Source organism: Atractosteus spatula, chromosome 3 (assembly GCF_055471065.1).
Source record: "Atractosteus spatula isolate fAtrSpa1 chromosome 3, fAtrSpa1.hap1, whole genome shotgun sequence".
Lineage (NCBI taxonomy): Eukaryota > Metazoa > Chordata > Actinopteri > Semionotiformes > Lepisosteidae > Atractosteus > Atractosteus spatula.
Window position 1 is genome coordinate 16,497,457 of NC_142708.1, and position 66,259 is coordinate 16,563,715.

At 36.3% G+C, this 66,259-nt stretch overlaps 2 protein-coding genes and 1 non-coding gene across 3 annotated transcripts; 2 read left to right on the forward strand and 1 right to left on the reverse strand.

The window, feature by feature from the left end:
- The first annotated feature begins 25,640 nt into the window (after positions 1 to 25,640).
- Positions 25,641 to 25,745, forward strand: LOC148837483 (U6 spliceosomal RNA). The gene has a single exon (XR_016090908.1). It is a non-coding gene; the product is annotated as a U6 spliceosomal RNA (small nuclear RNA).
- Positions 25,746 to 32,642: 6,897 nt separating this feature from the next.
- Positions 32,643 to 46,839, reverse strand: ostf1 (osteoclast stimulating factor 1). Its single transcript, XM_088910554.1, has 10 exons — positions 46,663 to 46,839; positions 40,887 to 40,933; positions 37,472 to 37,522; positions 37,307 to 37,370; positions 37,096 to 37,149; positions 36,629 to 36,736; positions 35,636 to 35,685; positions 35,464 to 35,542; positions 34,906 to 35,004; positions 32,643 to 33,220 (listed from the first exon to the last, which is right to left on the reverse strand). Exons 1-10 carry the CDS (start codon positions 46,694 to 46,696, stop codon positions 33,162 to 33,164), a joined length of 645 nt encoding a protein of 214 aa, XP_088766680.1. The 5' UTR covers positions 46,697 to 46,839; the 3' UTR covers positions 32,643 to 33,161.
- A 20-nt stretch (positions 46,840 to 46,859) lies between these two features.
- nmrk1 (nicotinamide riboside kinase 1) lies at positions 46,860 to 60,364 on the forward strand. The gene is made up of 9 exons (XM_088910555.1): positions 46,860 to 47,332; positions 48,572 to 48,620; positions 48,877 to 48,967; positions 49,816 to 49,864; positions 51,272 to 51,449; positions 54,153 to 54,224; positions 57,495 to 57,601; positions 58,711 to 58,794; positions 59,125 to 60,364. The coding sequence occupies exons 2-9, from the start codon at positions 48,592 to 48,594 to the stop codon at positions 59,145 to 59,147; spliced, it is 633 nt and encodes a 210-aa protein (XP_088766681.1). The 5' UTR covers positions 46,860 to 47,332; positions 48,572 to 48,591; the 3' UTR covers positions 59,148 to 60,364.
- Positions 60,365 to 66,259: the final 5,895 nt, after the last annotated feature.

Sequence of the window (66,259 nt, forward strand, 5' to 3'; positions counted from 1 at the left end):
TATGAAAGTAAATCTAGTCTTATTAAAACGAGTTGCCTCATTTTAGAGATCATAATTTAAACAAAACTCTAAGCATAATATGGACCAGACACAAACATGTAGTTGATAGATTGGCATTATGAATTAGGCAGGGCTTCACATAAATATTTGAGAGGAAGAAATACAATGGCAACTGCAAAAACTGAGACATTCTACTATTGCTAATTCCACTATTACTATACTAAGGTAGCTATTTTGAAATGCAGTAAAAAAGAAAATGTGTAAATTGGGCTGTCTAATAAAAAAAAATGTTTAAATTCTTCTTTCATTCACTACACCTTTTTTATTGGTTAGATATATATATTTCATATTGTAATGTTTATTGTGCTTCCTTAAGATTAAGATTGCTACAGAACATGGACTGGTACATTCACTTTGCAGTCTTTGCAATATATTTCTTCATGTGCTAGTGCTACAGAAAAGATTCTTGACCAAAGAAATAATTTTACATTTAATATTTTTCTGACTGTGTTGTGCTATATCGATAAAGGCTGCTTAGCTATTATAGAGCTGAGAATGCCAAGTGTGTCATGTATTGATGGAGAGTACCTCACTGTTGATGCCTTGTGAACCTACCAATATACAGTTGCTGCCAAAATCTTTTATTTTTAAGCATGTAAAACTCACCCATTTTATGATGCTTTACACAACTTTTAAGTTTAGGAATACAATTGGCTCACCCTTTTGTTAAGTTAATTTTAGCATGTGCATTTCTTGTGATGTGAGTCATTCACGCAATTCTACACTACCACAACAGTGGTGAAGGAAGCTGGGATTTTGAAAACAGCAACATAAATACCGCTAAAGAGTGGACTGAATCTGTGAGGTAGTAAAAACAACACCTAAAAAAGTGTTTTTCACTGTTTAATTAAATTTTCTACTTCACATAACATTTTCGGCAATGGATCGTCATTCCATCCACCTGATGTAGTCATGTGTTATGTCTTCTCCTTAACGTCTTGAAAAACAGAAAAACTCTGGCTGGTGTGGCTCAGATATTTGAAATTTCATACTTAAAATCTTTTATCTTTTACCCTTGTTGATGTACTATTAATACGTCAGTATTTTTAAAGCCATTTGAGTACGAGCTTGATTTCTGTGGGATGCTTTTACTTCATAAAATATAGAAACATATAATTGAGATGTGTTTAATATGTATGTATTTTTTAGCAACAAAAAACTTGCTAATGTCATGAAATGTGACAATGTATCCTCTTTCTAAGCATAATCGAATCTAAAGAGACAACATTCTCCAGATTACATCACAAAATATTAAGAGCCTTTCTGGAAAAATATTACTAATGTCTTAAATTGTGGCCAGACGTTATTCATTTTAGGCTTCATTCCCTTTCATGTGTTGAAGGAGACGTAGCATTCATTCAAGATGTTCCAAATATCTACCATGAACATCACCACATTCCAGACACTGCACGTTTTTTAAAACTAACTCTAAATTCTTTTGAGAGTATAACACAGCTCCAGGATTTTCCTTGAATATTATTAGCACATTTTCTTGTTTTAAAAGCAATTAGAAAAATGCTGTGCAATCCATCAACTGACAAAAAAACATTGATGGTTGTGTAGCTGTATTTTATGTAAAGTTTTCAATTTGTTTTTTTTTAAACATTTTTTAGGAAGAAAGCTAATATGATTATTTTTTATGCTTAAGCCATGCAGGGTGATAAGCCTAGGTATATTCTTGATCTGTGTAAATTTAATTGAATTGTTACTGAGGTAACATAGAAAAAACATTCAAAACCATATAAATTAAACTTTAATTTGTTTTATTTCTGATAATTTGGCATTTTTTACTCTTCTTACTACTGTGCTGCAGAGCATTGAAAAACATGGTAGCAGATCAGAAGGCAACATGATGGTAGGAAACAAAAGGCTGTAGCATAATTGTATGGATTGTGTTCCAGTCTTTAAGAGCAAAAAATAAGATTTTACACATAAAAGTGTACTAACCTGCAATATGCTGACACAATCCATCTCAGACAGTATCAAATTAAATACACAAAAAATAGACACTGACCTTGATGAAAAACAGCGAGGAAAATGTTTCAGTTGTTACAGCTAAAACAGTGAGAATCTGAAAGTGTCACATTATAATCACAACTGGAGCACCAGAACATTGATAGATATATCTATATCTTCATAAAATACAGTCTGTTATATTTTTTTAATTTTTTTTTTGGACTGAGCATTCCACACAAAATAAAATACCAAACAAATTATGTGCCTCATTTGCCTGAAGTACAGCTCAAATTGCTCCAAGCTCCATTTAATTAAACCTCTCAAAATGTATTCCTGGCTGTTCTAATCTATACATCATGAAAAAGTGTTCTTTTGTTATTGAATGTTGTATTGTCACAAGCACTTGCTTTGAAATGTTTTTTTTTTCTTGTTATTCAATTGGAATTCAAAATTAATTTGTGGCCACATGAAAGGCCTGTCAACTTATGAAAAGATTTAGAAATTAAATTGTAATTTTGTGAAGTCTATTATTAAATAATATCGACATATTCAACATTGGATATGTCTTTTATGTATGATATCTGTTTGCATGCAACACAATTGATGCTTATCAAAATGGGAATGACAGAGGAGACCACATGGATGATGCAGGTGGAACGCAAAAAGCTTTCTTGCCAGAACAAGCATGTGGCAAAACAAGAGATCTCTCAGTGAAACAATGCTTTCATCTCTGTTCTCAGAAAGGTTTCCCTCCTAGCAATGCTCTGTTCCAGCAAGAATCTCTATTATCAAAAGAAATGTTTCCTCAGTGTGAGGTAGACACAACAAAATAAAGGAAACAGCGCAGTTGCACAGTAAATTTAAAAACAGCCCAGCAGCTCCAGGACACCACCAGCAAAACCTCCAATGATCTCAAGCCACACCTTATGTAGTTGTGGACCCAATTGGCTTGCTAGTTTTTCCAATATGTAACCCTGGGACCATTAAGCACTAAATCCCTCCACCCCATTCTACTGAACAAACCAGTGAATCGCTAACAAAGTCAAGTTGTCAATAAATCGCTATCGCAAAAAAATCACAAGTAGAAAAGGTAAGACGTTACTGTAAATGGCAGCAAAAACTAAAGAAAAAGAAATATGTTGATTGCATAAGTATTCAGACACACAAACCCAGTTTTTGATTAAAGCACCTTTGGTAGCAGTTGCTGCCACAAATCGTTTTGGATGTCTCTACACACCAACTTTGCACACCAGTTTGTTGCAATTTATGAGAATTTTTCTTGACATGTTTGCTCAAGCTCTCTGAAATTGTTTGGGTATCGCTTACGAACAGCAGTCTTCAAGTCTTTCCACAGAATCACGATAGGATTCAAATCATAATTTTGAATGGGTTACTTAAGGACATTCACTTTCTTCCATTTATGCCACTACAGTGTAACTTTGGCCTTATGCTTTCGGGCATTGTCCTGCAGAAAGGTGAATTTTTGTCCCAGTTTAAAGTCTGAAGTGTTTTCATTTCTTTTAGGATTTGCTACAAAACTCTTTTCAATATGTTTGCACTACCATTTGAATGCAATTCCATGAGGGAGTTGAGATGGGTTTTATATTCTGCCATACAGACTATACAGGCTTTGTAGAGACTAGGATGTTGTTGTCCCATGGATGTTGTCATGTCTTTATATTCTTAAAGATCTTTAGGAACCTTTTCTAAGTGACAATCACATGACCATCTGAAGTCTAGGGATAGAAGATGAAGGGACTTCAATCACTTCACAAGTCTCTTGCCAACAACATTTCCAGACTGTATTCCTTTTTACTGTCACTGATCCATGGTTATAGCAACAGAAGATGTGCCTTTTGTCATATGAAATCCATATATTGTATGGGTTTGTATCTCCGTTTATTTAGCAGCTATCTTTAGTCTTATCTTACTGATAGGAACTTCTGTCTCTCACATATAATTGAACCACAGCAACTGTAAACAAGGGACTGTCAGACTGTCAGAATCAACAAGTCTTTAATGCAGGGCCAGTGTTTCCTGAGGTTTTGTGAGTCTCTTCAATGCAATAGGACTTTAAGAGTTGGGAGATATTGTTAAATTGATCCAATTAAGCCACAAAGGGGCAAATGTAGATTGTTACAAGCTGAATTTAGTCCTGCAGACCCACTAACCCTTTAGGACCAGGATTGAAAAGCCAGAGTCTAAATCTTGTTAATTTCAAGAGTATAAGAAATGAAATGCAAACAACACATGTATGATAGTTTTTGGTTGGCATTGCTTATATTCATAAAATAAAAACATTGGAGCTTTGATCAATGCGAGTACTAAAGGGTTTTTCCAAGTATGTAGCTGTGTCAGCATATGTAGGCTGCAAAGGAACAAAGAAAGGTTTATTCCATGCTGAAGAAAAGAAACACAATGTTTCGGCTGTGGAGCCTTCTTCAATTTGATGAACAAGTTCAATTACATGAACCCTTGAAAAAGATGAGATGGCTGTTTATGTAGTTTCTTTTATGTCCTAATCACAAAAATGTGGGGACAACAACAATAATTTCTGGGCTCAAGGGATTTATCATATATGGACAAGTTAAGGGATCTAAATCTCATTGATCTAGAACAAAGGAGATCAAGAGGAGATTTGATTCAAGTGTAGAAGATCCTATGGGGTATAGAAAGGATCAACCCAGGGGATTTCAGAGTCAGTCTTGAAACTAGAACACATGTTCATAATTGGAAGCTGAAATGGAATTCAGGACTGCTAATAGAGAATTCTTCTATACACAAAGAGATGTATGTATTTGGAATTGACTTTCGAGCTAAAAGGTGAAGGTCCAATCTCTGGGCACTTTCAAGAAACAGCTGAACAGAATTTTAGTTTCACTCTGCTCCTTATCTACCAAATGAGCAAGATCGGACAAAGGGTTTCCACTCGATTGCATCCTTATGTTTTTATATAGGGCCTGAGAAACCTGTAAGACACAGGATTTATAAAAGACAGAGACATTAATCTTATATTTTCAAACAATTTGCAAATAAAGAATTCTCCCTTGATAGCTTTAAAGACAGTTTGCAGAGATATAATCTTACATGAGAAATCATATACCAGAGCTGACAGATGAGGTGCATTTAGAAGACACTTATTTACCTTTCTGATTGAAATAATGCTTTTAGATATGATCACAGTATTTCAATCATTTTTTTCTTTTATTCCCTTCTAAAGGCTGTTCTAAATCATGTCAGTGCTGAGTGTTATGATTCCTCCTGGCCTTGTCATCTCGTTCTATGATCTAGCAGTGGAACAAAAGAGCAGTTGCAAAATTATTTTCCCTGAGGCAGAGAGGCTGTCATATCAACTACCAATGGGCTAAAAACATACCAGCTCAAGGTTTTCAGAGACTGAGAGGTGAACATTTCCTTCTTGACTTCAGCAGAGGTTATGTCTAATGGATGCTTTGTGTTTTGTCTCTGACTCTGCTGGAGGAATCTACTCAGGCAATATTTGCTTAGTTAGATGTGTGTTTTCAAATTTAAATCTAAATCTTAGACACAATTATTTTATTTATTAAAGCAGCCTTTAATAAATTTAATGGGTTTAATGGGTTTCTCTTTTAGGTATGTTTTTCACTTGGTGTGGGTGAACTAAACATGGTATACACGTATTTGTGATGGTCACACGTATTCTGGTTAAGGACATAAGAGAAGGTTCTAAACAACAGACCATTTGGCCTATCTGGTCCATTTGGTAAACACAGGAAAGTCAGCATTTTTGGTTTTCAGGGGGCTAATGAAATAAAATTAAATCCACCGTTCTTTAGAAATTTTTTCACTAAGAGGTGTGAAACTATGCTCTGAGATAAAGTGACTGATGTAAGTGTAGATCCTGTATTGAGGTACTAGATATAACCTAATCAGGGATGATTGAGGATTCATCTTAATTGGATGAATTGCACTTAAATTGCACTTTTTTAAAAAAATGTCTCCTTCTCATATTAGCCCAAAGCATATGACTCCTCATCGCAGAACATGTCATCGATTTTGACGGGTTTGCCAAAATTTTGAATGAAATCAAATCTGCTCCTGTTCCACATGAAACCTGTCCAATGACATAATCCTAGTAACACTGAATTCTTCTGCCCAGGGGGAACCATCTTTTGGAGGAGCAGAATTCTCTTCTAATTTTGATCCACTGGTGTGACTCTAAAGTCTATGTGAGTAGTGATGAAATCCCAGTGGTACAGACAGGACTCTTTTGGTGTGTGTTTAATTGAATCTCCTACAGTCATGGATAATTCTGAATCCTCCTGCAGACCCAGTCTTTTGGCAGAATGGATTTGATGTCAGGGGATTGGTGGGGTGCCTGGTGTGGGATACCCCTGTGTCTGTTGGTGTTTATTTGAGAATGGGCCCTTAATCACTGATGTACTCATTCCTTGGCTGACAAAATATCATAGCTAAGTGTATTATTTGCAGCTCCTCAGCACTCAGACCTTCATGCAGTCTTTCGTAAGCATGATTGAAAACATTGAAGGAGTTCAGCTGGGTAGCTGCGTCAGCATGCATAGACTGCAAACGAACAAGTAATAGGTTTATTCCATGCTGAAAAGAGAAGAAAGAAAACACAACGTTTCGGCTGTGGAGCCTTCTTCGGGTGTAAGAAAGATAGGGCAGTCAGCAAAGATAATATAGCATAGGAAAACAAAAGCCTGGAGAGAGGAGGAGGCGGGAGCAGGGGAGAGGCAGAGTGGCCAATCAAGTGGTGCGAGGTCGAGAGAGGTGAGGAGAGGTGTGAAACAAAATCTACAAATGAATAGAGATAATTAGAAGAAAACAAGTCTGCCATTGAGAGAAGGTGTAAACCAAGTTTCAGGATAATTTTAATTTCTGATGTCTTTCTGCTATAGGAGTTAAGAAACTCTACTTTGAGAATGCAGATGGAGAGATCAGTGTGATTGTGGCCCTCAGAGGTGAAATGAGAAACTATAGGCTTGGAGAAATCTTTCATCTTCACAGTCTTAACATGTTCTCTGAAGCAGTCTCTGACTCTCCTTCCTGTTTCCCCAATATAGATGGCTGGGCATTTACTACAAGAGATACAGTACATAAGGTTGCTGGAGGTACAAGATGTAATCTGAGTGATCTGGAATTGTCCTGAGGAGACTTGAATGAGTGTGGTGTTAGATACAGTATGTACTTGCAGATGATACAGCGAGCTCTTGCAGGGGAAAGTGCGTGGTGTGGATGATTGCTGAGGGCGGCCAAGGGAGCTGTGAACAAGAAGGTTACGCAGATTAGGTGGTCAGCGCTTTCAGATGATAGAGAAAAGAGGGCCTCAGTGGAGGGATCATCCTGTAAAATAGGAAAGTTGTTGTTAATGGTCCTAGAGAGTGTGTTGGGGTGGTAGGGAAGGACCAAAGGAAGGCAGTTGTTAGGCCAGGAGTTCCTGATCGAGCTGATCGTCCAGGGGCTGTTTTTGACTTGGATGAGGGTCCTATCAATAACATAGGTGGGGTATCCTCTGTTAATGAAAAAAGAGTGTATTTTGAGTGCTCGGTTCTGGAAATCAATGTAATCACTGCAGCGTTGTCATAGCCGAAGGAACTGTGAAAAAGGTAGAGAGTACAGCTATCTTCTGTACAGCTCTTTTCACCCCAAACACTCTCTAAAAACTCTCTCCCTTTTTCACAGTTCCTTCGGCTATGATGACTATTAGAGTTAAAAACCTAATTAAGCCATACTGAATTGAGCCACTTGGACCTTTTAAAGCCAGGATTGTACTTAATGGCTTATATTTCCTGAAAACAAATCTTGATTTTGATAAAAAGTGTGTTTGAATTCCTCTTTTTTAAATTCATTTTCTTTTTTAATAGTGATAGCATTGTATGTTCTCCCCATGTTTGAACGGGTTTCCTCTCACAGTTCAAAAACATACTGGTAGATTAATTGGCTTCTGGGAAATCTGGCCCTGGTGTGCATGTTTGTGTCTTGCACCTGTTGCTTGCCAAGGCTATTGCCCCGTTATTGGATAAAGTGGTTAGAAATTGGGTGGAAGGTCATATTTCACTCTATTAGTATATATTTATTGCGCTGTCAGTAAAACAATATAAACTTAAGTTTTCATTGAAAATTGAAAAGCCCTTAACATTTCTCACAAAATGAAAGAAATTTGACCCTATGGTTACAAATAATATTAGTTCACTTTTGTTTCAAGCAGAACAATACAATATTACTGAAAAGAGCCCCTGCTTCTGTTATCATCAGGGTGTATCACCACATTAGTGTAATCCATTTATAGTATTTGTGGTGTTTTTTAATTGTGTATGCCATAAACAGAATGTAATAGCTATATTTTTATATGTACCTAAGGGAAGGGAGAAATGGGGGGTGTAGCTATAATTATCTCTTTAACTCACATTTTTCAATTCATGTAAAGATGGCCATTTGTACCGTCACACCAATGATATTGCCAAATGTGCATTCCAATAACTCAACTTTCTTTTCCACAAACGTCTCTATTAGACTAACCTATCAAGTAGCAAATTCCAACTTTCTTCACCTTTATTTCTGACATATTGATTTTTATTTCACAAGCCATTACTTCAGCACAGTTTACCACACAGTCTCTTATTTTTGAATGACTATTTCATTTGTTACTCGCCTGTTAGACACAATATGTGAAGACATTATTTATCCTGCTGTGTGTTTTATAAATGAAGTCTCAGCGTTTTAACCTTGGCAATATGGACATACCATCTATTTTATTAACAGCCCCAAATTTCCCAAAAAACATAAGCACCCTGGTGGGTTAACACACACACAAACCTAACCAGATCACGCAGCACAAATCTGAAAATAAAAACTTACATGAACCCAGGAGCACTTTAGTGCAGGAAGCAGAATAATAATGTAAAGCAGAACCAGACAGCAAAAATATACCTCCCTCTCTCAGATCCTCATGTTACTCAATTGAAATCTATTAAGCTTGTCTTAGGGAATGAAAATACAACTAACAAAAATGTCTGCTTCCAGGCCTGCAAGGGCTCTACAAGAAAATGTCTCTGTCTCTTTTCTCTGTGGCTGCTCCTTCTATTTAGGAGCTCTAGACTCCTTATTTTATTAGTTCAAAGCTGTTGTCACAAGTGCAGCTGTAGTGCTCGTGAATTCCTCCCAAACCAGGGATGATGTGTCAGTGTGAACCTGGAAACTCAATTAGAACAACATAGTAATCTTTGTACCTTTTTTTTTTAGGCACCCATCAGTTAACACAGTTAGGGTTTGACAATTCTGCGGTGTGGACCAGGCCTAGGAACGAGAGACAGGATGAAAACAAAGAGAACACACCCTATACTTGCCAATCAACAATACTAGCCCTCTGAGTCATTATGTAATCCTCAGACAGCTGTAGCCATAGGCCGTTTTGGAAATGAAAGATAAACAATAGAGGAAAATAAACAAAACAACTTCATACTTTCCAATTATCATATGATATTGTCCCTCAGCTGTTACCTACAAAGGTTTATTAAGTCAACAGGGCTTTGGATTTATTCGACGCTTAAAATTTATTGAGATCTACTAAGATGTCTTGAGAAAATTGTCTCATTCCATTGTGTAACTGACTGTTGGTATTATTTCACCTTGATTTTTGCTTAAACCGAAATGATTTTCATAGACTAGAAATGAAATGTTCATGCCTAAAAATCTCTGATGTAAACATTCATTATCACACTGATTATGCCTGGCAATTCTGTAAGTCAGCTGTAAGATAAATGTTACTCAGGTGAAACCCTAAGAAAAAGACAGGCTTCTCCATTACATGGACCTTTGAATTATTCATTAAGTAATTAAGAACAAATTATCTTTTGTTCTTAATCATTTATCAAAACAGCTGAAAACAAAAGCTTATTTACAGTGATGACCAACAGAGTAAGAATTTATACAGCAGGGCATTTTACTGGAGCAATCTGAGTAATTCAGGTGGGTAGCTGCGTCAGCACGCGTAGGCTGCAAAGGAACAAGTAAATAGGTTTGTTCCATGCTGAAAAGAGAAGAAAGAAAACACAACCTTTCATTTAAAGGAAAAAGAAGTGCCTTTGAGAACAAAAACGAATTGCACTGGAAAATAGCAGGATTTCCTTCACCGAATTTAGATAAGGTTAGTCTATTACAGTAATAACAGACCAAAAAGGTGAGATTCTTTGTTTAATAAAAGTGACTTCTTGACAACGGTGTCAAGCAGGAGACAAACATCCTCTCATCTATCGTTTAAAAGCCAAGGCTTGTGAATCAATGAGGACAATTTTTAGGTAGTTTACTGTTTAAACAACTGGCTACAGGCAACAGCTCAGGTAATAAATCCTGTTTCATCTTCCAAGACATCTGTCACCAGGAGGTCTTTAGAGGTGATATGGAACATGCATCAGTGTTTCAGAAGAAAGCGAGCTGGTTTATCACTGAAGACAAAAGAGAATTGGTCCTGTACCAAATAAAATACTGTATATATATATAAAAAAAGCACAAGGGCTTAAACCCAGAAAATCAAAGGCAAAACGAAAAACACAATATTAACTGAATCTCTAGTGATACTTGTTTTTTTACAGTGTTAATTCAGTTTTGGTGGTCAGTTTGCTTCCTGTCAGTTGTTAGCACAGCAGGAGACTAATGAGGGTAGATAGACAGGCTTTTAATGTGCTAGTGACTTCATGTTAACACATTCCTGCCAGCCACATTCCCAGTGTTCACTTATCTGTGGCCATGGCCCATTATGCACGCTTGCAGTCTTGGTGCCCTTCATATGCGAGTTCTCACTCAAGTCTGCAAGGGATTAGGATGTCCCAGTTCTAAATTTGTGTGTCACAAGGGTGCTCACGAGTGCCCCCAATGTATCCTTAATGACTCTGAATTCTCTGAATGATGTCTGCTCCAATATGGACTTCTCTGAACGAAATTACCTCCAATGCTTTGCGGAATGGTGACATTTCACGTTGTAGCCTATCAAAGCAGAGAGAAGTTGCCATGGAGAATAAAATATTTACATAATAGTCAAATTGAAATTTTTACAGTTTTAAAATTCATAATATGTTATGTAAAAACTAAATTTCATTAGGCTACTTTAGATTCATACTGTATAAATTCTAGGGATGACGTTTTGACGTAAGTGTCACGGGTGTCGGAGAGGACGAACCGTGGAATGGCAGGAGAGCGACAGTATACCCTATGTGTAGCAGCGAGACGGGGGTTAGCCCAGGCTCAGCTGTTCAGGAAATGCCCTCCAGCCATGGACAGGAGCGACCTGGTGCAAGGCGGGTCTCAGGACATCCGAACCTCAATGCTGAGCGAGGAGCAGAGCAGAAGCAGGATGTAAATAGGCTACACAACAAGACACACCAGAAAGACATGAATAATCGCAGGGAACTAGGAACAGGATCGAAGTAGAGCGCCCTCTAGGTGTACTGGGCATGACAATAAGCTTTTATTTCATCTCCCATTTCGGCTGATGAATATTAATTTACCTGCAGTGTATTTTGGAATATTTAATAGTATGCATATTTAATAGTACAAAGCTTTGAGGTATTGTCAAGTTGACCTTATTTAGTTTATTTGGAATGAAAGTGAATGAACCTGTTATGTTCCTCGTACTGACAACCGAAGAAGGCTCCACAGCCTACCTGTTGTGTTTCTTTTCTTCTCTTTTCAGCATGAAATAAACCTTTACTTGTTCCTTGTCATTTTTGTACTGAGGCAGACGATATGAAATGCTTTCAGTAATACCAAGCAAAGATAATGCGTTTAGTAATACAAAGACTGCAAGTGTGCATATTGGGAGACAACCAATGATTTACCTTCTGACGCTTCCTCTGGATAATGTGGAGTGTACAAAGGATATGAGAGCTCTAGTTTGTAACCTCTCATAAATCCATCCTCAAGTAATTTTGATTAGTTAGTTGGATAATAAATTAGAATAAAAATATGTATTGCATGTCTTTAGCATTTTAGTATGTTTTCTGTTTAGGATTTACACTTATTTATACAAATTTAAGCTATACATAAATTATACATTTAGACATTTTTAACAAGTTTCAAAACCAACTGAACCTTGACATATGGTGACTACAGATATCTACTATAATAACCTTTGGACAATAACATGTTGTAGCATCTTTTCAAAAGCTGGGGAAAAAGAAATCCCGGATTCTGGCACAATTGGAATACAGCAATACGTGGAATGAAAATATTTCTGTGCCTCAAAACTTAAAAATAGGAGGTGAAATGTAACTCCTCACAAACAAAAAATGAAAAAAAAAACTGAAAAAAGGAAGGGGATGAGAGGAGAAAAAACAATCTGCCAGCAAGTTGTAAATTGACTAACCATTTTAAAATCATTTCAGTAAAGGAAAGTAAAACAGAAGGCAGACAAAAAATAGATGATTGATCCTTGGCTTAAAGTTATTGGAGTGTCTGTTCATAAGACTACTGCATCTACAAGACATAAAGCTGACTTTCCACTCCAGATGTTCCAACTTTTTGACCATCTGTTTTCCACAGAGTTGTATTCAAGCCAAGCAGCCAATGTTCATGGCCTTACAATTGATGTAGGCCATGCAAACTCTCCCTAACCTCAGTTCTGATTGGACAAACTACTGCTTCTCCCCACCCTGCTTTCAGTGAAATATAATGTTTCATTACATTTTAAACATAAGATTAACATGTTCTTTTTGGCTGTTGTCCTAAACCTTTAATTAAGCAATAATTTAAGGGAGAATGTTAAAGTCAACATAGGTTCACGAGACTTTTAGATACAAATTTAGAATCAATTATTTTTAAATTACTTTTGGAATTTGTGAAATGGTTTGCATATTTTAAGTTTGTAACCTATAAAAGTGATCCTCTAATATTGGAAATGTAGCAAGGATTTTTTTTAGCTGAAGTTTTTACGGTAGTATTATACTTCCCAAATACATTATTATATGCATGATTTGAAATATACATTAAAAATGTATGTCTTTTGGGAGATTCAGTCTCCCTTTTGATTGTGGCATGACAAGTTTCTACTAAACTTTATGGTGAAGACCAAATTCACAATATTTCTGACCATTATACAGGATAGGGTTGCCCAAACTCTGTTCTCTTTTCTATGTTATTTAATCACTAAATTCTAATTACCCCTTAAAACTGTTAAGTAAACTAGGGGGTTTACTTATAATTTAATTTAAGATGATTATTTTTCCACTTCATATACAATTGCATCACAGCAGAAGATTGAATTAGTAAGTACAAACCTTTTTAGTTATTTAAGAAAAAATAGGTCTCAATTACACAACAGTATCATGATAAGAACCAATAGTTCATTGTCATAGTTATACTCAGAACTGTAAGTCAGTCAGTAGTTTCTTTGTTCCTTCCATGTATTTTACTTGGTAACAAATACGATCAAATGCTCATTTTCAGCAAATTGGAGGATTTATTTAAAGATGAACTTCAACACTATTTTCATATTTCTGAGTAAGAAAGAATCAGTATTGATGAGCACATTTCAAACTGCAATAACAGTAAAATGTACACAATAATTTGTAACATCTCCAATTTACATCACAAAATAGATGAAATTTGCAGATATGCACAGTGCCATGTTCTGCGATTCAGAATGGGGCAACAAAACTTCCCTGTGACATTGTAAACAAGCAGGCTTGTGAATACATCTCTTTTAATCCAATAGAAATATTGCTTTTGATTTTGAGACAGTTTTGCTGCCAAATACCTCTTACTTGTTAACCCATGCAGATCACGTTGGAACATTTCTGCAGTGAAATGTTTGCTGCACAATCTGTATTTATACGCTCATACATCCTGTTACTTTATTCATTATGGAGACTAGGGAGTGGGAAGGGCCAAATCACAAGGCAATTCATAGGAATTTGATTGTGAGTTGCATTAACATGACAACTTACAATACTTTCACAAATTTCACGGTTTTGTGCTTAATTCAAGATTTGTCATTTTTATCTATAATGTCAATTAATTTATTTTGTTACCAAGATTTAATAACTGGTCTGAAAAATTGGGACTGCAGTTCCCCTTTAATTTTAGTTCTTCTTTAGTTAGAAAAAGTAAATGAAACTGTTTACTACCGACTTTAATTATTAATTGCACCCCTGAATTATTTGTGATTTCAAATGTGTGCCAATGTGTGTGCCAGTTCCAGACAGGAGATATAATGCATAAGACAATTCAAGCAAAAATAAAACTCTTTTCTTTCTATATGTTAGTTTCCATTTGCTTGAAGTGTGGTGAGTGGCAACATGATCAATATCCAACTTCCAGCTTTGCTGCTTTTTATACTTCATGTAGGATTTTCAGTTTGGGCCACAAAACATTCTGAATCAATACACAGTTTAAAATGTTTAAAATGATGCATTAACTTCTTTTAATATTTTTCATGGCATGCTTTTTAGCTTAAAGAGGACAAACATGAATTGTGGTGTCGGGTTATTTCAGATTACAAAGCAAATATATTTCTCGTCCAACCTAAAATTGAACACCACAGCTCAAAAGGTGCTGTCATATATTTCTGCAAGACTCATTCTACCATTTCTGTCAGGCTGGCATGATTACTAAGCTCATTTTAGGGCATATGTGAGAGCCTTCTCATCTTTTTTTGTGGCCCTGTCAGAATTTCCCTGTTAGGCACTTATTCATTGGTAACAGAATTCCTGACACAGGTTAGATTCTGCAAGATGGTTGTCTCCTGAGGCTTTCCCTTTAGTTTAAATAAACAGGTCTTATAGAAGGGCTCCTCAGTGCTGACAGTTCAAGTTCCGGCCTTAGAAATATATTGTTTTTCTTTCATCTTCACAATCATATCACAGCCTCTAGCAGCATACTAGAACACTAGGGAGATCATAAAAAACTTTTTCTTGACTGTTGTATATATTCCCCATTTTGGCTTTTGATTACAAGGAATTGTTAAGCATTTTATCTTGTTCATTCACTAGAAATTACAGCCATGACTAGAGAAGCCTTGTGAAAGTTATATCTGTGATAGTGAGCATCTATTTTATTCTTAATTTGCTTTAGGCGATATAATAAAATAGCTAATTAAAACTCAGGGGAATGTCTTATTGAGATAAAATATTTTTTTCAGTCTTGACAGAAAATTGTTTAAGTATTGATTGATTCAGAATAAACAAACTGATGTTTTTTTCTGACATGTTATCTATTTTCTAGATTAATTAATGTAGAGTGTACTTATTTTAAACCAACCCCTTAAAGCCTTTCATTGTGTAAGTTCGCAGATGACTATTTTGAATCCATCATTTCCTGTACATCTAGATCATTAACATGGGGAGTGTAGAGATGCAATAAGTCACAGCGCAGTTCAGTAGCTCCCACAGTGCCCTCTCTTCAAGTAGTTTTATTGTATGAATACAGCTATGGCTACCCTAGTGAGTGTTTATAAGTATTTGTATCTTCCCCTGCCATTTATTTCTGAAATGTCACATACAACGGGTGTCTGTTTTAAATGCACTCAAGCCAGGTCAGAGAAATGACACAAGGCAAGGGTCAGATTTCTACAGGAGCCCAACAGAAACAGTGTCTGTGCTTTTCCCACATTTTATCGAGTAATTTACAGACTCACAGGATCTATGTAAACTACAAAAATTCCTTGTATTTACTGTAAGGGTTCATTTTAGAACCAATATTAATTAATGTGACAATCCTCATTTTGCTGGTTCTACACCCTGACATAGGGTACAGTAGCTGCACTGAGGTGTATCTGATCTGGTTTGTACTTATAAAAAATCATAAATACAAGTCTAGACTTCGTCATTTTTCTTGACCGCAAAACGTACTGTTTTTACCAGATGAAAAAGATGGCAAGTCATAAAGGTGTGTGCTTGATGATTTCATCAGTTATGCCCCTTTCTTTCATTGCATCTCTAATTGACTGCTATAATAAGCAGCACCGGGCAGAAGAACATGTTACTGTTCTTAAATGTCTCCTTTGGCTTCCAGGCTTTTCCATCTTGATTGTAAGCTCATACAAGACTTAACAACTCTTCTTGTAAATCAATAGGAACTAAAGGTTGTGTTTGGAGCTTAAAACACATCCCAGTCTCATTTGGATTCACATTTGTATTTTTCTCATATAGGACATTTGCAGTCTTAAAAGGACGAATGCTTATTTTGAGTTGAATCTCCTCTGACAGCAGCTATTCATATAAATAACTAAAATATTGTGGTGGAGGTGACAACAATATCCAGTCTAATTGAATCTATGCTTTTATGTCCTCACACAAGCAGCTGTCGCAGTTAGCAATATAGCCAGCACACACCTTACAGATTTAATACTGCTGAGACAAGGTGTTTGCTGTCTTGTCTAGCATCAGGCCATCCAGGGGAAGTTTACTTGAGAAGTTCTTAGTTACAGCATGCTAGTATGTACCATTATAAAATAAAAAAGTATAATTACAGCAGTTACAAAGGTCATAAATTATACCCATGAACGCAGCGCAGTAGTCTCTTTGGTCCTGAACCTTGGGTCTTTGGTGATTGTACATGGACATAATAGATTTAAACAGAGGTAATGCAAAACCCTTCAAGTAGAACCTGACACCAATTATTTCTGTAGGGAATGATTGGAATAAGAACTTATTGGTTCATGGTTTCTTGGTATGCCAGACTTCCTTTTGATTTTTAAAATGATCTGGAAAAAAATCTTTGAAATTTATATGAACACTTCATGATCACAGTCCTTGTGTCAACACTGAGCCTACAGTAACTTGAAATGAAAGTGCCCTGCTGTTGTGAGGGAAACAGCACACAATGTTTTCAATTGTTTGATCTTTCTATGATGTACAGTGATAGGGACATTGAATCTGACTGTGCCATTCACCTTTGTAATTCTTAGTTATAGTGCACCTCTAAATTCGTGACCTAAATAGGTGGTAAATTTACTACTCTATACTCTGCAGCTCATTATGCAGCTCATTAAAACGTAACACTGACAGCATAACTTAAAACAGTATTTCTGGCTGTTTTAGATTTAAGACACCATGTAGTTTGTTTGAAAAAAAACATTCACATGGTTAGGATGTCCCCACATTATCTATTTTTCAAGATCACTATTTTTGTGGAAAACTGTTTTTAGATTTTTCAATAGTAATATCCAGCAATACACACAAAGACACATGAGGCACTTGTTTCTCTAAAACAGGTTTCTTAGTTCCTGGAGGTCTTTGTGTCATCTGTTTTTTATTTTAACCTGATTAGTCCAGTAAACAATTAGCTTAATTATTTTATAAATTAGACATATAAAGGATTTTTCTAAAGGTCTTTTAGTGTTGATTATATAATACATTAATTTAATTAAAGATCGAGTTACCTGATAGATCCCCTTAGTGTCCACTTAGAAGTGTTGCAGTTATGCAGCTCATTAACTAATTAGACCAACTGAATGTGGTTGGAACAAACACCAAAAGATACTGGCCCCTCCATGAACTGAGTTTGAGACCCCTGGTTTAAAAGGGAAGAAATAAGAAACTGTTTTAAGAATATATTTTTGCACAGCATGAATACATTTTATTTATTTTGCTAGACACACAGGTGACAAACCTACAGTTCACAGAAATTGGATGTTGACTTGTGGACCTGATGTGGGATCTCTTCATGAAACTATTGATATAATCATATGAATATATCATGTGATTATAAATGAAACATTATTCACTCCAATATGTTTATTGAAGAGTTTCTTTTAGTGTAGGTCTTTGGGATGATATATATTGCAGGTTTGTAGATAATTTTGATTATGAATGTATACCCCCATGTGACAAAAAAAACCTTGATATTTTTCTTTGTTCTTTAACTCTTTTTGCTTTTAATGGGCAATCAAAGCTGCCAGATTAATGGGGGTTCCTGAGATAAAGTCTCACTATTTTGCATAATCAAATAGTTTCTAGTTTTCATTGAGCCACATTTAAATATCATGAATCTAATGCAAATCATAAGAAGATGAAAAGCAACTTTTTCCCATATGAAAAGACATTAGTTTTCGTCTCTGATATTTTCTGGAAAACAGCGATAAACAAAGAACTTTAAGCTCTTTGAACAGTTGTTTAGGTAAGATTCCCAAGTCCCACTTCACTACTACCTTTAAGAGTTCAAAAACACTTTCTTTGCTTACTCAAAGAGAAACAAAATATTTGGAAAACTAGAGGCTTGCCTCATGACAGGATATTGCAGCCTGCCATTACTTTGTAAATCATTTGTGCTCGTGTTGCCAGTTTCTTGAGGTGGTCTGAAAGTCATTCAAACATCCTGCCTATTCTGTCTGCTTTTTGGGGACAATGTATTTCATTGTTCTCCCCATGGCATCACTTATTTCTTGTTTCTTCTGAGACATTGGGCCAATTGTACAGAATAAACCCAAAGACTAAAGATTAAAACACAAAACACACAGATCTTTGGTGTATTTCAACATAGGCGGGACCAAGATATTTCAGGACTGTAAATTTTGAAATACCTTAAATTTTGAAATAGCACGCTGAAAATTGTAAATGTGTAAAAAACACATGCTACTGTTGGCATTAAACATCTGATGAAAGAGGACTTTGGGTGGCGCCTGGTTAAGATTGTTAAGACATTTAAACTCAGTACATGTTCCCTTTTTGTAGTTAAATAAAATTTCATTTTAGGGCAGTTTTTACAGCTGTACCCCATTATGTAAAGTCCCAAGAAGGTTGACCTGGAGGATAGAGCTGTCCATCTAGCTTACATATTGTTGGCATATGAAGTTTCCTGTTAATGGCTGGACAGACCTTTTATCTTTTTTAAGTGTTTCACTATACTGACTGATAGTTCATTCTTGGCATGATAGAGATTTCACTCCAATTCTTCCTGAATTATTCTGCCAATACCATACAGTACAGAAAATCTTTGACACCAATGCAGAACTCCTTTCACTAGCTCAGTGTGCTGAGCTTTCGACTTTACCTGCTCAAGTTGAGTATTTGTACAGCATCTTTCGAGTCTGAAGTTGGATCTTGTTTTTTTCTCTGTACTTTCGTTTGAGGATGTTCGTGTTATAACAAAGATATAGTCTTATTTCTTTGTGAATTAGATGATTTGATTTAATGATAATACATGTCTTGTTCTGGTATTTGATTTGGGGGTGATTAGTTATTACTTTTTATTGCTGTTTTTCAGTAGCTGAGCTACATACTGTATAGGCAGTGCAACCAGTGAAGTACAATGCATTGTGATTCAAAATGTGTGTGCTTTAGATACAGCTATTATTATAATATATTTACCTTGTTTCAGTATTAGTGATATACATGTGAATGGCTCAGTCAGGGGAATTTCGAAATATTTTCATCATTTTAACTTTATTTATTTTTTGCTTAATTAAAGTTTGAACGATTACATGAGAAACCATGCAGATTTTTCTGGAAAATATATTGCTTTTATATGCTAATTACAAAATAAAATGTTAATGGGAAAAAAAGAACAAAAACAGAAATCAGTTTTCAAAATTAGCCATGGATCATCAGTCCCTAGAGTTATACATGCTCTCAAAAGAAAAGATCAAAAAAGAGCATTTTGAGACAGAAACCAAACTGACTCAAACAGAGGAACAAGTAAAAGGTTTATTCCATGCTAAAAAGAGAAGAAAGAAAACACGACATTTCAGCTGTGGACTCTTCTTTGGGTGTCATGGAATAAACCTTTTACTTGTTCCTTTGCAGCCTATGCATGCTGACGCAGGTACCTACTTGAACTACTTCTGACTAAAATAGAGAAGGTTTTCTTCAGGCTGCATCAGAGATACAGTGGTATATGTGTCGGATTGGGTTCCCTTTCCTGCGAATTAACCATGCCAGAAAAATGGACATCACATTTTCTAGATGACATTGCAGAGAGTAAGGAAGAGGAATTTCAAGGGTTACTTCACTTTATTACTTCTAGTCTGTGATCAGGAGAGGAAGGGGAGGCCAAAATATTTGCACAGTGGCCCACAATAGTCAGGTTCATCCACTGCTATTATTGAATTAAATAGTAGAACACCACTGCTGTGGAATTGCCCATCTAATGTTTTACAATTTTTATCAAAACCACAACAGCCTTTTGGTTTGACAGTGAGGTTATGACAGAAATGAGACAGCCTCAGCTAGGGTGTACAGTTCGGTGTTTCTTCCTATTTCTTAGGTTATGTTTCTACTCAGTGTTTCTTAATGGGGAAGCAATTAGGAAGGCAAATAAAACTTTGAGACATATAGTAAAAAGGATAGAAGTTACATTATGGGATGTTATGTTAAAATTGTACTGTATAATGCATTAGTAAAGTCGCATACTGTGTACAATTTTGGTCACCACGTGATAAAAAAATTATTGCTCCTCTGTAATCAACTGTTAAAACTCCAAGGTCTGGTAGCTGAAAAGAGAGGAGACAGAACGAAGTGGATAATTACATGATTTCCCCTTCTTTCTTAAGCAGAATATTCTGGATATTTGTAATCTCCTGAAGAATTTTTAATTTAGTTATGTCAAGCAGAATTACTCAAATGTTAGTGTGTTTCATTTAATGCAAAATAGATGAAAACAGGGTTCTAAAACTCACTTAAAATTTAAGAATGATACCCTCAGTGCCAGATTTACCCTTTGTCATATCCTGAACTATCTCATTTACTAAAGATGTGGATATTGGTAACACTTTTATTGACTGGGTAAATGAAGACCTGGACCGAAATGAAGAGATTAGAGAAACAATTTTCCAGATCATTTCAATACTCAAACTAAACAAATTAGAATATAATGTGGTGTTTATAGACATAGGAACATGACCATATTCCTCCTGGGTTAATGTAATGACAGGAAACTGCAAGCTGTTCGTTGTCATTTCAAAGCTAGTAAATGGCTGAGTGGACTGCCATTAATTATTTTGGCTTGATCTACAGTACATACTGTATAAAAAAACATAGCAAAGTATCTAAGCAGCTGATTTTTTTCTAACAATATTGATTTCCGTTGCAGCAGCCTCAGAAAAATTAAGCTGTTGAACGCAACAATTGCACAGGGCAGAAACCATGCCTGTAAAAGGGTGATGCGGTACATGAAGAGTGTTTTACTGGGACTGGTCCTCTTTTCCAGAAGTTTTTATAATCATTCCAGCAGGGCATTCCACTGTCCCATTTGATTTAGGGTAAGGTGAACTTGTTTCAATTTTGAACTTTACCAAAGTCTTTGAATGTTTGTGATGAAAATGATGTTCCATCCATTCATTTTCTAACCTCTTCATCCAATGCACGGATCACAGGGGAGCTGGAGCCTATCACGGCAAGCATCGGATGCAAGGCAGAATGCATCCTGGATGGGATGCAAGTCAAGTTATAACCCATAACTCAAAATTATCACCTCTAGAACCCTTTCTCTTGCAAGGCCTTGTCTGATTGTTTCAATTATGATTGCCGATATTTCACTCAAAAGGCCGATTACTTTGATGTAGTGGGGGAAGTAATCTTTAAGCACCAGAAAATTGCTTCCAGGGGAACAAGTCAATGCCCTCTACTAAGGACGACCTGGTATAGATATACATGTACGGCTCACATGTGCTTCATGTGGTGAACTTTCTTATAGACATTGCTTTTTAACCTAAAGGGCATCCATCTTATTCTTAACTGAGCATAACACATAGCCTCTTTTTCTTGCTCAGCTGTGAAGGGCTTCTCGAGCTTCCACAATTCATTAAACACCAAAAGTCACTGTACACTGTAATTGATAATCTGGCACAAGAGAAGTATGTAAAAAAAACATTTGCTAGACATTTAAGTTAGATACTGACAATAACAATTTCCTGCCTTGAACTTTGTTGGTGAAGTGGTGTGGAAACACAATTGGGATATTAGCTATTATTGACGTATTATCAACCAAGGAAAAAAAATGGCATAAAATGTCACAATTACAGCAGTCACACAACTATTATGGGAGCTGCTTTGATTTATAAAAAACACTGCAGGAGAAGACATTCATAATTGAGCATCCTGGTGTGAGTGTACAGTAGCACGAAATACAGATTTTCAGTAGACTGGAACTAAGACAACAGAACCCATTTCATACTTGAACTGTTCCTAGATTTTGATTTTTAATAAACAAAGCTCAGCAGAAAACAAATTCGAGTACTGAATTTTCCAGCAGACTTGACTTTCCATTTTACTGGTTTTAGTAATCTTCTTTGCCATGAGATCTTTGAAGTCAGATATATGAGTGTTAGTGCCCTCCATCTCCTAAATTTATATTACAATACTTTCTCTAGTTTCTTTGGCAATAATTTCTCTAGTTTATTCACTCTTGCTTTAGCAAGAGGGTTGACAGTTCTAGTTAACTATATAATTTAATTGCAGGGTAGTATGAATACTTATTTCTAGAATTTAGAATAAGTAAGCACAATATGCATCTGTAAAAAAATGAGTTACAAATAAGAATGTGCAAAGAAAATGACTACATAAAGCATTACTTTATCTGTTAAATAAAGTATCGGCCACAGCTGTTCAAGATCTTCACAGTGGGAAGGAAAGTGTCATTGCTCTCAGGCCATCGTGTTACCACTACCATTTAATGCATTTTTCAGAAATCAGAACAGCAAAATAATGCAAAGTAAACATGGTGTATAACTAAAAAAGAAAAATGTCAGAAGGGATTTGTAAGAAGCATACAGTTACATTCATGTCTAGCCATCTTTGTAAAGCTGACAAATTCAATGAATAAATGAACTGCAACACTGTACGTTTTGTCTCATCTATTTCCCACTCATCAAGTGCCCCAGATAGAGGCTCTGTTTTAACCCATACCTTACCCTTAGAGAAATAATGGAAGAAAAAAGTATTTGGGACATGAGACCGTATTCCAATGCACCAGTGTAGGTGCACACCTTGTAAACATCTTATTTTTAGCATGTATTTTGTGACAGGAAGGCAGGTTCAGAGATGATGGCAGCTCCCGTTTGAACTACATTTATTGCATAAAGCCAAAGGAGAATGACATTCCACCCTTGGAACAACACAATTCTTCAGGAGGCTTCTGGAATTCCACAACTGTGGTATAGAACATGGCAACCGTGGAAGTAGCTAAAAAGATGACATATTAATGGATGCTGTGGTTATCCAAGTGTTTGAGAAGATTTTCTGGAGAGAAATATTTGAATTGCAAGTACTGTACCTTTGGAAGAGTTTCAGGGAAGAGTATCGGTTTTGAAAACCGATAAGCCACTTATCATTCAAGATTGACATCATGAATCTGGGATCTGAAGAAGGCATCAACCTGAAGAAGGCTTCACAGCCAAAACGTTGTGTTTTCTCTCTTCTCTTTTCAGCATGGAATAAACCTATTGCTTGTTCCTTTGAAATCTAGAGATGGCTCCTTAATGCTTTGATCACCTCCCATTCATCACTGTTACCAACAGCACTCTATGAATTGCTTAAAATGAGGATTAAACAGTTTTGTTGGGTAGATTTTAATGATAAATAATAATAATTTGGAATATAAATACTGTACCTGTATGTGTTCTATTTCTGAGTCTTTCATTATTCATGGGTGTCCCTCTAGTGGTAGACAGGTAGAGTTTTAGTGATTTACTGAGTTTTAGTTTTAGTGACAAAAATATGTATGACTACTTAAGATGGTTTAGTTTAGTGAATTAGTGTAATTAAAGAACTTGTTCAAAATTCCTGCCAAGAGCTGCAAACCCTTAAAAAAATTAATGCTATCTTTTTTACGTAAAAAAACCCCTTAAAAGCACTGGCTATCACAAACCCATATGTCACACTGTCATAAAGTGGTAGTCATAACTGAACATACAATACATTACAATATACAATATACTGATGCATTTAAATATCCAGCATGCACGAAAGGAAAAAGCAATAATTATGCTCATTAAGTTCTAGTCTCACTGCGTGTGGCTCACCTCAGACATCATGCAGGATGGGCAGATGGTAATAACCACAGGAGAGGCATAAACAAAGGAAATGGTCCATATTCTGTTCTTTTTTTTGTTTCAAGTTTTAACATGGGCACTGTTTTAGTTACAAATTAAATAATGTCAATGCAATGTAACTGCATGTCGGATGTCTGTAGGTCTCACATCTGAATCCCAGGTGTTTATGCTGGAAGGCTGCAGTATTGGCTCTCAGATTTTTGTGATGTCTCTCAGATTTCCTGGATGTGGGATGTCAAAATCCACATCATTCAATGTGTGCCAACATATGTTCTAATAACCACCCTGACACTTTCTTATTCAGCATCACAATACAGTTAAATTAACACGCGATTGGAGAACTGAGTCAGTTAGCAGGCTTTCAGGAACTAAGAGAGGTTAACTCCACACTGAACATTTTTGCTATTGTGGAGCCTTCAAGCTGGAAGACTTAAAAGCCCAATAACTCAACAACAAATCTGTTTGTTCCTATATTATTTATTTTCCTCAAAAGTACAGGTAGAGTTTTAGAAATATTGAAAGTTTCACTTAAAAATATTCAGTAGGTTTGCATATTACACTCCTTGTTTAGACATTGTAAAATGTGTGATTAAATGTGTTACTAAATTGTTTTTATGGCAGAAAATGTTCATGTTAAAGTATTTCAGAAATTTCCTGTCCATTGACTATGTTGGACTTTTCTAACGCATCAATCTAAAATTAGTAAAACATGTACTGTGACTAGCAATCGCTGACTGTTAGCATTTTTGTCTAATGGCCCTTGGATGATGGGTTCAATTCTGATCTGGAACATAGCCAGTATGGAGCTTATGTTTACGCCAGATGAATGTGGATTTCTTCTTCAACTGATCCATTTTCTTCCCACCAACCACAGACACATTGGATAAGTTGGTGTTTCTAAATTGTGAGTGTGAGTGTCCTGTGACGAACAAATAACCCATCCAACAGGAATACATACTTTTCTAATGATGGGTAAATCAATCAGTACTGTTAATTTCATACAGAAAATACAGGATAAAGTACTTACAAAAAGTGCCTGGGACCCCCACGTAGAGTCAGGAGTGACCAAAGGGCAACAGCACAGGTAGAAATGGTGAGGAGGAGGAATGCAGAAGATGTACAGTATGAGAGGGAGAGAAGGAATTATGTATTGTATTTATATCTTTTTCTGTGTGGAAATGATATCAGGAGTGATTACAAATTGCTGACAGCTCTTCTAATTGCTTAGAAAGTCCGCCCAATTGAATTGCAGTATTTTGTGTCTGAATAATTACAGCTTCCCATTATGAAACCTTTAACATCCTTAGACAATTCTACCTAATTTAATCAGACAAAGTTCTATTGCACTTACTACCCTGTTATGAGTAAGGCTTTTGATTAATGACTGACAGGATATGGGTTCAAGTCCCTTTGCCATTGCGCCCTAAAGCGAGGCACTTCACCACAGTCCACCTGTGTATTGTAATCAACATTGCTGGGGAGTGAGTAATCTTTGTGTTACCAGAGTCCCCCTTAGAGAGAGGGGAGTCACTTGTACTCTAGGCCACGTATCGCTACAGAAACCAGGATAAACTCTGGTATGGACTTGGAGTTCAACTATTCAAAGTCCAATCTAATCACAGATCCCAATGTTATGTCTTTCATATTATTCGGCAGCACATATACTAAAATTGGAACGATACAGAGAAGATTAGCATGGCCCCTGCACAAGGATGACATGCAAATTCGTGAAGCATTCCATATTTTTGTGGCAGAGCGGTGGCTAAGGATCTGCACCTGTGACTGGAAGGCTGCCGGTTCAAATCCCGCAGCCAGCAGAGGAATCCTACTGCTCCAGGGGTGTCGTACAATGGCTGACCCTGTGCTCTGACCCCAAGCTTCTCTCCTTGTCTGTGTCTCATGGAGAAAGGCTGGGGTATGCGAAAAGATGAATTCCTAATGCAAGAAATTGTATAGGGCTAATAAAGAAACATTACATTATATGACGTAATGGTAATCTGTAATGGACTGGTAATGGACTGGTAATGGAATTCAGTATGTCCTGCCTTTGCTGCAGTTATTTGCTACTAAAAACATATTTATTTGATCTCTAACAGAAGTGTCAGTACCCTCCTTATAATGTATTATAGAGATCTCCCTTTATTCCTTTATATTGTGTCAGCGAATGGAGAAGTAAGCAGCCAGCACAACAGGTTGCAAGCTTACAGGGGTTTATTGTCTTTAATCTTTAACAGGTGTGTGCTAGTCACTGACAGAAAGCGTAACATTCGCCAACACTTCATGTGGAAAAGTAAAATACCTACCCCTTTTTATAGGGGAAGGACGGAATTAAGTGAGCACGCATGAGGTAGAGGGGAACAGGTCAAGGAGATAGTCCTGGCGCAACAGGATTGTAATTCTTAAAAATCTACACATTATATGTATCCCCTTTTCTTGGACAGCCACAATCCTCTCATTCCAGTATTTTTTTAGCCTTCTTAGCATGTTTCTTAAGCCAATACTATGTTTTAATAATCCTAATTTTTAAACATATAAAATGTTAATCGGCTTTATTCGGCTTGTTAACATATTTGAGTGTCATTGTTCCTATGTTTAAAAAAACGGCTTTATGCGGCTTTGATTTAAATACAGTCACCAGATTCTCCTTCTTAAGGATTCTCCTTAAGATGTCAACTGGCAGATGTCCCGCTTTCTCCAAAAGGAGATGTCTGTTCTTTAGACTTAGAATCCTCTACACCTTTAAAATTATATATTTTGTCTTCACTCCTTGTGTTTACTTGCCCATAATACTGGTAGTGCTTTAGAGAACACTGAAACAAAAATAATGTTGATCAATAATTTTACTCTATATTATTAACATTCATAAGATCCTAAAATGCCATGAATTATACATCAAATAATTTTGGAAAATTATGTTTTATTATAATTGATTTTACACTGTAATTTAACTTCTCATTTTAATAATGTTGTTACATCTGGGCCTTTACATTTTTGTTTGTTGCAGAATTAAAAATCTAATATGATAAACGACAGCAAGGCAGATGCTTGTTTTCATGGGTGGCATGGTTGACTACTAAGCTCTTTTGTCCTTTGTCCCCACAACAGGTTCTTTATATCTCCCAGAACCCCTAGGGCACCCACAGATCAGACGACACGATAACCTCACATAACTGTAGTTTTTATTCCACTAACAGCCACAATCAGTCATCTCTATTTACTATCCTCGGAACGAGTTAAAAAAGAGGTATGCCTAAGAGCAACCATATCACCCTGCAACTCACAACTGGCTACCCACTGAAGCTAAGGGGGTGTGAGCCTGGTCAGTACCTGGATGGAAGACCTTGTGGGAAAAAACTAAGGTTGCTACTGGAAGAGGTGTTACTGGGGCCAGCAGGGGGTGCTCACCCTTTGGTCTATTTGAGTTCTAATGCTCCAGTATAGTGACAGGGACACTATACTGTAAAAAGGTGCTGTCCTTCGGATGAGACATTAAACCGAGGTCCTGACTCTCTGTGGTCATTAAAAATCCCAGGGTGTTTCTCGAAAAGAGTAGGGGTGTTACCCTGGCATCCTGGCCAGAGACACATGCAGAAGCACATGAACACTCCATGGACCCCAGATATGCAAAACCAAATGTTCCAAAAGAAAAGCCCTGCATCACTAAATTCCTTTGGTTCCACCAAAGCTTTCTCTCTAGCCACAGCTGTCCAATCCTGGTTTCTCTGAGGACAATAGTGGATGGCGGGGGAGGAAGATGATACCTGACCCTTCCTCTGCTGCTCCCCTCTGTAGTGTTCTCCTCTGGTGTCTTAGTCCTCACTGGTATCCGGTGGTGCAGTCCGTATTCCCCTAAATTCTTGATTGAGGCTTATAAAGTCCCCTCCTGGCCAAAGCTCTAGGACTGAAAAGAAGTGTGGGGTGTCATGGTGACTTCTTGGGTATAATTAGAGATAATGACTCAGGGTTAATTAACTAACTGGCTGTATGCAGATTGATAGTCATAACAATGGATTGTCTATTCTTCCCTTGCTCTAGAGCCCCTTCCTAGTCTCAGCCGTAGTTAAACCCATCCTACAGTCCAACAGGTCACTTACAAATTTTATTAATTGTCAGGCGCCTTCACAAATGGTGTGTTGGTGAATTTTGTTAATTGGCATCTGCCGCCGTGCTTGTGCTAGGAAGACCTTTAATTGAGGGGAAGCTTAAATAACGAAGAAGCAAAATGACATGCTGTATCAACCCTGACAGCAACACTGGCCATTATATGCAAACGTAAAGTCAATATAGTCCCCAAGCTGCTGGTTTGCCTCCAATATTTGTCATTCTGTGACAATAAGCCACTAATATAAACCACAAATATAACCTCCATTTTATTTGGAGAAGTATACATTCAATCTCAAAGTACAGCCTGCATCCAATTAAAATCCTGTAAGGCCTGGAAATAGATAGATACGTCAATTTCAATGATGAGATTGCCCTTTTCTGCAGCCTTGGTCAACTGGGACTCAGCCTCTCTCTGTGACTGTAATGTCTGAGATCTTTCTCTTTGTTCTTGAAGTGTATGCCACTTCACTGAAGGGCTGTTCAGCCAGCTCTTTTAATTCTTCCAATTCACTCATACTGCAAAGGCCAACAAGCTGTTTCTCCAAGTGCTTTGATCCAGCTGCTTTGATCTCGAGGTACTTAGCTAGCACTGCTCACAGATTCCACAAGTTCCCCTAGATGGTGTAATTCGGAAAATGTTCTTTAAGTTGTGCATGGGATTGGTCTTATTTCTTCATATAAATGAGCTTTCTATTTGTTGTCATCATTTATTATAAAAAATGATATCGACTTAATCTCTGAAATCTTTTTTCTCCTTTGCCATTGCAAGTGTTTTTTAAGCACCAAAAGGTGGAATGAGTGCACACGTTTTGAAAGATTTCTATGATATGTTTTCAAAACAGTCTTCAAGTAAAAAGGTGGTAATTATTTGTGTAAAAATTAAACAATTATGATACAAGTAGGGAAACATGGCGGTGCAGGGGTTTGCATTGATACCTTCAATGCTGAGGCCTGGGGTTCAATTCCTAGAGTGCTATTTGTGTGGAGTCTGAACTGTATGTTCCCTTTGTGTTTGTGTGGTTTTCCTCCTGGTGCTATGGTTTCCTCTCAAAGAACAAAGACATGCTGGTGGGTACTGTATATTGGCTTCTGGGAACACTGGCCTTGGTGTAAATGTGTGCGAGTGTGTGCTTATTTGTGTCTCTGTGTGCCCTGAGATGGACTGAGGTCCGGGGTCTATCCTGCCTTGTGCTTGTTTCTGGCCGGGATAGGCTCTGGCTTCCTCGCGACCCTCTATCGGATAAAGTGGTACGAAAATGGATGGATGAATACAAGGAGCAAAAGAAAGAAAATGTTTGGCAATTTGTAAAACAATCATTTATTCTGAAAAGTGGACAAAGCAAACTTTTCTCAGGAAAAAAAAGTGAAGACTTTGAACAAGCTTAGGATGTCAGCTCAGGTACGTAATGTATTCTAATGCTGTAGTTTCATCTAAAAAAATAATAGAATATTGAAAATATATTAATAAATGTCATTGCTTTCATGTGTGTGTTAGACATGTAAGATCCAGTCCCCACATCACGATACAGACTGTATCACAATTTTGTTTCCTCTCTTCCAAAGGGCAGTCATGGTTCGGATAAAGTACATAAACAACCAAACATTAATTAGAATCCGAAGCTGAAAGATTAACCTTCAAGAAACCCCACTGTTTCTCCCTCAGCGTTTCCGGCTTCTTTATTGCTGAACCATATGGTGTTTGGAATTACAAAGTGCTCATTGTGAGGGCATGCACATTGATTTACATGATGCTAGCAGGGGCAGAAAATATTACTGAACTACCTGAAAACTTTGTAACACAGAAACCCCATGTCTTTCCAGACAGCACTTAAACTGGGCTGTGAATTTTGATAGAGTAGCTGCATCTATTTTTTCTTATGCATACTGTGCAGCAAAAAAATAAAATTGCAACCATCAAAACAAAATGCAGTACAATTCAAATGTATTTCAACACCAAAGTTAAAAAACTGTTATTTTGCTTTATAGCTAAGCAATCTGTAATCACGAGATGTGATCACGTGAATAATGTGAATGAAAATATTTCAGTTTTGGATCATTTCTATGAGTTTGAACAAAAACAGAATAATTAGAACAATACGTTCTTTGTGTGTAAGTAAATGTCAGAGCGTAAGGTACAGAAGCATGTGGTTGAGTATCTCTTTAAGACTTAGTCAGTCTATCGTTTTTCACTTTGTTATCTCCCAATGAAATTCTTGGCTGCATTATCTGTATGGTTTGGTCACAGAAGCATTTTCTACTACAGAAGCAGACAAAATGCTACTGTATAATTCAGAATTCATTCTGCAGCTGCCATCATTACTTACATCATCAGTAAAGCCAAATAGCTGGGCAAGCATGGTCAGGCCATGACATTACCTCCACCATCTGCACTTCCTTTCATTCTCCACACTTTAACTTTCCATTACTTTTGTAAAAGTTCACCTTGTTCTCATCTCTCATTTATGGAACTTTGTTCTAAAACCCCTGGTTCACCTTTATACTACTCTAGCAGATTCAATTCTAGCTTTTCTGTTCTTGGTGCTGCTGGTGCATGATGACTGCTATGCTTTGTTACCCAGGTGGGTGCTGCACTTCAGCAGTGGATGAAGTGAGTCTCCTGCTTTATGCAAAGTAACTCGGAACCCCTCAGGATGAATAGTATTGCACAAACATAATTATAATGAACTTCTAAAACATCTTCTACACTGTTAAGATAATGGTGGGGATTATCTTGCACATTTTTCTTGCTACATGTCACAAGAATGCAGTAAGAATGCACTAAGGTAATGGAATAGGAAGGGCATTTTTGTGCCATGTGTGGACAAGATAGAAATGGTATAGCGACGCTCGCTGCCTTGTGTCTGAAATAGCTGGGGTATTGAGCACACATTAATGTCAGATAAATATTATGGATACAACATTTGAACTTCTCAAGTAAATTGGGTGTTGGTGAATTTGGATATTGGAAGTACTGTAGGAGTGTGGGAAGCTTTATATTGTATGGGAATACTGCTAAAGATACTACATTTAGGGGTAGACTTAATGAATTAAACAGATGTAAGATCTGAATTTATGATTGAGGACGTGGTCACCAATGTTTTCATTTTTACTTTGGTTATAAAAAAAACTTCCGAACTTTCCCTTCTTGATGAGCTATTTTCTTTCATGTACAATTCACTAAGAAACAAAGAAGCATTCTAATCTAATGTACGAATTTTGAAAAAGTTTCTGATTCTGAAATCTTGCACATACAGTACACATGTTGTTACATTTTTTTTGGTATTTTAAAATATGTAAGCAACACTTAGAAAATGACTAAATAAAATGCAACACTATGAATGGAAGTTATTTAAAGTAAAACGTCATCAAGTACATTGATTGGCTGGCATAAGAAGCCATGAAAATAAGTAACTATTTATTCATGTGGTGAATTTTAGGTACAGTGTCCTGGCAGAATACCAAGACCAATGAAAGTATAAAAGTTTCATTTAATTAAAAGTAAATCCACATTAAATGCACAATCAATACATCTGTACTATTATTTAGTTGCATTACCAAGGGTATTGAGTAATTTTCTTTTTCCCTCAGCAGCATGTCTAGATTGTGCCATGTGTTCTCTGGGTGTTTATAGTAGGGCTCTGTCAAATTCTGTGCCTTTTGTTCTCTTCTACACTGTTGTTTTGGCTGGATGGCACTGTATCCTGAAATGCTTTGATATGAAACACATAACAAGGCTCATTTTTCCAGCACACCAAATGGTAAATCACACTGTGACACAGACACCATCATCTTTGACAATCGTGTGCAAAAAGCATCACTTACCACTCTCCACATCCTGTACACATCTGTTGGAACTGAACTGCTGAGATCAGGATTTTTTCAAAACTTTCCATGGGATTTTAGTAGCCCAGGGAAACTGGCATTTTATATGTGCTGTAGTCAGCAAAGGCTTCATTTTAGATACACACTTTTGGTAGCCATGTCTGTGCATCTTTGCTCCTGCAAAATCTGAGGAGTATCTTTTCTAATGTGCTATATCAGTGCCCTTTTCTTGTATGGTGCCATTTCTGACAGGCAGCTGAGGTGGATCTTAGCAGCTTTAACGCCTCCGACATTAAACTTGGTGAAACATACATTCATGCAACAGGCCGCAAGTGTGTTACAAGCCTCATGGGTCATATTCAAAGTAACCTTACTTATTTTGATCTATGGAAAAAGGCAAACATATCACAGGTACCAGTTACTCATGACATTCTGATTACAGCTCTGATACATGTACAACTCAGTCTTCATGTACTGTATATCCTTGCACACGCTGCAGTATGGGTTAAGTGACAGTGTGATTATTTTTAGGCTAATCTATTCTGCAAGGGTAATACAAAATGTAAAACAAAAAGATGCTTCTGGTATTTTGAAATAAATGTAAAGGGCTGTGAAGTTAACTCATTAAGGCATTCAAACATTACAAACGGATGTTGTAAACTAATAACTGGTCATTATTTGTATTTGTAAGCAAAACAAAAGTTACAAAGCAGATACATGAAGTTAAATATTTATTTTTAGTAGCCCAAGATTTAAATACAATTTCAAACCATTCAGAAAGTTTTAATGCAGTACGGAATTTCTAAAACTTAAACAGCAAAATGTATTTTTAAGGATATATACAAACATGATAAATGCATAATTTCTTACTAATGTCACATTAACAACACATTGAATTGTGTGGTCAAACTGAGGTCAAGAGGAAGGTGAATGCACAAATTTGACTTCACTAATATGATCAATAATCAAGAAATTTAAGGGATCCAGGTTATTAAAACAGTTTCAAAAGAACGGCAAACTCAATAACCTTTATTTGTTTGAACCATCATGCAAACAAGATTTAAAATTTAAATCTTGCTGATCAAAAAGTTCATTAATTAATTTAAGTAAATTAATTTTACAATAAGCTTTTAAGCATGTGTAATCTTCCTAGAAGCAAAGAAAGTGTGAAATATCCAAATGTGTACATTTCTTTAGTTTCTTCCTTTTCAAGAGAGCTTAAGAAGAAGGCTGGAACTCAATCAGAGTCATCATCATCAAGGTATTCCTCTGCATTGCTGAGAGTCCGGATTACATCTATTTTTAAAAAGGAATGAACAACAAAATTAAACACAGAAAATTAACTTTTGAACAACATAATTAAAAAAAAAACATTTGGTATTATGGATAATGGTATTACTCATGCCATTCTTTTAGAAATATAAAGAGTATTCTATGGTATGACCTCTGACAAATATTTGAAAAGCTTTGTCTGCATTTGGGGAAATATGTACTTCTCAGACATACATATTAGCAATATGACGTGAAACAAGGGTGTTCTACATATTAGAATTATTTTTGATTTGCTAAATTCTACAAAGAACAATAAGAAAAAAACATTTTTATTTTTTAGAATTTATTTCAAATTAATTCTTCTTTTCACAGAAAAGTCTTGGCATTTTAAATGACCATTAAAGAACTGAAACAGTGCACAAGACCACCATCTGGTGGTGAGTCACTGAAGCAAAGAACTGTATTATATTCTTTAACATAACATAACATCACTTTATTAACCCTTTACAATTTCTTGCATTAGGAATTCGTCTTTTCGCATACCCCAGCTTGCTCTCCATGAGACACACAGACAAACGGACAGGGAGAGAGCCTGGGGTCAGAGTGTGGGGTCAGCCATTGTACAGTGCCCCTGGAGCAGTTGGGGTTAAGGGCCTTGCTCAGGAGCCCAATAGAGTAGGATTTCTCTGCCAGCTGCGGGATTTGAACCGGCAACCTTCCAGCCACAGCCACAGATCCTTAGCCACAGAGCCACCGCTCTGCCCCAGTGAAATGGTTACCTCACCATTTCATGACATTTCAATTATTTTTAAGTGGAATAAGAAAGGCATTAATAAAACACTGTTTACAAACATTTACTTTAAAGTTAATAAGCCACTTGACTTCAGATTGTTTTAAATCTGTATCATATTTCTAAACACAACACAGTTGCAGGTTCTAGAATTCTGTTAAGTAAAATTATGTGAGGCTGTATTTCTAAATGTAAACCCACCTTCATGTCTCTAAAATGATGCACTACATACCAAGTTAGTTTAATGACACTAAGCAAGAACATTCAAATGCACAAAAGCATTCTGGGATTTGAGCCAGCAGCCATATCACCCTGCAGCTCTCAGCCAGCTACCCACTGAAGCTAAGTAGGGTTGAGCCTGGTCAGTACCTGGATGGGAGACCTCCTGGGAAGCTATGGTTGCTGCTGGAAGTGGTGTTAGTGGGACCAGTGGGGGATTCGCATCCTGCGGTCTGTGTGGTTCCTAATACCCTGGTATAGTGGTGGGGACACTATACTGTAGTGGGCTTTGTCTTTCGCATAAGACGTTAAACCGAGGTCTTGACTCTCTGTGGTCATTAAAGATCTCTGGGCATTTCTCGATAAGAGTAGGGAGTTATCCCGCTGTCTGGGCCTAATTTTCCCCCTCGGCCTTTACCGTGGCCTCCAAATTCTCCCCATGTATGATTGGCTTGCTCTTGCCCTGCGATGGACTGGCGCCCGTCCAAGTTGTACCCTGCCTTGTGCTCGTTGCTTGACGGGTAGGCTCCGGCTTCCCGCAACACCGTATGATATAAAGCAGTTTGGCAAATGACATGATATTCTGGGATCCATAAAAGGCAAAGATACAGCTCTTAATAAAAGGGCAAAATAAAGAAGTTCAAAATCCATATCTTACATGAAACAAATGTCAGTTAGCTGTTTAAAACACTGCACTTACTGGTTCCTTGTTTCTTTTTCAGCAGTGATGCACACTGTGCATTTGTTGCCATATCCAAGGCCAGTTTCTTCTCATTGTTTAAAATATCCGTTCTTGCATCTAAAAACAATAAAGGACATACCGGTAACATTTTCAATGCAGACAGTAACTCATAATGTATCAATAAGAGTTTTTATATTTTAGATTGATGTTAGCTGTAATCTACAATATTAGTATTTTCAAATTGAACTATGTATAGCACGTACATTTAAGGACTGTTACATTTCACTGTGGATAGATACTATAGCAGTTGTCTTTCCATTTGCATTTGACCTGTCCTTCCACATAAAAAAAACTCTATAAAGCAAGGAATGGTGAAATAAATCTATTTTTGCAGTAAAGCCTGAAGAAACACAATAATTGTTCATATGAAGGTTATCATAGAAACATGAGAAACATTTTTAATGAACATTACAGAAATTAGAAAAATTATGTTGTACTATTTCTGCAACTACAAATCATTGTAGGACACTATCAATGTGGACTTTTTATATTTCTATATTTTAAAGCAATTATTACTTCTGTTCAGCAGCATCTCCACAATGTCGGAGTATCCCTTCCAAGCTGCGGCGTGCAGAGAGGTGTCTCCAAGTTTATTCTGTTAGAAAGAAAAATTGATCATGTATTTAAGAAAAAAAAACAAATACAAAACATGCTTTTGACTTAAAAACGGTTAGCTTTAATTTTTTACCTGCTGGTTAAGTTCCACATTAGGCTGTGCAAGTAAGAGCTCCACAACATCTGTTAAAGCAAAGGTACAAAGCTTTAAATTTATATTACAACATATAAGAATAAAATAATGACGTTTGGAAGTAATATGACTGCACTAGATCATATTTTGATGTGTTGTTTTAGTTGTGCAACAAGCTGTTGTTTTCGAACACATCATTTTGGTGAATTTTAACACACAACCTTTAACAGTCTACGACTTCTGCTTTAGAAGAGAGGTCAATAAGGCAAAGTCAGTAACAGCTGACCACTGTTATAAATAATGTGCAGAAGACAACAGTGAGCTGGTGTACAGCAGTTATTTCTACCCCAGGCATATTTTTTTAGTTTTAAAAAGAATTCCCCTTCATATACAAAATAATGACTCACTATAAAGAAAAGCAATACTAACCCTGAAAATAAACTTTCTGAAACTTTACAGAAGACTCAAAAACAGGAGAAGTCTTTCCAGTACAGCACAAAATCAGACAAATGCAGACACTGTGCAAAGATTATTAAACATCTTTTGCACAGGTGAAAATTATGAATGTTACTGAACTTTGTAAATGAGCATTAAAACAGTCTTTGTAGCTAACAGTTTGAACCACAACCCATCTACATGTTATAACAGCTAGACATGTAATTCTACACAAAATGTACAAAACAATGGATGTGTCCACATGCAACAAAAGTAACAATGGACAAAGTACATGCACTGTAAGAAGGCAAACCTTTGTTTTTCCAGTAATGAAACAGAAAGCTTAGAAATAGACTGCAAACAGAAAAAAGTTCATACAGATTAGGTTTTAAAATTGGATCCAGGGCTCTTGGTAAAAACTGGATAGCAAAGAAACAACACAAACTACAAACTGCTCTAAGAAACACCCTTTAATTAGGTTTTTAAGAAGATAAGCATATTTTATTACATTAAATTGCATTGTTCACAGCAACTGAACAGTAATTATCCCAAAAATACCTTTGTGTCCTCCATGACATCCCCAGTAGAGGGCAGTATTGCCTGCTTTGTCAAGACCATTTATACCAACTTTGTTATCCAGACATTCTCGTAGCCAGCTCAAGTTGCCTGCAATACAAGTACATTTAATAAACATGTCTTTTCATACATGACAGTGTCAGCTTCATCGTGTGTGCTTATAATGATTTATGCTTCAGTTCAGACAGCTCATATGAAACAACCAGCACAACAACAGTCTACAAACCTACATAACAAAGAACTACACACCTGACAATCTTGTCTCAAATAAAATTGCATTAAAAGCAAAAAATCACAGTAGAAAAACATGTTTAACAATTTGTCAAATCTGCTTCTTACAGGGTACTAAACTATGTTCTGCACAGTAACACAAAACTACATTCTGTGATTAAAGATTCACTAGATAGTCTGAATTTTTTTTTTAAAAGGCAATTTGTTATCTTCCCTACCTCTTTTAGCAGCCTCGTGCATTGGATTGTCTATTGATTCTGCCTGCTCAGCAACTACAAAGGAAATTGTAGATATTATTTATCATGGAAGATACAGGCAAAACAATCAGGATTACCTAGCATAGAATTGCGTAAAATATGTCTTTCTTGTGACAGAGCTGGAGCGGTTCATGTCCTTTGTACCGCAGACTCTAAAACCCACAGGACTTACCATAGTTGCTGGGAATCAGCCCCGTCCTGCCCCTGCAGGTACCCTTCCACCAGTTAGTATCACTCTGAGAAAGAAAAAAAAACTTAGTAAGTACAGTATTTATGTTGCATGGTAGCTCAGACAATGTTTCATTATCACACCGAACAGAGGAGGAACAGAGCTCACCGTGTCTGAAATGTACAAAATATCTCCTTCTTCAAAATAGAGCTCATCTGGCTGAAAATGAAAACACAAAAGATTAAATTATTTTAATATAATCCCATACACCCAAGACATTCACCCTGTCCCTGACAGTCACTAGTTCTAATCTTTGATGGATAACTAAAACGGAACTATTTCCATCACGGAACAGAGCTCAATAGTGCGTTTTAATTTCTCTGAATTTACAGTTAAAAAGGAAGATGCTTTTGGAACACTGATGCAGTAGAAAGAGTTAGCTTGACTTAGCAGATATTCTCTGAATCTTCTTATTTTAATCATGTCATCCTAGGTTTTTTCAGATTTCAGGGTTTCCCACAGGCCAAACAACCCCCCCAACAGTTAGATGTACTATAGGTAATAGCTAATCTTATTATTGGAAATAAACAATATTATCCTGAACAGATTTTATTTGACCCCAATAACTGTTTATTCAGGATTCAATAATCAATTATATTTGATTACATAGGACTGGTCAAAAATGTTGGCTACCCCGTTGGCTACAGCTTTGTGCTTGAAATACACAGCCATTTGCTGTTTTCTGTATGCATCAAACCATGATTGTGTTCTCTTTGCTAGAGACACTGTTTATTATTTTATGGTCATTGAGGCGATAATTTTTATTTCACTTTGAAAATTAAGTGGCATTATTTAGTTCTTCATTATTCTTTAGAAATGATGTTTTTGACTAACGTTCGCAAGCAATTAAGGGACACAGTACTGGTCCATGACCCGTTGATTCAGTTGCAAGGAAACCCTGCATTTTTTTCTATGTTATTGATTATTTTCTTCAATTACGTTAATTTCTATGTTATCGATTACTAACATAGCTATCGAAGGACCAAATCCTAATGTATGAGTTCTTATGCTGAAAAGTGCGATTGCATACTCTTTGTATTGATGGTTTATTTTATTCACCTGCAAAATAACACATTGGTAAATGAATGGAATTGAAGTCTTTTCAGCAACTTCAAAATTCTGCATTCATTACTTCAGTTTTTAATCAACCTAGACTTGATAGAAATGTGAGAGATTTTCAGACCAGGGTGCGAGACTGTGAGATTTGCTCCCGGTGTGTGAGACTTGAGAGCTGTATGGTTATATACCATCGCTGCTGCTGGCTGGCAAATGATCTTGCGGTGTATTCGTATGAAACAGTATTTCAATATGGACTCTTTTGTACATTTTGTCCATATTCAGTATTTAGTCTAGACAAGTGGCTGATTATTGGCTAGATGGCCCATCTGCCTCATATACAATAGTGGGAAACAATAGATTTGGATATGTGAATACTATTATTTGTTTCCTGAAATTAGCAGACAGAAGCAGTTTTCTTGCAGATATGGAAATTAGTCTTTACAAATGTTATTTCCTGAGAAATACAAAAGAACTAATTGTTAAAAATAAACCATACATATAGCTGTGTATATGTAATATGCAGGTAAAAACTGAAGGGCAAAATCTGTCCTATATTTTTTTAAGTTTGATAATATAACAGTGCAATTACTAAATTTATTTCAATAAATCCAGTTAATGTACTTTTGTGATAACCCTGTTCCACTTATTTTTCGTTAACTCACGGCTTATCAATTATCAGCACATGAAAGTTATTATGAAATGATGGCATTTGAAACTGAGAACAGGAGGCACACTGTTATACAGAGTTATACACCTTTATATGCCCTTTTTTCCATGACTATATTAAGACAGATTTAGAATTAAATCTGAGGTAGTACAGATTTTGTTAAATATGAGGTATTTCCTTAGTTGACTGATGTGTTTATACTGATATAAATTAGGATTGTAAGATACTACCTCTTATTTTTCCTTGTTAGGAAAAATACCTAATAATAAGCACGTGCTACATTAGAGTATAGCCAAAGTGCGTGTATTTTCCATTTTTAAGTTCCTATCCACTTTAGAGAACTTGGTGTGTGACTGGAGATTATAGTGGTTTTGTCCAAGCAGTACATATCGGACAAATGTCAAGCTTTGTGATATTTTTTCTTTTCTCAGCTTACTGTTAATGTCCATCGGACATCCACTTTATTAAGTCTTAAGTTGAAGAGTTAGCACCTGTGACAGTGGAGCACCCCTCCCACTGCACTCTCTACTCTCTGGGAATGCGCCGCTACCACACCGGAGGCTAATCAGGCCCGCTATTTAAGATCCCCACGCGTCCGCAGACTGGGTTCGCCCTTAGAACCAGAGTATTTGCAAGCCGGCTACAAAGGATTATTCTTCTCGTTTGTATTCGATCTTCTCATATACCAGAGAACAGACACCTTCCCAGACGACTACACACCGGCACACCGCTCCAGGATAAGAAGCGCTCTGCCGGTGCTCAGGCAGCACCCTTTCGAACCCAAATCTATCACACACCATTCAGTACCCCCTTTTAGCAACAAGAAAGAAGCATAATTCTCAATATTTAACTTCGCCGTTGAGGTCTGTGTATCATACATCTAAAGTGTTTCACTCTCCCTGCCAGTGTCAATTGCTTTAATTTTGTGAAAAGAGGAAAACAATCAGACTTATTTCCTAAAATGGTTGAGGTGAAATAGCCTGCAGAGTACAGTGTTTGGCAACAAACACTGCTTTGGATCCTCAAACAGTAAACATCATACAGCTTTTAAATCAAACCTCACCCAGTGTACCTTAGTAAACAGGTGCACACACACAGAGAGAGGAGAGGGAGGGAGCTCAACCATTAATGCCTGTAACTAAGAAGGAAACCAGACCTGCTGAAGTGAAGATCCCATCAACTACTATTCAGTAACTATTTAGGGATTGTAAACTCTCCATCAGAAGACTTTACTCCTCCTGAGCAAACTACTGACAGGCAATGTAATTAGTAATATGTAATTAGTAAATAAGAAACTAGAAATAGCTATTTTATTATTCCTCTACCTAAACAGGGAATTCTGTTGTCTCATTAATTAGATTAAGGGCAACAAAAGTCATTAGTCTGCAACATCTGTATGGTTACTGAAGGTTTTCATAAATTAAGACACAGGGCACAGGGCACTACCTTAAGAACACATTTTTTCTAATAAGTTATCAAAATATAATTGTTTTTTTTTCTTTGTTGTTCTGTGATTTAGGCCCAGATTACATTGAAACATTCACCCATACACTAAATGAGAACAGTAATATCTTGTCTGTTTTCCACTGTGCTGAAACAAAAGTACTGAGGGAAACAAGTCCAGTACTGTATTGGTTTGTAAATCTGCAAATGACAGATAGGCCAAATTGATTTAATTTATTTCATGCCCTAATAACAAGATAATAATGCTCTTTCATCATTAAAATACTTCAGACATTTTTCATTTAATCCAGTTTGAACTTTTTAAAACAAAAAAAGGCGTGCCATTTTACTTACAGTTCTTGGATCAAATGTGAACAGAGCTCTGAAGACTTTCACCTGTCCTGAAAAATAGGAATAAACATTATCTTCCATCCATCCCTTTTACAAAAATACATAGTCCAATACATGATCGTGCTGAGCCAGAGTCTTACCTGGCAGACACTGGGGACGTGACATAACACACCCTGAACAGATTTCCAGCCCATACTAGGGCAGACACACACAAGTGGGACAATTTACAGATGTCACGTCACCTACACAGCATGTCTTTGGACTGTGGGAAGGAAACTGGACTAGCCGGCACAGACCCACACTGCCACAGGAACAACATGCAACCACCACACAGAAGGTGCCCTGGACCAGAATCAAACCCAGTATTCAAGAGCTGTGAGGGAGCAGTGTTAAAAGCCATGACACTGTACACATTTTATATCTCACGCTTGAACATTGTACAAAATGCTACAAAATTAAAGCTTTAATTATGGTCAGAAAAAGGGTGAAATATATGGGTTCCAGCAGTCCAAAGAGAGCTCTTTGTCTGTTAGTGAAAACATATTTGTCTGTTACTATTTGTATTGGTCCATAAGTAGGAATCATACTTACATTTCGTAAGAGTTTTTATATAGGTATGCTGTTCATCATTTAAGAGGTACCATAATTTCAAACACTCATAGAGTGGTTTCTTTTATAGCACATTAATATCACACAATACAAAAAAAAAGATTAGACACCCACAGCAAGCAAATGTGATGATTCACCCTGCCAATAAAATTAAGAGTTTAAAAAAAGACTCAACCGGGCACTGTGTGCTTACCTTAAATATACCCTCTGCTATCCATACATATTTCCAGAATTCTCTAATACTTCACATCAAATATAAATTGTAATCCCAATGAAATTTTGCGTTTACATATTACTCTTCCATATTTCAGATACCATGAGAAATAGAATCTTAGAGTAGTAAGAAGTTTTATTTCAAACCATCGTCGCCTCAGTGATGAGCTCTTGTGAAAATAACCCTTTTCATCTCTACTCTGAAAACCACAACTTACAACTGAACATCAACCTCATTTTCGTTCTCTGGCAGAGCTGCCACTTTAAACAAAACTTTCTATATACAGCGGTAAAGAGGTTCTCTAAGGTCTCCACAACAATGGAGTTTACACAAAGCGCACACTGCAGCATGAATGAACTTTTGATGGATTTGTTTTACTGTAAATATTATTCAGAATGGAAAGACCCAGTATTTGGGGAGATACAGTTCATACAAGTGTTTTCTCAAAATAAATACTGAGCTCCATCATAGAAAACATACACTGTCAAATTTTTATTTCAAAACAACTTAAAATTCATTCTTTTTTACTGCTATTGACACTTTTCATGTGTTAAAAGTCCAGCCTTTTTCTGTTATAGGGATCTATAAACCTACATCGAACAGAGAGAGAGTTACAAAATACTATTTTTTCCACTTTCCTTAAAAAATACTGGTCCGTTTAATATTTTTGTACAACCAGAAATCTTAACCTTAAAATGCCAAAAAAACGAATAAAGAAACTGAGGAACCTTTGTTTCCAACATGTTCTTCCTACACTGTTAGAAATACTTTCCATTAAAGGAATAAAGAGAAAGTACACCTAATCATTTACTATGTAGAAGAAAAGTGATGTATCAAGCACAATTCAATTCCTACATTTTATAAATATAGTGGCGTACAGGTTACTCTAACTAACCAAGCTGACTGTATGACATCTGACTTGTCTTTAACCAAATGAGAGAAAATGTTGATGGCAGTCCAGCCCAAAAACGAACAAAATAAACTGCAGTTAAGACTTAAAGACTGAAAGCAAATTTAAGAACTAATTAAAACAGATTTAATTTATTTCCAAACAAATACATGGTTCAATTAAGTACTATACACACAGTAACATAAAACTATTTCATTGTTTAAGAACTACAGGTTCACTTTAGACATTTTAATGTTTTACTTTAAAAACTGCTTTGAATATTTTAAACATTCCTACACAACATCTTTCTGTATGAAGTTTATTCCATGTTGAAAAGAGAAGAAAAGAAACTCAACTTTTTGACAGCCGAAACGTTGTGTTTCTTTTCTTCTCTTTTCAGCATAAAATAAACCTTTACTTGTTCCTTTGCAGCCTATGCATGCTGATGCAGCTACCTACTTGAAGTATCTTTTCTGTATGGTTCAAACTAGCTTGTAGTATTCTGGAGATGTTTTCCATTCAATCAGTCTGGAAACAGATTAAAATGTTGTATTGTATTTTTCATTTAGGACTGCAACTATGCTTTGAAAACATTTGTCCTGCACTGTAAATAGTGAAAGTGTTGATTATTGAAATGCCCACATATTGTGATTCATTTTAAAAGCATAGATAGATAGATACTTTATTGATCCCGTGAGGGAAATTGCAGTGCAACAGCAGCTTAACACACACACACAAGGTATAAACTGATGCTTTTAAAAAAACATCAAAGGTGACCATATGGCATTTGATTTGATCAGGCAAAATGTTGATTTACAGCTTCTTACTAGTTACTTATTTTCTAGTGGTTTTCATCAATAACAATAACAAGAAAAATATTTTTAGAGAATGTAATGATAACCGATCCTCCTTAGTGCACAATAAAGCATTCATCTGCTGATTTTGATGGATCTGTAAATAATATTGTCTGAATCCTGGAGATTCTGTCAAATCTTGGAAATAAAGAGGGGTATTTACCTCCTTTTACAGTAATGCCTTTTACAGTATCAGTTTTGTCAAATGCAGAACATTAAAAGTGGATGACATCTCTTACACAAACATGTTTGAAACACTTAAGTCATTTATTTTTTAATCAAGTGATAAAAAACACAATGAACTCAATCTGTTACAAAAGAGCACACTGTGCAGGCCTAAAATGTATTAAGCATATAATACCGAGTAATTAAATAGAACCTTAGTTAAGTGTTTAAGTTCAATGACATTTAATTCCAACAAACCAACCTTTTAAAGTCAGGTTAAAACTTGATGCAAGGTAGGTCACAATATAATTTGTGTGCTTATGAGAAATCAAAAATACAATTATACAAATTATATTTAGCATGTATTATTTTTTTATTTCGTGCTGAGAAAATGTATAGCCTAAATCTAAATTGAAAAAATAAAACAAAATTGTATTGCCTCCACATGTCTTTGCTTGTAGTTATTTGGCAGGCATTAGTGTCTTAACATTTTATTTCAAATACTATAACACTCTATGATTCTTAATCGCATCTTTTTAAAAATGAAGTACTGCAGAAATCTCTTCATCTATACATGTTTTGTATCATTGGATCCTATATTTAACATGTTGCACTGATATTTTTATACATGATTTTAAGCAGGAAAAGTTTTTCTGGGCACAAAGCATCCTTGCTAGTGTCAATGTGAATTGATAACTCTCCACATACAGTATTATAACTAAATTGATCACACTGCTGCAGGCATAAATTGGTATAAATCACTATTTTAATCATGAGTTGGTGACAATGAACAACATTCTAAAGCTCTACATGCAATGATATGCTCTTTTTTACATTTCATAACATTGTTTGATTAATTCTACCAGCTTTAATCAAAACTTACATACACATGGATAGAATCAGATATTTCCTCCCACTAAACACATTATGCATTAAGAACTTTACAAAAATATATTAATAATAATAATAACATCACTTTATTAACCCTTTACAATTTCTTGCATTAGGAATTTGTCTTTTCGCATACCCCAGCTTGCTCTCCATAATTTTAGGATGATCATATACTCATATTTTAGGATGATTATAAAGCAACAGTTCATTTTCTTTATACAGATTTTTGTTTATCTGCAGATATGCTGAATTAGGAAATCGGGGAAGGTTCTGAAATTTTCACTTCCCATTTCCAACAAAAGAGCTACACAGAGTAGAGTCAGCAAAGCAGACACAAAAGGGTTACTCTTTACATGTCTTGCAGTGATTTTGGTGCATTATGCAACAGTTTGATCATGATCAGATAGAAAAACACTCACAAGGCACTTAAAACAGAGATTCCTGTCATTGATAATGCAATTAAACCCAATCATAAAACCTTGTTTACAGATTTAATATAGCCCATTAAAGAGAAGCACTAGTGAAGCCATGGAGAACAATACCAAGCACATGTGTAGATCACGTACCCAGAAAAAATATATATTTACTATTTACTGTGTTGGAAAGGTATTTCAAGATATTTACAGGACGCTCCTTCCTGTGTTAAAGTTTCCATCACATAGAATAGCCTGTGCATCACAACAGGGGCATGGGAGAAGTAAAACTGGTTTCTTTGTGTAGTCATAAACCTGAAGAAGAATTTTAAGGTTGGACTCAATAACTGAATGATTCTGAGCCTAGGTAATCCAGCAAGCACTGACTTGTATTGTGCTGCATCCCTGAAGGTATGCATGCTTAGATTAAGTATTTCTTCTCACATCACACCACTAAGAAGAAAAAAAGGAAGTATAGAAACGTGGATATCCTGACCAAACAGTATGCCTTTTGAGACATTACTGTGGCATTTTAAAAATAACTGTGCATTACGGTACAACTACTGGCACATTGCTTAAGAGCAGGGCAGTCCAGTCCTGGTCCTAGAGGGCTGGTTTTTCTGCAGGTTTTCTAAAGCAGCAGCAGCACCTTAAGAGCTGGGGGAAGTTGAAATAATGGTGCAAAAAAGAAACTAACAAGCAGATATAATTGCTAAGCGATGAGGGAGACTGAAAACTTCTATGTATAACTTACACACATATATTTTATGACCTGTAGAGACACATCTTGAAATCTTAAATACTGTTTTAGAAAGCGGTGACAGATTAGAAGGAACCCAGAACAGTCTTCACACACTGCAAACTAAACCGGCACATTTGTTACCAGTATATTAATGTGTATGGACAAATGATGAAATATTCAAAATTAGATTAATCTGACAATCACGACCATAAAAACAGAAATAATAAAATATGAATATGTTGTTCATTCAGTGGTTTCTACTTACGCCTTTGTCAGACGCCTTCCTGCTTTTAACCTCAGTCAGACAAGAAAAAAGACACGACGCAGTTCTTCGGATACAGTACATGTGAGAAAACGTTGCTAGAACCATCTTTGTCAAATCTCATTATTTCAATACCTTATGAAATAAATTAATTCCGATTCAATATTGAATATTGACCAGGACGAAGAAAACAGAAACACGAACAGCAAGGAAATGCATTTGTACACTTTTATTCTCGGCCAATATTTGAATGTAAGCAAATGTCACAACGGCGCAACGGCACGTCAAATCACTGGTTTTTAGTACCTCGCAGCTTTGGATCCCTTAGTGTTAAAGGTGTTTGTTTTTCTCAAACTAGATTAACGATATTAATTATAAATCCTGGCTACGGCTCGTTCACTGTACCCCACCCACCCAAACACAGAACATGATTGTGCAGCTCACAGCAGTACGGCCAGAAAGAAAATGAGAAAACGGGGAAGCCTAAATATTTAAAGTAAACAATTACATAAATATATTCTATCTGAGCGGGTTTTTAATGGCAAAAGCAGCGTAATAAAATCTCATTTAGATGTTTGCAGCAGCAAACGTCTTTTCAAAGTAGCCCCTCTCGTGTACAGCACGGGTAACGAGCAACATGAACTTTCAGAACTGGTGGCAGCTACATGAAACACTCCTGTCTCTGTATTGGACAGCTGAGAGGAAAGACCACAACAATATCATACTTATTTAACACTTACCTGGCTTCGCAGGTTTAGGTGGAGGCTTTGACATTTCGAATCTTAAAATAAAATCCCCAAAAGAGAGAGAAATGAGTAGATATTTTTTTTTTCTATTTGAGAAATTCAATGGGACAAACTAACTAGAGAAACCAATGAGGAAGTAGGACTCCCAACGACGAAGCGCACCCTTGATGCGGAAGAGATGAGCTGCGCATGATGGTAGGAAACTGCTCACATCCGCGAAACTGTTCCCTTGAACTAGCCATTAAGGCTCAAATAATTCTTAGTACTGTATGCTGAGAAGAAAACAGAAACAGCAGCTGGAAATGCAAACGTGTGTCCAGGATCTATGTAATACATTTTAGACAAATTACTAGTGGGTATTAGTGACTACATGGGTCATGTACAATACTGGCACATTGTTAAAGACAGGCACTCTTGTGCATTCTCTCTCTACTTTTCTGTATTTCTACAGAAATGTTGCACCAAAATGGAGCCTGTTTAACTGGCGACTGATTATATTGAGAAGAGAGTGCTGAGCAACTTCACGAAAGGTTACTACGTGTACGAGGAACACTAGTTACAGTATTTCGATTTTGTGGTACTTTTGTCTACAACCTACCTGCTGAAGACCTTTCAGGATTCTGTATGGCATACTGAAATAACGCATTGAAAGGGACGCAAAAAGGTAGCTGCCTTTGTATTATTCACCTTTTCATTTAAAAAACGTTAATACTAATACTAATACGTTAATACTAAATTTAGGCGAAAAAAATGCATTCAAATTTTCTTCAAAAAATTTTTCAAAAAAAATTGACCCACTGTAGTAAACATTAGTGGTTTGGTCATGCATTTTAATGTATGGACGCTTTTCGAAAAATTCAACTTCAAAGCTATGGCAATAGCAAAGAAAAAAATATGCTTACGCAGTAAATCCTTAAAGTTAGATCGTTCGGTGCTTTAAACGTGGATATGAGAACCTTAAAAGTTACTCAAATTCAAAGGGAGCCAAAGCAATTTAGGGAGAACAAAAACTTTGTGCTGTCATAGAGTTCTTTTAGTTAACACAGGAGCTCCTAATAATCCCCATCTATGAAATGGCTTCATTACTCTGCTCTCCTCCCCACTGATAGCTGATGTGTGCTGAGCGTTCTGGCGCACTATGGCTGCCGTCGCATCATCCAGGTGGGGGCTGCACATTGGTGGTGGTGGAGGGGAGTCCCCATTACCTGTAAAGTGCTTTGATTTGAGTGTCCAGAAAAGCGCTATATAAGTATAAGCAATTATTATTATCACACCATATGAGTACTAAATAAAGGTCCCAGCATAGGACCTTGTGGGACTCCTTGAAAACATAGGACAATATCAGATTAACAAAGTGACCTCATTACCAAACTGGAGCCAAACCAGTTAAGCAATATACCCGTGATCTTTTCCATGCAATCCAGTAGGTTGTTGTTATTGACAGTATCTGGCAATTCTACCCTTAATTCCAGAAGCACCAGAATATGAACTTACCCAGACTCAGAAAAACATGAGCAAATCTTTACCTTACTCAGAACAGTTTTGTTATTTTGTCTGTCTGAACCCCGGCTGAAGAAGATCAGAGAGCTCATTAACTTCAAGATGATATTGTAACTGAGAAACACTGTCTGTTAGGGATTTTTGTGAGAAAGGGCCAGTTCATTTTAGCTTGGGTGTGAAAGCAACAGGTTTAAGTCTGTGGGAACACAAACACATTTCTGGGACTTATTAGTGAAGCATAGGAATAAAGTCCAGGAGGGACTTCACAAGTGGCTCTCTCAGTAAAGGCACTGACCAGAACAGGTTACAGGGACTCAGTAATGAAGTTGGTTAGTTCCAATGCAGAAACAACTGTCTGTTTTAAGTTACAAAAGTTATTAAAATGGTCAAATTTCATTTGCAGGATATTTTCAACCAAAAATCATGAGACAATTAATTATTGGAATTGGGGGGTAAGTATATGCAGATGTTATTTCCTTTGTTTATCATCACATAATTTATTGGCAATTTATATTTTCAAATAACCAACACAGTATGTGACGTCCGCTTCTTTGCACTAGAGCCCTGCAGATGGGCTCCAGTACCACAGTACTATATACTTGGACAGTTTGTAATGTATGTGTTTCTGGACACTGCCTTCCATATGTTCTTACTGTACTTTTCTTACTGATTAGAAGTTTTACAGATTCTCTTCTTTCTGTATCACAGAGTCACAAATGGTGGAAAAACCACATTGGCAAACAAAGTTCATGAACATATTCCCAACACTTTCATCATATCGCAGGATAAATATTTCAAGGTAAGATTCAAATTGATTCAGTTCTTTTCATTGTAGTTAATATTTTATTAATAGTGATGTGTATGAACTGTCTAGAAAAGAATGTGCATAGAAAGATATGCATTATGAAGGAAACAAATGGGTCTTCTTTGCTGAAAACCAGGTGTAAAGCTCTTAACATGTTTGTTTGCATCCCAAAGCACAATCAACAAGCAAAGACCAATTAAATATGTTTTAGATATCTGATTGAACACTTTTAAAAATGGTTTTGCCATATTGAATATAGGTGGAATGACTGTATGCAATCCAGTTCATACACTCTTCTCAAAGAGTGATGGAAATAGTGGGGAAATCTGAAACACCAAACATGTAACTTGCCCTCCAATGGTTTTAGGACAATGACATAAAACTTACTTTTGCTTTACAGTCAAGCAAATTGTATTTGAGATCATGGAATTAATATGATAAGTACAATGTTATTTTATTTTTGGGTTATTCTATGCATACATTTGGTCATATTAAAAGAAGAACAGATTTTGTGTTCAACCCAGTGTCATCAAGTAGTCGTCAATATTTAGAGACATTCACTTTAAATATAAAAGTAAATGTGTGGTTACATACTGTATATCTTTGAAGTAAAGACTACATGAAATCTGTGTCCCCTTGAGATCACCTAACTTTTTTGTGTAATTGTCTGAGATTCTTTTAAAAACAAAAGTCACATTTGACTTTGAAAAGCTTTGCAGTTGAGAAGTGTATAAAGCTTGGATTAACAAAGGGTGTGGCCTTCTCTTGCTGCTTCTTAGGCACATACACATATGTCTGTTGTGTAGCTTGCATAATTATTTATTCACTTATTTATTTTACAGGATGATTCTCTGGTAGCAGTGGACAGCAGGGGTTTCAAACAGTATGATGGTAAAACAGATATTCTGGAAATAGTATTAGAATCCCATGGTGTTCCATCTAATGGGGGAATTGTTTTACATTTAAGAGTACATAGTAAAAACTATTTTAAAATAATCGCTTTATTTATAGGCATACCTTCGGTGACATTTGGTGATACTAACAGATTACAGTATTATAGAATCATACATATACCCAAAGGCAGGAAGCCACAACATAACCTTTGAATAGGCAGGCCTCGGTATAAGAGACACAAGGTTAAAATAGCTATCTTCATTTATGGTGCGAGGAAATAAACTCAAAATACAAAACCCTAGCTCTGTTGAGCCTCTACAAATCTTTTTCAAAGTTCCCTACATAAATAAAGTTGGGCAGCTAAACTACCAAAAAACCCTTGTTTAAAAAATACAAGGTTTCTCTCCAGGACTCACACTTCATACAGTGGGTCTTTTGATTGGCTGCTTCCTTGCTCATTTCTCCCTCAGAAGCAACAGCAGCCAAGTTCCATGCCTCCAAATCCTTGTTTATCCTTGTCACATGACTAATTGTTTCCATCATTTGGTCAGGTGACTGAAGATGGTACATCACTTCCCAGTGCTTTCTAAAGGGAATATAGGAATCGAGGAATCGCCATCTTGTCTCCTCTTGACACTTTCTTAAGATTCTGTGTATGTTCTGTAAAATTGAATTGACTGATAACAATGTCATTCCTAAATTCAGAGCTATTGTGTTGAATGGTGTGGCATTATTAATGTGCTGGCCCAGTGTTTTTAGCAGGGAAGTAACATTTGATACTTCAGAGTAACAGTTCTACAGCTGCACCTGAGGAGTCCAGTGACACTTTTTTTGGGGGGGAAATGCTGTCCAGTATGCCCAAAATAAAGTGTGACTATTCCTCCTTTGGAGAAGATGATTAAAGTTGTGTGTAAAAAAAGCCTGAGCATTGTTATCTTTGAAAATGGAACTGAATAATTTGAATATTTTAATAATTTTCTCTTGGTATTGACATATGCAACTACAACACAACATAACACAGAAAAATGCAGAGGTCTACACACTTATAGTTTATTTGGCTACACTGCTGACCCCTTACCTTACATACTGTATATCAGTGAAACCTATGGGTTTGCATATTTGTTTGCCAAATTAACTTTTTACTCTGTCTGAAAATAATTGCAGCAAAAATATCACACAGTGATTGAAGCTTTACACTGCAAAATACATTCTTAAACCTTCATTTAGATGATGGAAGTTCAGTTTCTTATGTTACAGGGTGTACAGTTAAGTTACAAATAAGTGGCTTTTGAAAAAAAAAACTGTTGTAACACAGGGAATTTTGGGGCTTTTAGTGAATTTACAAGTTTGTTATGCATCTATATGGCATAAAAAACTCACTTATGTCTTGGTTTGTGATTTTAGTTATTGATGCCCTTGACATGGATAGTATGATGCTTGACATTGAATCCTGGAGAAAGGACCCAAGGTCATTTTTAAAAATTCATGAATTGAAAAATCCTCCAGACTTTAATGATTCAGCTGAAGTGCGAGATGATGTGTACATACTCATAATAGAGGGCTTTCTACTCTATAACTACAAGTAAGTACCTAACAGGAGTAAAATGCTTTTTTAGCCTCACGTGTTGTACAAAACAGTTTTTATGGCCATTACAGATTTTGAGAGATTAAAGTATACTTGAAAATATTAAAATGAAAATCCACTGCATGTACAAAGTAATGCACAATTTATGGGGCCCCCAGATCTCTGCAAATCTCTGTGACATCTTCTAATTTGGCAATAATAAGCATGATAAATACTCCATACTGTTTTATAATTGGTAACTGCAGGTATGTGGATTGCTCTTAAAAGACCATTTTTTTTAAAACTAATGTCTATCCATACACAACAATAAGGCAGTTTCTATACATTCTCAACTGTGTACTACTGTAGATGTTGATATTGTAAAAGATAAATGCTTACTTTATTCTTACCATCAAAAATTACATGAAGTGTCAGTTACTGTAGACATCCTAGTTAGAATTTTTTGGTGCAGCAACATCAGATGGAGACTTTTTTTCTCATTAACCAGGGTTCAACTAAGTGGTGCTTAATTGATTTATAGCTTTCCAAATAGATGTCAGTGCTGCCACTGATAGAAAACAATGCTTTGATTTTAATATAGTTCTAGATTCTGCTAGGACATATAGTCCCCCCCTTCCACATAATACTTAACAATAATTGCTTACACTTATGTAGTGCCGTTCTGGACACTTCACTCAAAGTGCTTTCTCCTCCACCACCACCAATGTGCAGCTCCACCTGGATGATGCAACAGGAGCCATATTGTGCCAGAACACTCACCACACATCAGCTATCAGTGGGAAGGAGAACAGAGTGATGAAGCCAATTTATAGATGGGGATTATTAGGGATTATTAGGAGGCCATGATTTTTAAAGGCCAATGGGAAATTTGGCCAGGACACCAGGATGACACCCCTACTCTTTTCAAGAAACGCCCTGGGATTTGTAATGACCACATTAGAAGAATTATATGTCATTATATTTTTACTTTCTAACAAAGCATTGTATGCCATTTTAAGTACTTGAAAAGTATACAAAAAATAAAATTCCATATTAATAATATTATGCAATGTAAAAATGATAAATAGCATAATTAAATGAGATTATTATTCTATTAAGGCAGCATGGTGGTGCAGTGGTTAGCATGGCTGCCTCGCAGCGCTGGGGCCCTGGATTCAATTCTGGACCTAGGTTGCTATTTGTGAGGTGTTAGTTCCCCTTGTGTTTGTGTGGATATCCCCTAGGGCACTCTGGTTTCCTCCCACAGTCCAAAAACATACTGCTAGACTAACTGTCCTCTGGGAAAATTGGCCCTGGAGTGAGTGTGCATGTCTGTGCTTGTGTCTGTTTGCCCTGTGGTGGACTTCCACTTTCAGGGTGTACCCTGTCTTGCTCCTGTTGCTTGCTTACTTATGGCCAGCAGCCATATCACCCTGCAACTCACAACTGGCAACCCACTGAAGCTAAGCAGGTGTGAGCCTGGTCAGTACCTGGTCAGATGGGAGACCTCCTGGGAAAAACTAGGTTGCTGCTGGAAGAGGTGTTAGTGGGGCCAGCAGGGGGCGCTCACCCTGTGGTCCATGTGGGTCCTAATGCCCCAGTATAGTGACGGGGACACTATACTGTAAAAACAGGTGCTGTCCTTCGGATGAGACGTAAAACCGAGGTCCTGACTCTCTGTGGTCATTAAAAATCCCAGGGCGCTTCTCGAAAAGAGTAGGGGAGTCCCCATTACCTGTAAAGCGCTTTGAGTGGAGTGTCCAGAAAAGCGCTATATAAGTGTAAGCAATTATTATTTTTATTATTATTATTATTATTACTTTATATAGAACTTGTAAAGCCACTTAACCCCTTGGTTTGTCACTGGTGTCAAGTACTTGTGCGACACTGCTGTTGGCCGATGACACACTTGCAGTCGCATTCCTTGCTTGTGCCCAATGCCAGAACTGCACGCAGCACAGTTCCAAGTCACAGTAAGGAAACAAAAATAAAAAAAATGTCCAAAGATTTTGGTAAAGATCAGGAATTTCATCAATTACATACAAACCAAACATCCACACAGTACTGATTCTAAAAGCTCCTGATATTAGTCGACTGTAAGAAAGCAATTTTGTTGAGGTTGTCTGCAAAAGCCAAATCAGGAATACTTATTCAGAACACTAGTGTGGTGTTTCTTGACCCTCTCAATGCCACTTGTATCACAACAGTCTTGTGTTATGCATGGCCTACTGTAACTGACGCCCTCAGACAATCCAGATTACTTGCTTTTGTTCTGTTGGCACTGGCCTTCCTAAGCATTTATTGGGAAGATCTGTTTTAGTTTAATTCCTTAAAAGTTCTTACATTCAGTCCTTATTTTTTAAACACGAAAAGGTGTTTGGAAATGGGGATTTTAAGTGAAGGTTTTGTTCTTTCAAAATGGAAAGGCATTGATCAGGAGGTTACATTTTAGCCACTGTTCTAAAAGTTATGAGGCTCACAGATTCTAGAAGTGTAGGTAGCTTCAGGGAGACTAATAGATATCATCATTACTTTTTTTATATAGTATAGTCTATATGGCAAGTATAGTCCAATGACATAAATGAGCACATCAGTTCTGAAAATAAAAATATAAATATTTTTACTATATATTTTATTATCAGAGCATGGTGATATTTGTTTTGTAAATGTTTTCTGCCACCTTTTCTGCCAGTTTTAAAATTGAAAAAACATTTTTTTCAGACCCTTGAATGATTTATTTGATAGAAGATATTACTTACAAGTTCCATATGAAGTATGCAAAAAACGAAGATGGTAAGTTTTGTAGTTGTTGATTTTGTCTTCCCCATTATTTCTCATTGTTATGCATAGATACTGTATATGGAAAAATCATGCAAGCTTGAAGCAATCCAAATTCACACTCTTAAAAGAAAAAATGTTCCAGACAGGCACATTTGTTACTTTTGTTTAGTTTTTAAAAGAACGGGATATGCAGTTTTTAGATTTTGTTTGAAACATTTAATTGTCTTATTGACAGTTTTCACAAGTCATTTTATCTAATAACATGCTGGAGCTCTAAAGCATCAATTTCAAATATTGCAAGTTAGAATTTGCCTAAAATTGAAAAAAATCAAGTGCCAGTGGCTACAAGTACTTATTGTAATGTAAAGAGTAAAGGCAGAGAAGCAGTTTTAGGAATCAGCCTTGGAATCTTAAATATATCCAAGGTTTTTAATCAGTTTATATGATGCAGTTAATTTCCTGTAAGTTAACTTTCTTTAAATGCCTGTGCATATGGTGACTTTTATAAAAAAAGTTGTGATAATTTATGTACACAGGGAAAACAGCATTACCTTCTCTTATAAAAGGGCAGGGTACTGCACAAAATAATCAAGAGGTTGGTATAGTTAGAAGTAGAGCTGGGCGATAATTCGATAACGATAATTATCGCGATATAATTTTCCTCGATATAATTTTAACAAAAGTTCGATAAATGTTCGATATATATGTTTATGTTTTGCACATGATATGCTAATGTGCACAAAATACTGCGCGAGTGCGCGTGCGTGTTGCAGACCGGGCAGCTAACAGATTTGTTTAATGTTTCTGCTGTTTGGCAAGTGTTTGTTGTGTTCTTAAAATAAAGAGTTGTTTAATTTACCAATTAACTGTCTGGTTTCTTCAACTTTCACTCAGGAGAAAAAATCTGCCTTTAAACTTGAAATAAATAATGATTTGACATTTATCGTGATAATTATCGATATCGACTGAGATGAAAATTTTTATTGTGATAATGTTTTTGGCCATATCGCCCAGCCCTAGTTAGAAGCACATTAGATCTTTGTTCTCTTGCACGACTTTAGTGAAAAGAGTAATAATTCAGGCACACTGGGTTAAACAAATATTTATTAAGTGACAATACACACACTAATGTACATACAACATAAACATATAACACACATTAACCTTATGTCGTAACCAACCAGAAAACGCCAGACTGTTACCGAGTATTTGACTCTTAAATAAAGCCTACAAAGGCCAAAAGAAGAGAAAGCTGCCTTCTAAACTAAATTGAATAAAACCTGTGGTTGAATCTCTCTCTCTGTAAACCCAAATGCCAGCAAATTATTGGGAACCTACTGTATCTTCCTATTCTAAAAATGCACCCACTAACCAGGAGAGGCTGTTTTTAGTGGAGGGATTCTTTAAACAGGAAATCAAAGTCGAAAACTGCAGAATAGTGGGCAATCTTAACAAAGTTCAAACACTTAGTTCCAATCTGGCCTTTTTCGGGTGATCTGGAACAAAGAGAAGCTCTCGCCCTCCCTCTCTTGTCTCTTGTCTGTTCTTTATTTGTACATTATCCCCTTCACCATCCTCTTATATGCTGTTTTTCTGGACTGTTCATTGACACTTAATCATTTACCCAGAACTTAATTAAGGTTAATTAAACCAAGGTAAAATTTATGATTACTTTGATCACTGAACCTTAACCATCTCTGTCAAACATCCCTTTGCTTTGAAGCTGGAATTATTGACACAAACCAGGTGTTGCCCATTATATCTAGATTCTTCTGTAGTCACCTACTGTATAGCTGGAACAATATCAAAGAATTTAATAATTTAAAAATTTTTAAATTTCATTAAAAGTTTTATACACTTTTATACACAAGCTATACCTGTGTTCTTGTTTTTCTTTATATTGTCCTGAATGCAACATGAGAATCCAAAGAAATACTTTAGATGTGAGATTTTTACTGCATTCATGATTTAATGTTTTTTATGTTATAAAGTGTAATTTTATTAAAATTCCTCCTGAGTGGTCCTTGTTCAATTAGAACATCAGTATTCTTTTTATAACATTTTTTATACACAAGCTATACCTATGTTCTTGTTTTTCTTTATATTGTCCTGAATGCAACATGAGAATCCAAAGAAATACATTTAGATATGAGCTTTTTACTGCATTCATGGTTTAATGTTTTTAATGTTATAAAGTATAGTGCTTTTCAAGTAATAAAACATGATTTTTGAGAAGAACAGAGCCCTCTTCACATATAGTTATTTTTAAAGTTACCAAACCCATTTGACTTGGAAGCAAAAATAGAAAGGAAAATAAAAATAGGTAATAGGTTCCTTTTGTATTCATATTTAAAACTTAAACCCTCTTCACTTTTGTTAAAATGTGTGTAACTGCACTACAAACTTCTTTTGGACTTCCGAGTGTGTTGATAGCATAATGGCTTCAGGGACTATCCTGGCATTTTGATTTCCAAACTTAATACAGTTGCTAATGCTTTGCAAATGGGTTTGCGGTAAATTCTGTTTAGTCATTTCCCCAGAAGAGAATTTTGAAATTTACATTAGTAATGTAGATCAGTTCTCCATTTAGATTATTGCATGAATACAAATTGTTCAGGCTGATATTTTGTTTTTCCAGGAATGTTCCTTGCCACTTTTATAGTTAATTGTGAAAATTATTTTGTGCCACATGGAGTTTAAGGTTTGTTACAGGCAAAAAAAACAAGAATTATATTCACTATACTGTACAGTAGGTTTCTAGCCTGTGGTTTGTAAGCATTATAATAAACCTTTAACAGAGGTTTAACAAGGTTTGTGAATTTTGCTTTTTATCTTATTCTTCTTTTGCTGGTCTTGGTTGTCTTTGCTGATCACATGAACCAGCATTAAGTGACAGTTTAAAATATAGTTTAAAATATTATGGATTACTTTATCTCTAGAAACCAGTCTGTACTTTTGTTCCATGTGCATTTGCACTTGAGTGGCTGAGTGCCCCGATTTGACAACCACGAATATGATTTGATTGTCTTGGTTCCTTCCCTAGTCTGAAACCACTTTTTCTTTTTCAGTACATTTTCAAACATTTTTATTTTATTTTAAAAGTTTAAAATGTTATTAAAATGGCTCCTGAGTGGTCCTTGTTCAAACAGAACATCAGTATTGTTTTTATAACATTTTTATACACATATTTTATCATGTTTCATTCTTCTGTGTGTGTTCTTAGCCATACAATTCCCCCAAATACGATTGCCTGATTTAGGTGTATGGCTGTTTGATTTGCAGTACTAGAGTATATGTGCCCCCTGATCCCCCTGGATACTTTGATGGACACGTCTGGCCCATGTATGTGAAAAACAGAAAGGAAATGGAAGCAACTGTTTCTGCACTGAGTATGTTTCACTTTTTTAAATTAAAAAAGAGCTGATGCTTAGTCCTGTGATAAGAGATTGTTACTCGTGGTTTTAGAATGTTTTGTTATGTTAATGGTAAAACGTGTCTTTTTCAGAAACAATGCACCAGTAATGGACCTCTCCTGTTTTCTTTATGCTGAAGACAGTAAAATGTTTATTAATGAGAGTAGAAGAATAGTTATATTCAGCCTTCTGAGCCTGCTTTGTAGGATCTGATCCAATTGTTTCTTGGTGGAAGCTAGCATACTGTGGGAGTTTAAACAACATGGCTGGGCAGCTTGCTTCATACACAGAGCCCTTTGAGTAAAGAACTACTGTACCTCCTGTTAACACATTTGTTCTCATTTTTCCCGTTAATCTTGTGTGATTAAAGCAGTTTTGTCATTGGTGTACATCTAGTTTGTTGCCAGAATGTTGTTGCCTCATCTATGTTGGATTTATCACTCCAGCTGAGAAACAGTGGTCAGTCACATATTGCCAGTGACAAGTGGCATTAAGGACTCATGTTATAAAGACCCAGACTAATTTTGGTCAAATAATCAAATTTTTAAAGAAAAATTAAGCAAATTGATTTCTTCTGCCATAGCATTTTTTATACCGGAAGAATAAAGTTGTCATGTGGGTCTCAAGAAAAGAAAGGCAATGTTTACAGTCTTCAAATAATACGGTCTTCTTTGATGAACGCCTGATACATCAAAAGCCAAAATACTTGAAAAAGAAAAAAAATCTACCAATTTGCAAACATTCCGCTTACCATCACTTAATAATGAGAATGCAAAGGACAGAACATTTTCAGTATCCAGTTATTCTTCCTTTTGTACTATACTTAATCATTCAGTAACAGGTACTGTTGAAACCTCATGCACTGATGCATTAAAAAAGCATAAAGCATTATAGACATTTTCCTGTCTACTTCAGTGTTATCGGAAAATCTATTTAATTGTTACATTTTTAATGCCTCTCAGTGTATGATTTTAAGCTAAATGGTGGATTTTAAACTAATATTGGATTTATCCTGAAATACGTTGTGGACTTAATTATAAAAGCCTTGAAAGTACTTGACATTTCTTTCTTTTCTTTTTTTTCAGTTTATTTGAATGGGACCAAGATGAGAGATGAATTGTTTGCCATTGTACATGAAGAAATAATGAGAGAAATACAAAAGCTAGCAGGTAAATCTCTGTGCGTGGTACGTAAATAAACATAGTAACCGTTTTATGGCTTTTTCCATATATTTTTCAATAAATATGGAAGCAGAGATTAGAATACTTTAGATTCTTGGAATTCTTATAAAAACTTTTTTTTCATTGCTTCTTTACAGTAGTTGTAACTGTAGAATACTATACATAGTGAAGAGTTTAATGTTAAATGGATTTTCCTGAACAGTACTGAGTAAAATATTTATTTAAAATAAATACGTCAAAAGTAGTTTGATTTTGAAATCATACTTTATTTTAATAAACTTGATTAATGTATCTTATGACTTCTTTTTTTGTATGTAGGGAAAACACTTGAAAATGATTGAATATTCATATAATATTGAAGACATCAGTATGCCATATGTGGAAACATAGTGCCAAGAAATGGGCTGTGAAGATTTGGCATTTCTGAATGAAGACTTTGATTTTAGTTGGCATAATTTACCTCTGTGCCTTATTAGTAGTGTTTTGTTTTAAACGGTTTAATCTAATTCATTTAACTTACAGTATGTGTTCTTCTGAATCCATGGGAAGACACCTAAACATTGTAATACAAGCAGGTGAGGGGGTAGGAGACTGAAAAGGAACTTTTATACAGTATGTACTGTTGAGATTGCAAAAAGCAGGTATTCTATGTAAAAGAATTAAACATCTGTGCAGAAACAGTTTACTACCAGAACTAAATAGTGCTAAGAATGATTACACTTAATGAACCAATGATTGTTTAGCAACAGTGTTATGGATGGAGGAATGGATGATTAATTAGCAAAATACTTAGCCTATTTTAATATGTTTACAGTAATCAGTACCTAATACAAAAGTACAAAATTAGGGCAGAGACACTCGAAAATTGTTTTTGTTCATCTTCAGTACAGTGCTCTGTTCCTTAATCATAGATATGGTTAAGCTTTTGTCAATCCCTGTCGTTTGTAATATGTGAGACGGACCCAGGGAGCAGAGATGTACAGTAGGTCCTGCATAGGCCTTACACTGTAAGATAAGCTAGATCTGATGTCAGCCGAAATGTTTCGGCCGTGGAGCCTTCTTCAGGTCCACATAGTGTTTATGCGATATATATTTTGTTTTTCGCATTCAGATGCTCTACAAACTACGTGAGATTTTCTAATCAGCATTTTTAATTTTTTGTAGAACTAGTAAGACATAAATATCCCAAATGAATCAATAATTCCAAGTTGTAAGTTGTAAGAAATAAAAATAACACTAGAAATATCTTACATAAAATGTCAAGAATCGAGTGTATTTTTGAATGTAAATTCCAACCAACAAAAATGGATTTTAAAAATACTTGGGGGCAGTGGTCCTGTGAAGTCTAGGAACTACCAAAACTCACCAGGTGGCCTTCATGAGATAAAACATTCTGTTTGTATAGGTTAGGAGTATCTCTTTAAAATTTGTTTTTGAGATTGAGTTGTAATTGATGTGACTTACAGTATATCATGTTGCTGTTGAGATATTTACTATTTAATTGTGTTGTTTTTTGTTTTTGGTTTGGAAAATAAAGAAATGTTCAAAAATGTACAAACCTGACTTGTTGCCAGATCTTAATTTGAGAACATTCATCACTTTGACCTTGTTGAATATTTTTATTTTTCCAAATGTTATCAGTTGGGTACTGGAAAACCAAATGAGCTAGGTGGTCCGAATGGCTCCTCCTCACTTGTAACTGTATTGTATGTTTTTAGTTGTTTATTCCTTTTAAACTGATATTAAAATTATATTTTTGTTGTCCTTTAATGATTTTATTTGGACGCTTGACATTAATTGCAATGCTGACTTTGCCAAATTGACGGTTTTAAATGCTCATTGTTGCTTTCTTTTGCATTCTTCACCACTTCAGATAGTTACATTTTGTCCAAAACTTCTGCACTTTGTGCTGTTTCCAGCACTATAGTTTATATTTAACTTTTGGAATAAGCAAAATTGATTTCCTTTTATCTGTCTAACTATTTGCCAGTTCTTGTGTTTTTACTGTGATCATTATATTTTGTTACTACTGTATGTTAAACCATTTAATTTTTCATTTTCTGAGATTGTTAGCGTGCCTCCAAATGTCCAGTATTAGCTTAGGACTGTGTACAGCTTTTATAGCCTAGGCTTAATTTTGTCTCCTGCTTTACCTGTTCCTATTTGGATTTACAAGCCCTTTTTCAATTCCATAACCTCTTAATGGTCATCTTGATTAAATTCACTCATCACTAGAATCCCTGCACCAGAACAGGAGAAATGAGAAATGTCCACACATTTATTAAGCACTCTCATTCTCTTATCCGATCATTTCTAATGCTAAAAGTTATGCAGTTATGAGTTAACTGGAGGAATAGCTTGTCTCTCATGACAACAGTTCCACCTCACTGGTACCTATTGTGTTACTTTTGCACAAACCAAGAACACTATGGTCCACTAAAGACCATCCAACCCCAGTGGTTCTCTGGCAATTATACTCCATCACTCGGACAGACCCTTTTACATTCACCTAATCGCCTAGCCCTGACCTGACACTGATAATGTGGGGACTTCCAGGCTCATCAAATTGGTTGAGTCTTTCAGGATCGCCCAGTCTCCAATTTTTACCTCCATACTGTCAAATTATTTCTTTAAGGGAAAAAAAAAAACTTTCTAAAGTTGATTTACAGAGACCTCTCTGTGGTCCCCAGATCCCCAGATCTTTTCCATATAATGCCGAGGCATTTGGTGTTGGCACATTCTCAACCCCTCCCTCTTCTGTTCCCAACACATTTCTTCCGAGATTCTTTCTCCCTGTCACTTTTTCATGAGCCAAATCACAGACTCCAGACTCTTTAAACCACATTATAATTTGCTGTTAAAACATAGCAGTGAATGAATAGATATTGCTATTTGTATTTAACATTGTTACATTTCAGCGTATTTCCTAAAACTTGGTTACAGTATGGTAAGGGTTTAAAGACGTCAGCAAATCAAGTTTTGAACAAATGTTCTTTGACATTTTCTGAGCAACAACACAAAAACATTATTTGAGATTTGGTAACATAAAACTTGAGAACATAAAACTCAGACTTACAGGAGTAGTCACATTGTTACTATTAAATGTACCAGAATTTCATGGATCTGCTGTGAGAGTGCATTGATTAACTCGGACCCATTAGACATCTTTTTGTAATTTCAAAGAAAATGGTTGTTCACTTCTCAGAGACTTAAACTACAAATAATTTGATAGAGAAAGCATTTTCTTCTTTACTCTTAAACAGCATAAATCCGAATGTAATATTGAAATTGTGTTTTTATTTAAAACATAATTTCATGGCACGTGTTTAACATATTGGTAAAACATGATCAATTACTCTGTTTACGAAAGTAATCGTTCTTCCTATAATCACTTTCATCTATCATCTTTGTGAACATTTAAGATCTTCCTGTAAACACTGTACCTATCTTTTATTATCTTTTTTGTCTTGAGAACTTTAAATTCTAAGCCACTTGGTTACAATATTATTTTTCTATGGAAAATGTTTCTATGGAATTCCTCTTAATTACATGTGGTATGAAAGCACTTTGTTGTATGTTTAATTGCAAGAGATGCAGCGTGCTTCAGATGTAACTCATGCAGTAAAATACACAGAACATCCTGCATAGTTGAGAACATATTTTTCTCGGAAAAGATTCATTCATCAGGTTCAGATTTTGTACAGTGTTGCAGAAGCAATATGTACTGCTAATGAAAGGTCAACATTAGTCTTCGTTAAACCTAAAGTTTGCTTTACTGGCAGTCCAAGTTCAAGTTCGCGTTTATTTGTCATTCCAGCCATATACAAGTATACAGTGGAACAAAATATCTCCTCCTCGTCCACGGTGCAAATACAGACAGGACACTGACATAGATATTGTAGACGGGATACACAAAGTGCAAAGTGCAGATAGTGCAAATTTCAAGGCAAATACATAATACAATCAACACAACACACTGGGGGGGATTTAAACCCCGTTTCTGGAATTGGGGTGGGTGGAAGTAGATTCCAGGGTGTTGAAGAGCCTGACGGCCTGAGGGAAGAAGCTGTTCCAGAGTCACCGGCCAAGTGACCAGGCTTGGCTCAAAAGAAAAGAAACTCCCACAAGCAGTCTTCAAATGCAAACAAAACTGGATTTATTGCCAAAAAAATAGGGATAACAAAAAAAAAACCCTCACAGAAGTACTCTCCACACCTTTCCTCCAAAGCACCCTCCTCCATACTGAGCTCTCCAGTCTCGCTCACATTTCTGTTAACAGAGATGGGCAGATTGATCAAAATAAAGTATTTAGCCATCCCAAAATAACTTATAAATTTTAACAGAGTCATGCAACTGTGATATATTCACTTAAACAAAACAACTAACCTTACATCACTCAGGAACAGTTCTTTCCGGGCCCTATGCGGACGACACGATCCGAAAGGTGAAGAAACAATAGGGAAAAATATCATGCAGGAGTCGGTCAGGAGACAGGGGGGCGTGTCCGAGGTGAGCAGGTGTCCAGGGGAAGTGAGTCCGGGGCAAACAATCCAAGCATAAATCCAAAAGGGAAAACCAAAACGGAAGGCAAAGTCCAAGACCAGGGGATCCATCCAAAGTAATTAAAAAACCAGAACCGGGTCGGGACCGGCAGAACAAGGATTTAGGAACAGGAAACTAAAACCATAACGGAGCCAGACGCGGCAGGACCCCGGGCTCTCACAAAACGGGATTCAATGAGAAGCACCGGGCAAACGCCTGCGTCTGGCTTTAAAGGTGGAACTAAAGAGGGGCTGGAATAAGGAACAGGTGTGGGGAATGGGACAGAACGAGGAAGGGCTGGAGCGCCCTTAAGAGGAGGAGTAACGATCGTGACAGGTTATTTATAGATGGCTCACCAGTAACCTTTCCCTTTAAGATCATTTGTGTGATGCTACAAACAGGAAAGGTGACTGGTGGCCATATTGATCTACACAAAACAAAACAAAACAATACAATACAATACTCCACTGGGGGAAACACTGCAGTGCTTTTGGGGAAACAACAAAAAGGGTAAGTATCATTCACACTTCATTAGTATCACATACACTCTCTCAAACAAACCAGAAGGGTAGGGGGAAGTATTGGAGTATTTCACATTCAGAAAGAAAAAAAATAACAAGCACTCTGTCACAGGTGGAGCTAGCCGGTACACTGCGGAGGGTGAAGAGTTTTTGGGAGGGATGGGAGGAGTCATCTACTATACTGGAGGCCTTGTGTAAGCAGGGTTTGTGATAGGTGACAGAAATGGAAAGGAGGGAGGTTCCAATGATCTTTTCAGCTGTTTCCACAATTCGTATTTGCATAAATAGTAACATTACCGGGCTAAATGTTATCTGTTAGTAAAGGGTTTAGAGGTTGATGACTGGTTAAAGTAAACAAGGTGTTGTTTCATAACTCCTGAGAAATGTATAAATTACGATAAAGTCCTGAGATAAAAATAGGACCACAAAGCAGATGAAAACGGTAAGTGCTGAATTCTACTGCATAAGCTCTTTCTGTGTGCAAGTCCAATCTGAGTCAACATACTGTAAAGATATTATTGAACTGGTGTATGGTTTGCCCATTAACAAGGAACTCTTAAATGGAAAAGTTATATTTTAAAGAACTGGAGTCCCTTCAGTACCTAAAATCTATATAGATTTCATATAATGTCTTTGAAAACTGAAAGTTCTTGAATTTGTAAGTTGTAACATCTAGGCCTTGAAAGCATTTGACAATTGTTTGTACAAGGTTTTTGGCTGAGATGTGCCATGTTTTTTTTAAAATTTGGTGAACCCTTGATTCTTTCCTTTCACTAAATGTTCCTTGTTAGTATACACTGAACTGAATGAATGTTATGGCTTGCCAGCAGCAGTCACAATCCCATTGCTACTGTATAAAATTTAATTAAAAAAACAATAATGAGATTAAAGTTATTTTTCTCATGGGAGGCCATCATACAGTGATACCAAAAAAGCTTCAGAGCATAGTGTTGAAATATGTTGAAAACAGAAGTGACATCTTTTTTTTCCAACTGGAGCATTGATGAGATTAATTTTAGGGATTTATGCAGAAAAGTGGTTTATTCTTTATTGAAAAAGAAGAAGAAACACATAGAAATTGGTGTTGTTCCTGACAGAGAGAGGGAATTTAAGTGGGATAACAGCTAGAGCCTAAATGACTGGCAGAGGTGAGAGCAATTGCTATATATATATAGTATCAAGTACTGTACTGGATTGAATTATGAAAAATAGTTTTAAAATGATTTTAGTTAGGCCAGGTTTCTGGCTGGTACCCTGGCTTCAATTCCTAGTGTGCTGTCTGCAAGGAGTTTGTACAATATTCTCACCCTGTGTTCTTGTGGGTTTCCTCCCACAGTCCAAAGACATACCCGTAGGTTAATTGGGAAAATCAGCCCTAGTGTGAACATGTGCCTGTGGGTGCTCTACGATGGACTGGCATCCCATCCATGGTGTATACTGCCTTGTGCCTGTTGGTTGCCAGGATAGCCTCTGTCTATCCTGAAAACCTGAACTAGATGAAGTGGTCTAAAAAATGGATAGATGAATAATGCTAATATCCTTTAACATGAAACCTTTCATGTCACATGATTCCTTTCTATTAGCCAGGATTTCACCTGTCAGGTCAAGGTCATGGAAAAACCTGTGGCTTTCAATGTGGCTACGCTGAAAGCAGAGTTGCATCAGGCTAAAAAAAGGTGTTGGTCACAGTTTTCAAATAGTTGACAACATTCAAGATTAGCTGAAGAACCTAGGGGACAGAGAATGCTGCTGCAATATTCACCCGTTCAACTTAACCGAAGGACTAAAAGGTGACAATCCTTCCCTTTATGTGAAGCAAACACGTCTTTGCTGGATCCTTGGGTTCTGTTTTTCCTCAGTGGCTTCAACTGAAAGTGACAGATGTCACCACATTTAGTCTAGTTCTCTGGCTATATATAATAAATCCCACACACTGATGCCTTCTATATGCATCAATGGGCACATTACAAGGTGCTCATAGATCCGAATGATTGAAGTTGGTGGTGACCACATACGTTGCCTTGTCATTTACCAGCAGCCACTATTCCCACCTTATCCTTATCCTCCACTTATCCCCACCTAGCCAATTGTGTGCCTGTGCTTGGGGAATCCTGGTCACTGCTGGCTAATGACATGACCCAGATTCGAAATGGAGTTCTAATGAAGGTTTGGAATAATTGTTTTAATTTAATAAAAGATGCATTCATGAGCTGATCATTTGATCACACCTAAACAATCTCTGTGCTATACAGTATATACAGCTAAACACAGACTGAAACTGAGATGTATCATTACCATTAAGAAGTAGTAATAATATGTGAAGTATTATATGTAATATTTAAAAAGAATGGCATATGCTTGTAATTCAATTATTAATACTAAAGGGGTGT

What these genes read in the sequence shown, in the direction of transcription:
- nmrk1 (XM_088910555.1), top strand. Translation starts at nt 48,592, where the DNA reads ATGAGACAATTAATTATTGGAATTGGGGG. An exon ending in CGCAGGATAAATATTTCAAG is followed by an intron (nt 48,968 to 49,815) that starts GTAAGATTCAAA and finishes TTTATTTTACAG; the next exon opens with GATGATTCTCTGGTAGCAGT. An exon ending in TTTCTACTCTATAACTACAA is followed by an intron (nt 51,450 to 54,152) that starts GTAAGTACCTAA and finishes CATTTTTTTCAG; the next exon opens with ACCCTTGAATGATTTATTTG.
- ostf1 (XM_088910554.1), bottom strand. Translation starts at nt 46,696, where the DNA reads ATGTCAAAGCCTCCACCTAAACCTGCGAAGCCAG. An exon ending in TCACATTTGATCCAAGAACT is followed by an intron (nt 37,523 to 40,886) that starts GTAAGTAAAATG and finishes TTTCATTTTCAG; the next exon opens with CCAGATGAGCTCTATTTTGA. An exon ending in GAAAAAGAAACAAGGAACCA is followed by an intron (nt 33,221 to 34,905) that starts GTAAGTGCAGTG and finishes TTTTAAAAATAG; the next exon opens with ATGTAATCCGGACTCTCAGC.